Consider the following 71,828-nt stretch of genomic DNA (forward strand, 5'->3'; position numbering starts at 1 on the left):
TTATTCTAGTTGCCCATAATCAACTTTTTATTGATAAACTTACAAATTGTATAGGTGAAAAAAGGACCTCTATTGATTTATTGTAAACATATATATCCCAGTTAACCAAGACATCACAAACTTGAAACCGGTCATAACACCTATGATGCATAGACTTCTTACTAGGAAACATATTACAATAAAGAATACTAGTCTGCACTTATTTCTTACCAAAAAAAATTCAAAGATTATACCCCTACCCCAGCTGGCAGATTTTACCTTTTTTTTCATCTTGCCATTTTTACTTAAGGAGTGAACAAAACCCAAATAAATGATGTTTCAAATCAACACAGAAGTAAAACATGGTGATTCAGGAGGAATTATTGGATTGCCAACCCTATTTATAGTTAATCTGACTGCAAGAAAGAGTTTAAGCACCAAATCATGAAAAATGATAGTAAAGTCCATTCCACATTTTACAGAATGCCTTACATTCCTTTAAGCATTTCCAGATTATGAAGGCAATATAACAAGATTCTTTAGATGGCAGTTAACTATTATTCTAAAATCTTTTTGACAATACATGTACTAGAATATATCTCTAAGATGACTGTTTGTCTATTTCTCATGTATGCATTAAGTTAAATTATGTCCCCTTAAATAATCAATTTACCTTTATTGTGCTTTTCAGGGTCAGAAAATCAAAACAATTCATGATATTTGCATGGAAAATGAATTAACTATTTAATCTTGCTGATATACAATCATAATCACATTCTTTGTCCAAAACATTGTCTTGTCAATGTAAAGAAACCCCTAATACTATCTCTATTTCAGCAAAATATGAGGGCTAAATGAATAAGTAAGGACCCCTAAACCACTTACTGGTTCCAAAAAAGCTCACACTGGTGCCATGTTACCACAGAACTACAAATTAAACCTAAAGATAACTAGTATAGCTGTACTTGTGTGGAAAAAAATAAGAAATTATGCACTTTACTTATTTCGGTGAAAGTTATAGGACGTACAGGCAACTAAATAATGTCGCGTCTCAAATTCCAGTTGTTGCACATGTGTCAGACACTGCGAAAAGTTAAAGCGAACATTAATTATTAAAAATGTACTGCAAGTTACATAAAAATAATGAAATTTTACTTTCTAGGTAAATTTTTACATTATTACCCACAGATCAGGCAAAATTTGCTGAATCAGCAATTTTCACTCCCAGGGGTGGAATTTAAGGGCTGTTTTTATTCTAGTTGCCCTTAATCAACTTTTTATTGATAAACTTACAAATTGTATAGGTGAAAAAAGGACCTCTATTGATTTATTGTAAACATATATATCCCAGTTAACCAAGACATCACAAACTTGAAACCGGTCATAACACCTATGATGCATAGACTTCTTACTAGGAAACATATTACAATAAAGAATACTAGTCTGCACTTATTTCTTACCAAAAAAAATTCAAAGATTATACCCCTACCCCAGCTGGCAGATTTTACCTTTTTTTCCATCTTGCCATTTTTACTTAAGGAGTGAACAAAACCCAAATAAATGATGTTTCAAATCAACACAGAAGTAAAACATGGTGATTCAGGAGGAATTATTGGATTGCCAACCCTATTTATAGTTAATCTGACTGAAAGAAAGAGTTTAAGCACCAAATCATGAAAAATGATAGTAAAGTCCATTCCACATTTTACAGAATGCCTTACATTCCTTTAAGCATTTCCAGATTATGAAGGCAATATAACAAGATTCTTTAGATGGCAGTTAACTATTATTCTAAAATCTTTTTGACAATACATGTACTAGAATATATCTCTAAGATGACTGTTTGTCTATTTCTCATGTATGCATTAAGTTAAATTATGTCCCCTTAAATAATCAATTTACCTTTATTGTGCTTTTCAGGGTCAGAAAATCAAAACAATTCATGATATTTGCATGGAAAATGAATTAACTATTTAATCTTGCTGATATACAATCATAATCACATTCTTTGTCCAAAACATTGTCTTGTCAATGTAAAGAAACCCCTAATACTATCTCTATTTCAGCAAAATATGAGGGCTAAATGAATAAGTAAGGACCCCTAAACCACTTACTGGTTCCAAAAAAGCTCACACTGGTGCCATGTTACCACAGAACTACAAATTAAACCTAAAGATAACTAGTATAGCTGTACTTGTGTGGAAAAAAATAAGAAATTATGCACTTTACTTATTTCGGTGAAAGTTATAGGACGTACAGGCAACTAAATAATGTCGCGTCTCAAATTCCAGTTGTTGCACATGTGTCAGACACTGCGAAAAGTTAAAGCGAACATTAATTATTAAAAATGTACTGCAAGTTACATAAAAATAATGAAATTTTACTTTCTAGGTAAATTTTTACATTATTACCCACAGATCAGGCAAAATTTGCTGAATCAGCAATTTTCACTCCCAGGGGTGGAATTTAAGGGCTGTTTTTATTCTAGTTGCCCTTAATCAACTTTTTATTGATAAACTTACAAATTGTATAGGTGAAAAAAGGACCTCTATTGATTTATTGTAAACATATATATCCCAGTTAACCAAGACATCACAAACTTGAAACCGGTCATAACACCTATGATGCATAGACTTCTTACTAGGAAACATATTACAATAAAGAATACTAGTCTGCACTTATTTCTTACCAAAAAAAATTCAAAGATTATACCCCTACCCCAGCTGGCAGATTTTACCTTTTTTTTCATCTTGCCATTTTTACTTAAGGAGTGAACAAAACCCAAATAAATGATGTTTCAAATCAACACAGAAGTAAAACATGGTGATTCAGGAGGAATTATTGGATTGCCAACCCTATTTATAGTTAATCTGACTGAAAGAAAGAGTTTAAGCACCAAATCATGAAAAATGATAGTAAAGTCCATTCCACATTTTACAGAATGCCTTACATTCCTTTAAGCATTTCCAGATTATGAAGGCAATATAACAAGATTCTTTAGATGGCAGTTAACTATTATTCTAAAATCTTTTTGACAATACATGTACTAGAATATATCTCTAAGATGACTGTTTGTCTATTTCTCATGTATGAATTAAGTTAAATTATGTCCCCTTAAATAATCAATTTACCTTTATTGTGCTTTTCAGGGTCAGAAAATCAAAACAATTCATGATATTTGCATGGAAAATGAATTAACTATTTAATCTTGCTGATATACAATCATAATCACATTCTTTGTCCAAAACATTGTCTTGTCAATGTAAAGAAACCCCTAATACTATCTCTATTTCAGCAAAATATGAGGGCTAAATGAATAAGTAAGGACCCCTAAACCACTTACTGGTTCCAAAAAAGCTCACACTGGTGCCATGTTACCACAGAACTACAAATTAAACCTAAAGATAACTAGTATAGCTGTACTTGTGTGGAAAAAAATAAGAAATTATGCACTTTACTTATTTCGGTGAAAGTTATAGGACGTACAGGCAACTAAATAATGTCGCGTCTCAAATTCCAGTTGTTGCACATGTGTCAGACACTGCGAAAAGTTAAAGCGAACATTAATTATTAAAAATGTACTGCAAGTTACATAAAAATAATGAAATTTTACTTTCTAGGTAAATTTTTACATTATTACCCACAGATCAGGCAAAATTTGCTGAATCAGCAATTTTCACTCCCAGGGGTGGAATTTAAGGGCTGTTTTTATTCTAGTTGCCCTTAATCAACTTTTTATTGATAAACTTACAAATTGTATAGGTGAAAAAAGGACCTCTATTGATTTATTGTAAACATATATATCCCAGTTAACCAAGACATCACAAACTTGAAACCGGTCATAACACCTATGATGCATAGACTTCTTACTAGGAAACATATTACAATAAAGAATACTAGTCTGCACTTATTTCTTACCAAAAAAAATTCAAAGATTATACCCCTACCCCAGCTGGCAGATTTTACCTTTTTTTTCATCTTGCCATTTTTACTTAAGGAGTGAACAAAACCCAAATAAATGATGTTTCAAATCAACACAGAAGTAAAACATGGTGATTCAGGAGGAATTATTGGATTGCCAACCCTATTTATAGTTAATCTGACTGAAAGAAAGAGTTTAAGCACCAAATCATGAAAAATGATAGTAAAGTCCATTCCACATTTTACAGAATGCCTTACATTCCTTTAAGCATTTCCAGATTATGAAGGCAATATAACAAGATTCTTTAGATGGCAGTTAACTATTATTCTAAAATCTTTTTGACAATACATGTACTAGAATATATCTCTAAGATGACTGTTTGTCTATTTCTCATGTATGCATTAAGTTAAATTATGTCCCCTTAAATAATCAATTTACCTTTATTGTGCTTTTCAGGGTCAGAAAATCAAAACAATTCATGATATTTGCATGGAAAATGAATTAACTATTTAATCTTGCTGATATACAATCATAATCACATTCTTTGTCCAAAACATTGTCTTGTCAATGTAAAGAAACCCCTAATACTATCTCTATTTCAGCAAAATATGAGGGCTAAATGAATAAGTAAGGACCCCTAAACCACTTACTGGTTCCAAAAAAGCTCACACTGGTGCCATGTTACCACAGAACTACAAATTAAACCTAAAGATAACTAGTATAGCTGTACTTGTGTGGAAAAAAATAAGAAATTATGCACTTTACTTATTTCGGTGAAAGTTATAGGACGTACAGGCAACTAAATAATGTCGCGTCTCAAATTCCAGTTGTTGCACATGTGTCAGACACTGCGAAAAGTTAAAGCGAACATTAATTATTAAAAATGTACTGCAAGTTACATAAAAATAATGAAATTTTACTTTCTAGGTAAATTTTTACGTTATTACCCACAGATCAGGCAAAATTTGCTGAATCAGCAATTTTCACTCCCAGGGGTGGAATTTAAGGGCTGTTTTTATTCTAGTTGCCCTTAATCAACTTTTTATTGATAAACTTACAAATTGTATAGGTGAAAAAAGGACCTCTATTGATTTATTGTAAACATATATATCCCAGTTAACCAAGACATCACAAACTTGAAACCGGTCATAACACCTATGATGCATAGACTTCTTACTAGGAAACATATTACAATAAAGAATACTAGTCTGCACTTATTTCTTACCAAAAAAAATTCAAAGATTATACCCCTACCCCAGCTGGCAGATTTTACCTTTTTTTTCATCTTGCCATTTTTACTTAAGGAGTGAACAAAACCCAAATAAATGATGTTTCAAATCAACACAGAAGTAAAACATGGTGATTCAGGAGGAATTATTGGATTGCCAACCCTATTTATAGTTAATCTGACTGAAAGAAAGAGTTTAAGCACCAAATCATGAAAAATGATAGTAAAGTCCATTCCACATTTTACAGAATGCCTTACATTCCTTTAAGCATTTCCAGATTATGAAGGCAATATAACAAGATTCTTTAGATGGCAGTTAACTATTATTCTAAAATCTTTTTGACAATACATGTACTAGAATATATCTCTAAGATGACTGTTTGTCTATTTCTCATGTATGCATTAAGTTAAATTATGTCCCCTTAAATAATCAATTTACCTTTATTGTGCTTTTCAGGGTCAGAAAATCAAAACAATTCATGATATTTGCATGGAAAATGAATTAACTATTTAATCTTGCTGATATACAATCATAATCACATTCTTTGTCCAAAACATTGTCTTGTCAATGTAAAGAAACCCCTAATACTATCTCTATTTCAGCAAAATATGAGGGCTAAATGAATAAGTAAGGACCCCTAAACCACTTACTGGTTCCAAAAAAGCTGACACTGGTGCCATGTTACCACAGAACTACAAATTAAACCTAAAGATAACTAGTATAGCTGTACTTGTGTGGAAAAAAATAAGAAATTATGCACTTTACTTATTTCGGTGAAAGTTATAGGACGTACAGGCAACTAAATAATGTCGCGTCTCAAATTCCAGTTGTTGCACATGTGTCAGACACTGCGAAAAGTTAAAGCAAACATTAATTATTAAAAATGTACTGCAAGTTACATAAAAATAATGAAATTTTACTTTCTAGGTAAATTTTTACATTATTACCCACAGATCAGGCAAAATTTGCTGAATCAGCAATTTTCACTCCCAGGGGTGGAATTTAAGGGCTGTTTTTATTCTAGTTGCCCTTAATCAACTTTTTATTGATAAACTTACAAATTGTATAGGTGAAAAAAGGACCTCTATTGATTTATTGTAAACATATATATCCCAGTTAACCAAGACATCACAAACTTGAAACCGGTCATAACACCTATGATGCATAGACTTCTTACTAGGAAACATATTACAATAAAGAATACTAGTCTGCACTTATTTCTTACCAAAAAAAATTCAAAAATTATACCCCTACCCCAGCTGGCAGATTTTACCTTTTTTTTTCATCTTGCCATTTTTACTTAAGGAGTGAACAAAACCCAAATAAATGATGTTTCAAATCAACACAGAAGTAAAACATGGTGATTCAGGAGGAATTATTGGATTGCCAACCCTATTTATAGTTAATCTGACTGAAAGAAAGAGTTTAAGCACCAAATCATGAAAAATGATAGTAAAGTCCATTCCACATTTTACAGAATGCCTTACATTCCTTTAAGCATTTCCAGATTATGAAGGCAATATAACAAGATTCTTTAGATGGCAGTTAACTATTATTCTAAAATCTTTTTGACAATACATGTACTAGAATATATCTCTAAGATGACTGTTTGTCTATTTCTCATGTATGCATTAAGTTAAATTATGTCCCCTTAAATAATCAATTTACCTTTATTGTGCTTTTCAGGGTCAGAAAATCAAAACAATTCATGATATTTGCATGGAAAATGAATTAACTATTTAATCTTGCTGATATACAATCATAATCACATTCTTTGTCCAAAACATTGTCTTGTCAATGTAAAGAAACCCCTAATACTATCTCTATTTCAGCAAAATATGAGGGCTAAATGAATAAGTAAGGACCCCTAAACCACTTACTGGTTCCAAAAAAGCTCACACTGGTGCCATGTTACCACAGAACTACAAATTAAACCTAAAGATAACTAGTATAGCTGTACTTGTGTGGAAAAAAATAAGAAATTATGCACTTTACTTATTTCGGTGAAAGTTATAGGACGTACAGGCAACTAAATAATGTCGCGTCTCAAATTCCAGTTGTTGCACATGTGTCAGACACTGCGAAAAGTTAAAGCGAACATTAATTATTAAAAATGTACTGCAAGTTACATAAAAATAATGAAATTTTACTTTCTAGGTAAATTTTTACATTATTACCCACAGATCAGGCAAAATTTGCTGAATCAGCAATTTTCACTCCCAGGGGTGGAATTTAAGGGCTGTTTTTATTCTAGTTGCCCTTAATCAACTTTTTATTGATAAACTTACAAATTGTATAGGTGAAAAAAGGACCTCTATTGATTTATTGTAAACATATATATCCCAGTTAACCAAGACATCACAAACTTGAAACCGGTCATAACACCTATGATGCATAGACTTCTTACTAGGAAACATATTACAATAAAGAATACTAGTCTGCACTTATTTCTTACCAAAAAAAATTCAAAGATTATACCCCTACCCCAGCTGGCAGATTTTACCTTTTTTTTCATCTTGCCATTTTTACTTAAGGAGTGAACAAAACCCAAATAAATGATGTTTCAAATCAACACAGAAGTAAAACATGGTGATTCAGGAGGAATTATTGGATTGCCAACCCTATTTATAGTTAATCTGACTGAAAGAAAGAGTTTAAGCACCAAATCATGAAAAATGATAGTAAAGTCCATTCCACATTTTACAGAATGCCTTACATTCCTTTAAGCATTTCCAGATTATGAAGGCAATATAACAAGATTCTTTAGATGGCAGTTAACTATTATTCTAAAATCTTTTTGACAATACATGTACTAGAATATATCTCTAAGATGACTGTTTGTCTATTTCTCATGTATGCATTAAGTTAAATTATGTCCCCTTAAATAATCAATTTACCTTTATTGTGCTTTTCAGGGTCAGAAAATCAAAACAATTCATGATATTTGCATGGAAAATGAATTAACTATTTAATCTTGCTGATATACAATCATAATCACATTCTTTGTCCAAAACATTGTCTTGTCAATGTAAAGAAACCCCTAATACTATCTCTATTTCAGCAAAATATGAGGGCTAAATGAATAAGTAAGGACCCCTAAACCACTTACTGGTTCCAAAAAAGCTCACACTGGTGCCATGTTACCACAGAACTACAAATTAAACCTAAAGATAACTAGTATAGCTGTACTTGTGTGGAAAAAAATAAGAAATTATGCACTTTACTTATTTCGGTGAAAGTTATAGGACGTACAGGCAACTAAATAATGTCGCGTCTCAAATTCCAGTTGTTGCACATGTGTCAGACACTGCGAAAAGTTAAAGCGAACATTAATTATTAAAAATGTACTGCAAGTTACATAAAAATAATGAAATTTTACTTTCTAGGTAAATTTTTACATTATTACCCACAGATCAGGCAAAATTTGCTGAATCAGCAATTTTCACTCCCAGGGGTGGAATTTAAGGGCTGTTTTTATTCTAGTTGCCCTTAATCAACTTTTTATTGATAAACTTACAAATTGTATAGGTGAAAAAAGGACCTCTATTGATTTATTGTAAACATATATATCCCAGTTAACCAAGACATCACAAACTTGAAACCGGTCATAACACCTATGATGCATAGACTTCTTACTAGGAAACATATTACAATAAAGAATACTAGTCTGCACTTATTTCTTACCAAAAAAAATTCAAAAATTATACCCCTACCCCAGCTGGCAGATTTTACCTTTTTTTTTCATCTTGCCATTTTTACTTAAGGAGTGAACAAAACCCAAATAAATGATGTTTCAAATCAACACAGAAGTAAAACATGGTGATTCAGGAGGAATTATTGGATTGCCAACCCTATTTATAGTTAATCTGACTGAAAGAAAGAGTTTAAGCACCAAATCATGAAAAATGATAGTAAAGTCCATTCCACATTTTACAGAATGCCTTACATTCCTTTAAGCATTTCCAGATTATGAAGGCAATATAACAAGATTCTTTAGATGGCAGTTAACTATTATTCTAAAATCTTTTTGACAATACATGTACTAGAATATATCTCTAAGATGACTGTTTGTCTATTTCTCATGTATGCATTAAGTTAAATTATGTCCCCTTAAATAATCAATTTACCTTTATTGTGCTTTTCAGGGTCAGAAAATCAAAACAATTCATGATATTTGCATGGAAAATGAATTAACTATTTAATCTTGCTGATATACAATCATAATCACATTCTTTGTCCAAAACATTGTCTTGTCAATGTAAAGAAACCCCTAATACTATCTCTATTTCAGCAAAATATGAGGGCTAAATGAATAAGTAAGGACCCCTAAACCACTTACTGGTTCCAAAAAAGCTCACACTGGTGCCATGTTACCACAGAACTACAAATTAAACCTAAAGATAACTAGTATAGCTGTACTTGTGTGGAAAAAAATAAGAAATTATGCACTTTACTTATTTCGGTGAAAGTTATAGGACGTACAGGCAACTAAATAATGTCGCGTCTCAAATTCCAGTTGTTGCACATGTGTCAGACACTGCGAAAAGTTAAAGCGAACATTAATTATTAAAAATGTACTGCAAGTTACATAAAAATAATGAAATTTTACTTTCTAGGTAAATTTTTACATTATTACCCACAGATCAGGCAAAATTTGCTGAATCAGCAATTTTCACTCCCAGGGGTGGAATTTAAGGGCTGTTTTTATTCTAGTTGCCCTTAATCAACTTTTTATTGATAAACTTACAAATTGTATAGGTGAAAAAAGGACCTCTATTGATTTATTGTAAACATATATATCCCAGTTAACCAAGACATCACAAACTTGAAACCGGTCATAACACCTATGATGCATAGACTTCTTACTAGGAAACATATTACAATAAAGAATACTAGTCTGCACTTATTTCTTACCAAAAAAAATTCAAAGATTATACCCCTACCCCAGCTGGCAGATTTTACCTTTTTTTTCATCTTGCCATTTTTACTTAAGGAGTGAACAAAACCCAAATAAATGATGTTTCAAATCAACACAGAAGTAAAACATGGTGATTCAGGAGGAATTATTGGATTGCCAACCCTATTTATAGTTAATCTGACTGAAAGAAAGAGTTTAAGCACCAAATCATGAAAAATGATAGTAAAGTCCATTCCACATTTTACAGAATGCCTTACATTCCTTTAAGCATTTCCAGATTATGAAGGCAATATAACAAGATTCTTTAGATGGCAGTTAACTATTATTCTAAAATCTTTTTGACAATACATGTACTAGAATATATCTCTAAGATGACTGTTTGTCTATTTCTCATGTATGCATTAAGTTAAATTATGTCCCCTTAAATAATCAATTTACCTTTATTGTGCTTTTCAGGGTCAGAAAATCAAAACAATTCATGATATTTGCATGGAAAATGAATTAACTATTTAATCTTGCTGATATACAATCATAATTACATTCTTTGTCCAAAACATTGTCTTGTCAATGTAAAGAAACCCCTAATACTATCTCTATTTCAGCAAAATATGAGGGCTAAATGAATAAGTAAGGACCCCTAAACCACTTACTGGTTCCAAAAAAGCTCACACTGGTGCCATGTTACCACAGAACTACAAATTAAACCTAAAGATAACTAGTATAGCTGTACTTGTGTGGAAAAAAATAAGAAATTATGCACTTTACTTATTTCGGTGAAAGTTATAGGACGTACAGGCAACTAAATAATGTCGCGTCTCAAATTCCAGTTGTTGCACATGTGTCAGACACTGCGAAAAGTTAAAGCGAACATTAATTATTAAAAATGTACTGCAAGTTACATAAAAATAATGAAATTTTACTTTCTAGGTAAATTTTTACATTATTACCCACAGATCAGGCAAAATTTGCTGAATCAGCAATTTTCACTCCCAGGGGTGGAATTTAAGGGCTGTTTTTATTCTAGTTGCCCTTAATCAACTTTTTATTGATAAACTTACAAATTGTATAGGTGAAAAAAGGACCTCTATTGATTTATTGTAAACATATATATCCCAGTTAACCAAGACATCACAAACTTGAAACCGGTCATAACACCTATGATGCATAGACTTCTTACTAGGAAACATATTACAATAAAGAATACTAGTCTGCACTTATTTCTTACCAAAAAAAATTCAAAGATTATACCCCTACCCCAGCTGGCAGATTTTACCTCTTTTTTCATCTTGCCATTTTTACTTAAGGAGTGAACAAAACCCAAATAAATGATGTTTCAAATCAACACAGAAGTAAAACATGGTGATTCAGGAGGAATTATTGGATTGCCAACCCTATTTATAGTTAATCTGACTGAAAGAAAGAGTTTAAGCACCAAATCATGAAAAATGATAGTAAAGTCCATTCCACATTTTACAGAATGCCTTACATTCCTTTAAGCATTTCCAGATTATGAAGGCAATATAACAAGATTCTTTAGATGGCAGTTAACTATTATTCTAAAATCTTTTTGACAATACATGTACTAGAATATATCTCTAAGATGACTGTTTGTCTATTTCTCATGTATGCATTAAGTTAAATTATGTCCCCTTAAATAATCAATTTACCTTTATTGTGCTTTTCAGGGTCAGAAAATCAAAACAATTCATGATATTTGCATGGAAAATGAATTAACTATTTAATCTTGCTGATATACAATCATAATCACATTCTTTGTCCAAAACATTGTCTTGTCAATGTAAAGAAACCCCTAATACTATCTCTATTTCAGCAAAATATGAGGGCTAAATGAATAAGTAAGGACCCCTAAACCACTTACTGGTTCCAAAAAAGCTCACACTGGTGCCATGTTACCACAGAACTACAAATTAAACCTAAAGATAACTAGTATAGCTGTACTTGTGTGGAAAAAAATAAGAAATTATGCACTTTACTTATTTCGGTGAAAGTTATAGGACGTACAGGCAACTAAATAATGTCGCGTCTCAAATTCCAGTTGTTGCACATGTGTCAGACACTGCGAAAAGTTAAAGCGAACATTAATTATTAAAAATGTACTGCAAGTTACATAAAAATAATGAAATTTTACTTTCTAGGTAAATTTTTACATTATTACCCACAGATCAGGCAAAATTTGCTGAATCAGCAATTTTCACTCCCAGGGGTGGAATTTAAGGGCTGTTTTTATTCTAGTTGCCCTTAATCAACTTTTTATTGATAAACTTACAAATTGTATAGGTGAAAAAAGGACCTCTATTGATTTATTGTAAACATATATATCCCAGTTAACCAAGACATCACAAACTTGAAACCGGTCATAACACCTATGATGCATAGACTTCTTACTAGGAAACATATTACAATAAAGAATACTAGTCTGCACTTATTTCTTACCAAAAAAAATTCAAAAATTATACCCCTACCCCAGCTGGCAGATTTTACCTTTTTTTTTCATCTTGCCATTTTTACTTAAGGAGTGAACAAAACCCAAATAAATGATGTTTCAAATCAACACAGAAGTAAAACATGGTGATTCAGGAGGAATTATTGGATTGCCAACCCTATTTATAGTTAATCTGACTGAAAGAAAGAGTTTAAGCACCAAATCATGAAAAATGATAGTAAAGTCCATTCCACATTTTACAGAATGCCTTACATTCCTTTAAGCATTTCCAGATTATGAAGGCAATATAACAAGATTCTTTAGATGGCAGTTAACTATTATTCTAAAATCTTTTTGACAATACATGTACTAGAATATATCTCTAAGATGACTGTTTGTCTATTTCTCATGTATGCATTAAGTTAAATTATGTCCCCTTAAATAATCAATTTACCTTTATTGTGCTTTTCAGGGTCAGAAAATCAAAACAATTCATGATATTTGCATGGAAAATGAATTAACTATTTAATCTTGCTGATATACAATCATAATCACATTCTTTGTCCAAAACATTGTCTTGTCAATGTAAAGAAACCCCTAATACTATCTCTATTTCAGCAAAATATGAGGGCTAAATGAATAAGTAAGGACCCCTAAACCACTTACTGGTTCCAAAAAAGCTCACACTGGTGCCATGTTACCACAGAACTACAAATTAAACCTAAATAAAACTAGTATAGCTGTACTTGTGTGGAAAAAAATAAGAAATTATGCACTTTACTTATTTCGGTGAAAGTTATAGGACGTACAGGCAACTAAATAATGTCGCGTCTCAAATTCCAGTTGTTGCACATGTGTCAGACACTGCGAAAAGTTAAAGCGAACATTAATTATTAAAAATGTACTGCAAGTTACATAAAAATAATGAAATTTTACTTTCTAGGTAAATTTTTACATTATTACCCACAGATCAGGCAAAATTTGCTGAATCAGCAATTTTCACTCCCAGGGGTGGAATTTAAGGGCTGTTTTTATTCTAGTTGCCCTTAATCAACTTTTTATTGATAAACTTACAAATTGTATAGGTGAAAAAAGGACCTCTATTGATTTATTGTAAACATATATATCCCAGTTAACCAAGACATCACAAACTTGAAACCGGTCATAACACCTATGATGCATAGACTTCTTACTAGGAAACATATTACAATAAAGAATACTAGTCTGCACTTATTTCTTACCAAAAAAAATTCAAAGATTATACCCCTACCCCAGCTGGCAGATTTTACCTTTTTTTTCATCTTGCCATTTTTACTTAAGGAGTGAACAAAACCCAAATAAATGATGTTTCAAATCAACACAGAAGTAAAACATGGTGATTCAGGAGGAATTATTGGATTGCCAACCCTATTTATAGTTAATCTGACTGAAAGAAAGAGTTTAAGCACCAAATCATGAAAAATGATAGTAAAGTCCATTCCACATTTTACAGAATGCCTTACATTCCTTTAAGCATTTCCAGATTATGAAGGCAATATAACAAGATTCTTTAGATGGCAGTTAACTATTATTCTAAAATCTTTTTGACAATACATGTACTAGAATATATCTCTAAGATGACTGTTTGTCTATTTCTCATGTATGCATTAAGTTAAATTATTATGTCCCCTTAAATAATCAATTTACCTTTATTGTGCTTTTCAGGGTCAGAAAATCAAAACAATTCATGATATTTGCATGGAAAATGAATTAACTATTTAATCTTGCTGATATACAATCATAATCACATTCTTTGTCCAAAACATTGTCTTGTCAATGTAAAGAAACCCCTAATACTATCTCTATTTCAGCAAAATATGAGGGCTAAATGAATAAGTAAGGACCCCTAAACCACTTACTGGTTCCAAAAAAGCTCACACTGGTGCCATGTTACCACAGAACTACAAATTAAACCTAAAGATAACTAGTATAGCTGTACTTGTGTGGAAAAAAATAAGAAATTATGCACTTTACTTATTTCGGTGAAAGTTATAGGACGTACAGGCAACTAAATAATGTCGCGTCTCAAATTCCAGTTGTTGCACATGTGTCAGACACTGCGAAAAGTTAAAGCGAACATTAATTATTAAAAATGTACTGCAAGTTACATAAAAATAATGAAATTTTACTTTCTAGGTAAATTTTTACATTATTACCCACAGATCAGGCAAAATTTGCTGAATCAACAATTTTCACTCCCAGGGGTGGAATTTAAGGGCTGTTTTTATTCTAGTTGCCCTTAATCAACTTTTTATTGATAAACTTACAAATTGTATAGGTGAAAAAAGGACCTCTATTGATTTATTGTAAACATATATATCCCAGTTAACCAAGACATCACAAACTTGAAACCGGTCATAACACCTATGATGCATAGACTTCTTACTAGGAAACATATTACAATAAAGAATACTAGTCTGCACTTATTTCTTACCAAAAAAAATTCAAAGATTATACCCCTACCCCAGCTGGCAGATTTTACCTTTTTTTTCATCTTGCCATTTTTACTTAAGGAGTGAACAAAACCCAAATAAATGATGTTTCAAATCAACACAGAAGTAAAACATGGTGATTCAGGAGGAATTATTGGATTGCCAACCCTATTTATAGTTAATCTGACTGAAAGAAAGAGTTTAAGCACCAAATCATGAAAAATGATAGTAAAGTCCATTCCACATTTTACAGAATGCCTTACATTCCTTTAAGCATTTCCAGATTATGAAGGCAATATAACAAGATTCTTTAGATGGCAGTTAACTATTATTCTAAAATCTTTTTGACAATACATGTACTAGAATATATCTCTAAGATGACTGTTTGTCTATTTCTCATGTATGCATTAAGTTAAATTATGTCCCCTTAAATAATCAATTTACCTTTATTGTGCTTTTCAGGGTCAGAAAATCAAAACAATTCATGATATTTGCATGGAAAATGAATTAACTATTTAATCTTGCTGATATACAATCATAATCACATTCTTTGTCCAAAACATTGTCTTGTCAATGTAAAGAAACCCCTAATACTATCTCTATTTCAGCAAAATATGAGGGCTAAATGAATAAGTAAGGACCCCTAAACCACTTACTGGTTCCAAAAAAGCTCACACTGGTGCCATGTTACCACAGAACTACAAATTAAACCTAAAGATAACTAGTATAGCTGTACTTGTGTGGAAAAAAATAAGAAATTATGCACTTTACTTATTTCGGTGAAAGTTATAGGACGTACAGGCAACTAAATAATGTCGCGTCTCAAATTCCAGTTGTTGCACATGTGTCAGACACTGCGAAAAGTTAAAGCGAACATTAATTATTAAAAATGTACTGCAAGTTACATAAAAATAATGAAATTTTACTTTCTAGGTAAATTTTTACATTATTACCCACAGATCAGGCAAAATTTGCTGAATCAGCAATTTTCACTCCCAGGGGTGGAATTTAAGGGCTGTTTTTATTCTAGTTGCCCTTAATCAACTTTTTATTGATAAACTTACAAATTGTATAGGTGAAAAAAGGACCTCTATTGATTTATTGTAAACATATATATCCCAGTTAACCAAGACATCACAAACTTGAAACCGGTCATAACACCTATGATGCATAGACTTCTTACTAGGAAACATATTACAATAAAGAATACTAGTCTGCACTTATTTCTTACCAAAAAAAATTCAAAGATTATACCCCTACCCCAGCTGGCAGATTTTACCTTTTTTTTCATCTTGCCATTTTTACTTAAGGAGTGAACAAAACCCAAATAAATGATGTTTCAAATCAACACAGAAGTAAAACATGGTGATTCAGGAGGAATTATTGGATTGCCAACCCTATTTATAGTTAATCTGACTGAAAGAAAGAGTTTAAGCACCAAATCATGAAAAATGATAGTAAAGTCCATTCCACATTTTACAGAATGCCTTACATTCCTTTAAGCATTTCCAGATTATGAAGGCAATATAACAAGATTCTTTAGATGGCAGTTAACTATTATTCTAAAATCTTTTTGACAATACATGTACTAGAATATATCTCTAAGATGACTGTTTGTCTATTTCTCATGTATGCATTAAGTTAAATTATGTCCCCTTAAATAATCAATTTACCTTTATTGTGCTTTTCAGGGTCAGAAAATCAAAACAATTCATGATATTTGCATGGAAAATGAATTAACTATTTAATCTTGCTGATATACAATCATAATCACATTCTTTGTCCAAAACATTGTCTTGTCAATGTAAAGAAACCCCTAATACTATCTCTATTTCAGCAAAATATGAGGGCTAAATGAATAAGTAAGGACCCCTAAACCACTTACTGGTTCCAAAAAAGCTCACACTGGTGCCATGTTACCACAGAACTACAAATTAAACCTAAAGATAACTAGTATAGCTGTACTTGTGTGGAAAAAAATAAGAAATTATGCACTTTACTTATTTCGGTGAAAGTTATAGGACGTACAGGCAACTAAATAATGTCGCGTCTCAAATTCCAGTTGTTGCACATGTGTCAGACACTGCGAAAAGTTAAAGCGAACATTAATTATTAAAAATGTACTGCAAGTTACATAAAAATAATGAAATTTTACTTTCTAGGTAAATTTTTACATTATTACCCACAGATCAGGCAAAATTTGCTGAATCAGCAATTTTCACTCCCAGGGGTGGAATTTAAGGGCTGTTTTTATTCTAGTTGCCCTTAATCAACTTTTTATTGATAAACTTACAAATTGTATAGGTGAAAAAAGGACCTCTATTGATTTATTGTAAACATATATATCCCAGTTAACCAAGACATCACAAACTTGAAACCGGTCATAACACCTATGATGCATAGACTTCTTACTAGGAAACATATTACAATAAAGAATACTAGTCTGCACTTATTTCTTACCAAAAAAAATTCAAAGATTATACCCCTACCCCAGCTGGCAGATTTTACCTTTTTTTTCATCTTGCCATTTTTACTTAAGGAGTGAACAAAACCCAAATAAATGATGTTTCAAATCAACACAGAAGTAAAACATGGTGATTCAGGAGGAATTATTGGATTGCCAACCCTATTTATAGTTAATCTGACTGAAAGAAAGAGTTTAAGCACCAAATCATGAAAAATGATAGTAAAGTCCATTCCACATTTTACAGAATGCCTTACATTCCTTTAAGCATTTCCAGATTATGAAGGCAATATAACAAGATTCTTTAGATGGCAGTTAACTATTATTCTAAAATCTTTTTGACAATACATGTACTAGAATATATCTCTAAGATGACTGTTTGTCTATTTCTCATGTATGCATTAAGTTAAATTATGTCCCCTTAAATAATCAATTTACCTTTATTGTGCTTTTCAGGGTCAGAAAATCAAAACAATTCATGATATTTGCATGGAAAATGAATTAACTATTTAATCTTGCTGATATACAATCATAATCACATTCTTTGTCCAAAACATTGTCTTGTCAATGTAAAGAAACCCCTAATACTATCTCTATTTCAGCAAAATATGAGGGCTAAATGAATAAGTAAGGACCCCTAAACCACTTACTGGTTCCAAAAAAGCTCACACTGGTGCCATGTTACCACAGAACTACAAATTAAACCTAAAGATAACTAGTATAGCTGTACTTGTGTGGAAAAAAATAAGAAATTATGCACTTTACTTATTTCGGTGAAAGTTATAGGACGTACAGGCAACTAAATAATGTCGCGTCTCAAATTCCAGTTGTTGCACATGTGTCAGACACTGCGAAAAGTTAAAGCAAACATTAATTATTAAAAATGTACTGCAAGTTACATAAAAATAATGAAATTTTACTTTCTAGGTAAATTTTTACATTATTACCCACAGATCAGGCAAAATTTGCTGAATCAGCAATTTTCACTCCCAGGGGTGGAATTTAAGGGCTGTTTTTATTCTAGTTGCCCTTAATCAACTTTTTATTGATAAACTTACAAATTGTATAGGTGAAAAAAGGACCTCTATTGATTTATTGTAAACATATATATCCCAGTTAACCAAGACATCACAAACTTGAAACCGGTCATAACACCTATGATGCATAGACTTCTTACTAGGAAACATATTACAATAAAGAATACTAGTCTGCACTTATTTCTTACCAAAAAAAATTCAAAGATTATACCCCTACCCCAGCTGGCAGATTTTACCTTTTTTTTCATCTTGCCATTTTTACTTAAGGAGTGAACAAAACCCAAATAAATGATGTTTCAAATCAACACAGAAGTAAAACATGGTGATTCAGGAGGAATTATTGGATTGCCAACCCTATTTATAGTTAATCTGACTGAAAGAAAGAGTTTAAGCACCAAATCATGAAAAATGATAGTAAAGTCCATTCCACATTTTACAGAATGCCTTACATTCCTTTAAGCATTTCCAGATTATGAAGGCAATATAACAAGATTCTTTAGATGGCAGTTAACTATTATTCTAAAATCTTTTTGACAATACATGTACTAGAATATATCTCTAAGATGACTGTTTGTCTATTTCTCATGTATGCATTAGGTTAAATTATGTCCCCTTAAATAATCAATTTACCTTTATTGTGCTTTTCAGGGTCAGAAAATCAAAACAATTCATGATATTTGCATGGAAAATAAATTAACTATTTAATCTTGCTGATATACAATCATAATCACATTCTTTGTCCAAAACATTGTCTTGTCAATGTAAAGAAACCCCTAATACTATCTCTATTTCAGCAAAATATGAGGGCTAAATGAATAAGTAAGGACCCCTAAACCACTTACTGGTTCCAAAAAAGCTCACACTGGTGCCATGTTACCACAGAACTACAAATTAAACCTAAAGATAACTAGTATAGCTGTACTTGTGTGGAAAAAAATAAGAAATTATGCACTTTACTTATTTCGGTGAAAGTTATAGGACGTACAGGCAACTAAATAATGTCGCGTCTCAAATTCCAGTTGTTGCACATGTGTCAGACACTGCGAAAAGTTAAAAGCAAACATTAATTATTAAAAATGTACTGCAAGTTACATAAAAATAATGAAATTTTACTTTCTAGGTAAATTTTTACATTATTACCCACAGATCAGGCAAAATTTGCTGAATCAGCAATTTTCACTCCCAGGGGTGGAATTTAAGGGCTGTTTTTATTCTAGTTGCCCTTAATCAACTTTTTATTGATAAACTTACAAATTGTATAGGTGAAAAAAGGACCTCTATTGATTTATTGTAAACATATATATCCCAGTTAACCAAGACATCACAAACTTGAAACCGGTCATAACACCTATGATGCATAGACTTCTTACTAGGAAACATATTACAATAAAGAATACTAGTCTGCACTTATTTCTTACCAAAAAAAATTCAAAGATTATACCCCTACCCCAGCTGGCAGATTTTACCTTTTTTTTCATCTTGCCATTTTTACTTAAGGAGTGAACAAAACCCAAATAAATGATGTTTCAAATCAACACAGAAGTAAAACATGGTGATTCAGGAGGAATTATTGGATTGCCAACCCTATTTATAGTTAATCTGACTGAAAGAAAGAGTTTAAGCACCAAATCATGAAAAATGATAGTAAAGTCCATTCCACATTTTACAGAATGCCTTACATTCCTTTAAGCATTTCCAGATTATGAAGGCAATATAACAAGATTCTTTAGATGGCAGTTAACTATTATTCTAAAATCTTTTTGACAATACATGTACTAGAATATATCTCTAAGATGACTGTTTGTCTATTTCTCATGTATGCATTAAGTTAAATTATGTCCCCTTAAATAATCAATTTACCTTTATTGTGCTTTTCAGGGTCAGAAAATCAAAACAATTCATGATATTTGCATGGAAAATGAATTAACTATTTAATCTTGCTGATATACAATCATAATCACATTCTTTGTCCAAAACATTGTCTTGTCAATGTAAAGAAACCCCTAATACTATCTCTATTTCAGCAAAATATGAGGGCTAAATGAATAAGTAAGGACCCCTAAACCACTTACTGGTTCCAAAAAAGCTCACACTGGTGCCATGTTACCACAGAACTACAAATTAAACCTAAAGATAACTAGTATAGCTGTACTTGTGTGGAAAAAAATAAGAAATTATGCACTTTACTTATTTCGGTGAAAGTTATAGGACGTACAGGCAACTAAATAATGTCGCGTCTCAAATTCCAGTTGTTGCACATGTGTCAGACACTGCGAAAAGTTAAAGCAAACATTAATTATTAAAAATGTAATGCAAGTTACATAAAAATAATGAAATTTTACTTTCTAGGTAAATTTTTACATTATTACCCACAGATCAGGCAAAATTTGCTGAATCAGCAATTTTCACTCCCAGGGGTGGAATTTAAGGGCTGTTTTTATTCTAGTTGCCCTTAATCAACTTTTTATTGATAAACTTACAAATTGTATAGGTGAAAAAAGGACCTCTATTGATTTATTGTAAACATATATATCCCAGTTAACCAAGACATCATAAACTTGAAACCGGTCATAACACCTATGATGCATAGACTCCTTACTAGGAAACATATTACAATAAAGAATACTAGTCTGCACTTATTTCTTACCAAAAAAAATTCAAAGATTATACCCCTACCCCAGCTGGCAGATTTTACCTTTTTTTTCATCTTGCCATTTTTACTTAAGGAGTGAACAAAACCCAAATAAATGATGTTTCAAATCAACACAGAAGTAAAACATGGTGATTCAGGAGGAATTATTGGATTGCCAACCCTATTTATAGTTAATCTGACTGAAAGAAAGAGTTTAAGCACCAAATCATGAAAAATGATAGTAAAGTCCATTCCACATTTTACAGAATGCCTTACATTCCTTTAAGCATTTCCAGATTATGAAGGCAATATAACAAGATTCTTTAGATGGCAGTTAACTATTATTCTAAAATCTTTTTGACAATACATGTACTAGAATATATCTCTAAGATGACTGTTTGTCTATTTCTCATGTATGCATTAAGTTAAATTATGTCCCCTTAAATAATCAATTTACCTTTATTGTGCTTTTCAGGGTCAGAAAATCAAAACAATTCATGATATTTGCATGGAAAATGAATTAACTATTTAATCTTGCTGATATACAATCATAATCACATTCTTTGTCCAAAACATTGTCTTGTCAATGTAAAGAAACCCCTAATACTATCTCTATTTCAGCAAAATATGAGGGCTAAATGAATAAGTAAGGACCCCTAAACCACTTACTGGTTCCAAAAAAGCTCACACTGGTGCCATGTTACCACAGAACTACAAATTAAACCTAAAGATAACTAGTATAGCTGTACTTGTGTGGAAAAAAATAAGAAATTATGCACTTTACTTATTTCGGTGAAAGTTATAGGACGTGCAGGCAACTAAATAATGTCACGTCTCAAATTCCAGTTGTTGCACATGTGTCAGACACTGCGAAAAGTTAAAGCAAACATTAATTATTAAAAATGTACTGCAAGTTACATAAAAATAATGAAATTTTACTTTCTAGGTAAATTTTTACATTATTACCCACAGATCAGGCAAAATTTGCTGAATCAGCAATTTTCACTCCCAGGGGTGGAATTTAAGGGCTGTTTTTATTCTAGTTGCCCTAAATCAACTTTTTATTGATAAACTTACAAATTGTATAGGTGAAAAAAGGACCTCTATTGATTTATTGTAAACATATATATCCCAGTTAACCAAGACATCACAAACTTGAAACCGGTCATAACACCTATGATGCATAGACTTCTTACTAGGAAACATATTACAATAAAGAATACTAGTCTGCACTTATTTCTTACCAAAAAAAATTCAAAGATTATACCCCTACCCCAGCTGGCAGATTTTACCTTTTTTTTCATCTTGCCATTTTTACTTAAGGAGTGAACAAAACCCAAATAAATGATGTTTCAAATCAACACAGAAGTAAAACATGGTGATTCAGGAGGAATTATTGGATTGCCAACCCTATTTATAGTTAATCTGACTGAAAGAAAGAGTTTAAGCACCAAATCATGAAAAATGATAGTAAAGTCCATTCCACATTTTACAGAATGCCTTACATTCCTTTAAGCATTTCCAGATTATGAAGGCAATATAACAAGATTCTTTAGATGGCAGTTAACTATTATTCTAAAATCTTTTTGACAATACATGTACTAGAATATATCTCTAAGATGACTGTTTGTCTATTTCTCATGTATGCATTAAGTTAAATTATGTCCCCTTAAATAATCAATTTACCTTTATTGTGCTTTTCAGGGTCAGAAAATCAAAACAATTCATGATATTTGCATGGAAAATGAATTAACTATTTAATCTTGCTGATATACAATCATAATCACATTCTTTGTCCAAAACATTGTCTTGTCAATGTAAAGAAACCCCTAATACTATCTCTATTTCAGCAAAATATGAGGGCTAAATGAATAAGTAAGGACCCCTAAACCACTTACTGGTTCCAAAAAAGCTCACACTGGTGCCATGTTACCACAGAACTACAAATTAAACCTAAAGATAACTAGTATAGCTGTACTTGTGTGGAAAAAAATAAGAAATTATGCACTTTACTTATTTCGGTGAAAGTTATAGGACGTACAGGCAACTAAATAATGTCGCGTCTCAAATTCCAGTTGTTGCACATGTGTCAGACACTGCGAAAAGTTAAAGCAAACATTAATTATTAAAAATGTACTGCAAGTTACATAAAAATAATGAAATTTTACTTTCTAGGTAAATTTTTACATTATTACCCACAGATCAGGCAAAATTTGCTGAATCAGCAATTTTCACTCCCAGGGGTGGAATTTAAGGGCTGTTTTTATTCTAGTTGCCCTTAATCAACTTTTTATTGATAAACTTACAAATTGTATAGGTGAAAAAAGGACCTCTATTGATTTATTGTAAACATATATATCCCAGTTAACCAAGACATCACAAACTTGAAACCGGTCATAACACCTATGATGCATAGACTTCTTACTAGGAAACATATTACAATAAAGAATACTAGTCTGCACTTATTTCTTACCAAAAAAAATTCAAAGATTATACCCCTACCCCAGCTGGCAGATTTTACCTTTTTTTTCATCTTGCCATTTTTACTTAAGGAGTGAACAAAACCCAAATAAATGATGTTTCAAATCAACACAGAAGTAAAACATGGTGATTCAGGAGGAATTATTGGATTGCCAACCCTATTTATAGTTAATCTGACTGAAAGAAAGAGTTTAAGCACCAAATCATGAAAAATGATAGTAAAGTCCATTCCACATTTTACAGAATGCCTTACATTCCTTTAAGCATTTCCAGATTATGAAGGCAATATAACAAGATTCTTTAGATGGCAGTTAACTATTATTCTAAAATCTTTTTGACAATACATGTACTAGAATATATCTCTAAGATGACTGTTTGTCTATTTCTCATGTATGCATTAAGTTAAATTATGTCCCCTTAAATAATCAATTTACCTTTATTGTGCTTTTCAGGGTCAGAAAATCAAAACAATTCATGATATTTGCATGGAAAATGAATTAACTATTTAATCTTGCTGATATACAATCATAATCACATTCTTTGTCCAAAACATTGTCTTGTCAATGTAAAGAAACCCCTAATACTATCTCTATTTCAGCAAAATATGAGGGCTAAATGAATAAGTAAGGACCCCTAAACCACTTACTGGTTCCAAAAAAGCTCACACTGGTGCCATGTTACCACAGAACTACAAATTAAACCTAAAGATAACTAGTATAGCTGTACTTGTGTGGAAAAAAATAAGAAATTATGCACTTTACTTATTTCGGTGAAAGTTATAGGACGTACAGGCAACTAAATAATGTCGCGTCTCAAATTCCAGTTGTTGCACATGTGTCAGACACTGCGAAAAGTTAAAGCAAACATTAATTATTAAAAATGTACTGCAAGTTACATAAAAATAATGAAATTTTACTTTCTAGGTAAATTTTTACATTATTACCCACAGATCAGGCAAAATTTGCTGAATCAGCAATTTTCACTCCCAGGGGTGGAATTTAAGGGCTGTTTTTATTCTAGTTGCCCTTAATCAACTTTTTATTGATAAACTTACAAATTGTATAGGTGAAAAAAGGACCTCTATTGATTTATTGTAAACATATATATCCCAGTTAACCAAGACATCACAAACTTGAAACCGGTCATAACACCTATGATGCATAGACTTCTTACTAGGAAACATATTACAATAAAGAATACTAGTCTGCACTTATTTCTTACCAAAAAAAATTCAAAGATTATACCCCTACCCCAGCTGGCAGATTTTACCTTTTTTTTCATCTTGCCATTTTTACTTAAGGAGTGAACAAAACCCAAATAAATGATGTTTCAAATCAACACAGAAGTAAAACATGGTGATTCAGGAGGAATTATTGGATTGCCAACCCTATTTATAGTTAATCTGACTGAAAGAAAGAGTTTAAGCACCAAATCATGAAAAATGATAGTAAAGTCCATTCCACATTTTACAGAATGCCTTACATTCCTTTAAGCATTTCCAGATTATGAAGGCAATATAACAAGATTCTTTAGATGGCAGTTAACTATTATTCTAAAATCTTTTTGACAATACATGTACTAGAATATATCTCTAAGATGACTGTTTGTCTATTTCTCATGTATGCATTAAGTTAAATTATGTCCCCTTAAATAATCAATTTACCTTTATTGTGCTTTTCAGGGTCAGAAAATCAAAACAATTCATGATATTTGCATGGAAAATGAATTAACTATTTAATCTTGCTGATATACAATCATAATCACATTCTTTGTCCAAAACATTGTCTTGTCAATGTAAAGAAACCCCTAATACTATCTCTATTTCAGCAAAATATGAGGGCTAAATGAATAAGTAAGGACCCCTAAACCACTTACTGGTTCCAAAAAAGCTCACACTGGTGCCATGTTACCACAGAACTACAAATTAAACCTAAAGATAACTAGTATAGCTGTACTTGTGTGGAAAAAAATAAGAAATTATGCACTTTACTTATTTCGGTGAAAGTTATAGGACGTACAGGCAACTAAATAATGTCGCGTCTCAAATTCCAGTTGTTGCACATGTGTCAGACACTGCGAAAAGTTAAAGCAAACATTAATTATTAAAAATGTACTGCAAGTTACATAAAAATAATGAAATTTTACTTTCTAGGTAAATTTTTACATTATTACCCACAGATCAGGCAAAATTTGCTGAATCAGCAATTTTCACTCCCAGGGGTGGAATTTAAGGGCTGTTTTTATTCTAGTTGCCCTTAATCAACTTTTTATTGATAAACTTACAAATTGTATAGGTGAAAAAAGGACCTCTATTGATTTATTGTAAACATATATATCCCAGTTAACCAAGACATCACAAACTTGAAACCGGTCATAACACCTATGATGCATAGACTTCTTACTAGGAAACATATTACAATAAAGAATACTAGTCTGCACTTATTTCTTACCAAAAAAAATTCAAAGATTATACCCCTACCCCAGCTGGCAGATTTTACCTTTTTTTTCATCTTGCCATTTTTACTTAAGGAGTGAACAAAACCCAAATAAATGATGTTTCAAATCAACACAGAAGTAAAACATGGTGATTCAGGAGGAATTATTGGATTGCCAACCCTATTTATAGTTAATCTGACTGAAAGAAAGAGTTTAAGCACCAAATCATGAAAAATGATAGTAAAGTCCATTCCACATTTTACAGAATGCCTTACATTCCTTTAAGCATTTCCAGATTATGAAGGCAATATAACAAGATTCTTTAGATGGCAGTTAACTATTATTCTAAAATCTTTTTGACAATACATGTACTAGAATATATCTCTAAGATGACTGTTTGTCTATTTCTCATGTATGCATTAAGTTAAATTATGTCCCCTTAAATAATCAATTTACCTTTATTGTGCTTTTCAGGGTCAGAAAATCAAAACAATTCATGATATTTGCATGGAAAATGAATTAACTATTTAATCTTGCTGATATACAATCATAATCACATTCTTTGTCCAAAACATTGTCTTGTCAATGTAAAGAAACCCCTAATACTATCTCTATTTCAGCAAAATATGAGGGCTAAATGAATAAGTAAGGACCCCTAAACCACTTACTGGTTCCAAAAAAGCTGACACTGGTGCCATGTTACCACAGAACTACAAATTAAACCTAAAGATAACTAGTATAGCTGTACTTGTGTGGAAAAAAATAAGAAATTATGCACTTTACTTATTTCGGTGAAAGTTATAGGACGTACAGGCAACTAAATAATGTCGCGTCTCAAATTCCAGTTGTTGCACATGTGTCAGACACTGCGAAAAGTTAAAGCAAACATTAATTATTAAAAATGTACTGCAAGTTACATAAAAATAATGAAATTTTACTTTCTAGGTAAATTTTTACATTATTACCCACAGATCAGGCAAAATTTGCTGAATCAGCAATTTTCACTCCCAGGGGTGGAATTTAAGGGCTGTTTTTATTCTAGTTGCCCTTAATCAACTTTTTATTGATAAACTTACAAATTGTATAGGTGAAAAAAGGACCTCTATTGATTTATTGTAAACATATATATCCCAGTTAACCAAGACATCACAAACTTGAAACCGGTCATAACACCTATGATGCATAGACTTCTTACTAGGAAACATATTACAATAAAGAATACTAGTCTGCACTTATTTCTTACCAAAAAAAATTCAAAGATTATACCCCTACCCCAGCTGGCAGATTTTACCTTTTTTTTCATCTTGCCATTTTTACTTAAGGAGTGAACAAAACCCAAATAAATGATGTTTCAAATCAACACAGAAGTAAAACATGGTGATTCAGGAGGAATTATTGGATTGCCAACCCTATTTATAGTTAATCTGACTGAAAGAAAGAGTTTAAGCACCAAATCATGAAAAATGATAGTAAAGTCCATTCCACATTTTACAGAATGCCTTACATTCCTTTAAGCATTTCCAGATTATGAAGGCAATATAACAAGATTCTTTAGATGGCAGTTAACTATTATTCTAAAATCTTTTTGACAATACATGTACTAGAATATATCTCTAAGATGACTGTTTGTCTATTTCTCATGTATGCATTAAGTTAAATTATGTCCCCTTAAATAATCAATTTACCTTTATTGTGCTTTTCAGGGTCAGAAAATCAAAACAATTCATGATATTTGCATGGAAAATGAATTAACTATTTAATCTTGCTGATATACAATCATAATCACATTCTTTGTCCAAAACATTGTCTTGTCAATGTAAAGAAACCCCTAATACTATCTCTATTTCAGCAAAATATGAGGGCTAAATGAATAAGTAAGGACCCCTAAACCACTTACTGGTTCCAAAAAAGCTGACACTGGTGCCATGTTACCACAGAACTACAAATTAAACCTAAAGATAACTAGTATAGCTGTACTTGTGTGGAAAAAAATAAGAAATTATGCACTTTACTTATTTCGGTGAAAGTTATAGGACGTACAGGCAACTAAATAATGTCGCGTCTCAAATTCCAGTTGTTGCACATGTGTCAGACACTGCGAAAAGTTAAAGCAAACATTAATTATTAAAAATGTACTGCAAGTTACATAAAAATAATGAAATTTTACTTTCTAGGTAAATTTTTACATTATTACCCACAGATCAGGCAAAATTTGCTGAATCAGCAATTTTCACTCCCAGGGGTGGAATTTAAGGGCTGTTTTTATTCTAGTTGCCCTTAATCAACTTTTTATTGATAAACTTACAAATTGTATAGGTGAAAAAAGGACCTCTATTGATTTATTGTAAACATATATATCCCAGTTAACCAAGACATCACAAACTTGAAACCGGTCATAACACCTATGATGCATAGACTTCTTACTAGGAAACATATTACAATAAAGAATACTAGTCTGCACTTATTTCTTACCAAAAAAAATTCAAAGATTATACCCCTACCCCAGCTGGCAGATTTTACCTTTTTTTTCATCTTGCCATTTTTACTTAAGGAGTGAACAAAACCCAAATAAATGATGTTTCAAATCAACACAGAAGTAAAACATGGTGATTCAGGAGGAATTATTGGATTGCCAACCCTATTTATAGTTAATCTGACTGAAAGAAAGAGTTTAAGCACCAAATCATGAAAAATGATAGTAAAGTCCATTCCACATTTTACAGAATGCCTTACATTCCTTTAAGCATTTCCAGATTATGAAGGCAATATAACAAGATTCTTTAGATGGCAGTTAACTATTATTCTAAAATCTTTTTGACAATACATGTACTAGAATATATCTCTAAGATGACTGTTTGTCTATTTCTCATGTATGCATTAAGTTAAATTATGTCCCCTTAAATAATCAATTTACCTTTATTGTGCTTTTCAGGGTCAGAAAATCAAAACAATTCATGATATTTGCATGGAAAATGAATTAACTATTTAATCTTGCTGATATACAATCATAATCACATGCTTTGTCCAAAACATTGTCTTGTCAATGTAAAGAAACCCCTAATACTATCTCTATTTCAGCAAAATATGAGGGCTAAATGAATAAGTAAGGACCCCTAAACCACTTACTGGTTCCAAAAAAGCTCACACTGGTGCCATGTTACCACAGAACTACAAATTAAACCTAAAGATAACTAGTATAGCTGTACTTGTGTGGAAAAAAATAAGAAATTATGCACTTTACTTATTTCGGTGAAAGTTATAGGACGTACAGGCAACTAAATAATGTCGCGTCTCAAATTCCAGTTGTTGCACATGTGTCAGACACTGCGAAAAGTTAAAGCAAACATTAATTATTAAAAATGTACTGCAAGTTACATAAAAATAATGAAATTTTACTTTCTAGGTAAATTTTTACATTATTACCCACAGATCAGGCAAAATTTGCTGAATCAGCAATTTTCACTCCCAGGGGTGGAATTTAAGGGCTGTTTTTATTCTAGTTGCCCTTAATCAACTTTTTATTGATAAACTTACAAATTGTATAGGTGAAAAAAGGACCTCTATTGATTTATTGTAAACATATATATCCCAGTTAACCAAGACATCACAAACTTGAAACCGGTCATAACACCTATGATGCATAGACTTCTTACTAGGAAACATATTACAATAAAGAATACTAGTCTGCACTTATTTCTTACCAAAAAAAATTCAAAGATTATACCCCTACCCCAGCTGGCAGATTTTACCTTTTTTTTCATCTTGCCATTTTTACTTAAGGAGTGAACAAAACCCAAATAAATGATGTTTCAAATCAACACAGAAGTAAAACATGGTGATTCAGGAGGAATTATTGGATTGCCAACCCTATTTATAGTTAATCTGACTGAAAGAAAGAGTTTAAGCACCAAATCATGAAAAATGATAGTAAAGTCCATTCCACATTTTACAGAATGCCTTACATTCCTTTAAGCATTTCCAGATTATGAAGGCAATATAACAAGATTCTTTAGATGGCAGTTAACTATTATTCTAAAATCTTTTTGACAATACATGTACTAGAATATATCTCTAAGATGACTGTTTGTCTATTTCTCATGTATGCATTAAGTTAAATTATGTCCCCTTAAATAATCAATTTACCTTTATTGTGCTTTTCAGGGTCAGAAAATCAAAACAATTCATGATATTTGCATGGAAAATGAATTAACTATTTAATCTTGCTGATATACAATCATAATCACATTCTTTGTCCAAAACATTGTCTTGTCAATGTAAAGAAACCCCTAATACTATCTCTATTTCAGCAAAATATGAGGGCTAAATGAATAAGTAAGGACCCCTAAACCACTTACTGGTTCCAAAAAAGCTGACACTGGTGCCATGTTACCACAGAACTACAAATTAAACCTAAAGATAACTAGTATAGCTGTACTTGTGTGGAAAAAAATAAGAAATTATGCACTTTACTTATTTCGGTGAAAGTTATAGGACGTACAGGCAACTAAATAATGTCGCGTCTCAAATTCCAGTTGTTGCACATGTGTCAGACACTGCGAAAAGTTAAAGCAAACATTAATTATTAAAAATGTACTGCAAGTTACATAAAAATAATGAAATTTTACTTTCTAGGTAAATTTTTACATTATTACCCACAGATCAGGCAAAATTTGCTGAATCAGCAATTTTCACTCCCAGGGGTGGAATTTAAGGGCTGTTTTTATTCTAGTTGCCCTTAATCAACTTTTTATTGATAAACTTACAAATTGTATAGGTGAAAAAAGGACCTCTATTGATTTATTGTAAACATATATATCCCAGTTAACCAAGACATCACAAACTTGAAACCGGTCATAACACCTATGATGCATAGACTTCTTACTAGGAAACATATTACAATAAAGAATACTAGTCTGCACTTATTTCTTACCAAAAAAAATTCAAAGATTATACCCCTACCCCAGCTGGCAGATTTTACCTTTTTTTTCATCTTGCCATTTTTACTTAAGGAGTGAACAAAACCCAAATAAATGATGTTTCAAATCAACACAGAAGTAAAACATGGTGATTCAGGAGGAATTATTGGATTGCCAACCCTATTTATAGTTAATCTGACTGAAAGAAAGAGTTTAAGCACCAAATCATGAAAAATGATAGTAAAGTCCATTCCACATTTTACAGAATGCCTTACATTCCTTTAAGCATTTCCAGATTATGAAGGCAATATAACAAGATTCTTTAGATGGCAGTTAACTATTATTCTAAAATCTTTTTGACAATACATGTACTAGAATATATCTCTAAGATGACTGTTTGTCTATTTCTCATGTATGCATTAAGTTAAATTATGTCCCCTTAAATAATCAATTTACCTTTATTGTGCTTTTCAGGGTCAGAAAATCAAAACAATTCATGATATTTGCATGGAAAATGAATTAACTATTTAATCTTGCTGATATACAATCATAATCACATTCTTTGTCCAAAACATTGTCTTGTCAATGTAAAGAAACCCCTAATACTATCTCTATTTCAGCAAAATATGAGGGCTAAATGAATAAGTAAGGACCCCTAAACCACTTACTGGTTCCAAAAAAGCTCACACTGGTGCCATGTTACCACAGAACTACAAATTAAACCTAAAGATAACTAGTATAGCTGTACTTGTGTGGAAAAAAATAAGAAATTATGCACTTTACTTATTTCGGTGAAAGTTATAGGACGTACAGGCAACTAAATAATGTCGCGTCTCAAATTCCAGTTGTTGCACATGTGTCAGACACTGCGAAAAGTTAAAGCAAACATTAATTATTAAAAATGTACTGCAAGTTACATAAAAATAATGAAATTTTACTTTCTAGGTAAATTTTTACATTATTACCCACAGATCAGGCAAAATTTGCTGAATCAGCAATTTTCACTCCCAGGGGTGGAATTTAAGGGCTGTTTTTATTCTAGTTGCCCTTAATCAACTTTTTATTGATAAACTTACAAATTGTATAGGTGAAAAAAGGACCTCTATTGATTTATTGTAAACATATATATCCCAGTTAACCAAGACATCACAAACTTGAAACCGGTCATAACACCTATGATGCATAGACTTCTTACTAGGAAACATATTACAATAAAGAATACTAGTCTGCACTTATTTCTTACCAAAAAAAATTCAAAGATTATACCCCTACCCCAGCTGGCAGATTTTACCTTTTTTTTCATCTTGCCATTTTTACTTAAGGAGTGAACAAAACCCAAATAAATGATGTTTCAAATCAACACAGAAGTAAAACATGGTGATTCAGGAGGAATTATTGGATTGCCAACCCTATTTATAGTTAATCTGACTGAAAGAAAGAGTTTAAGCACCAAATCATGAAAAATGATAGTAAAGTCCATTCCACATTTTACAGAATGCCTTACATTCCTTTAAGCATTTCCAGATTATGAAGGCAATATAACAAGATTCTTTAGATGGCAGTTAACTATTATTCTAAAATCTTTTTGACAATACATGTACTAGAATATATCTCTAAGATGACTGTTTGTCTATTTCTCATGTATGCATTAAGTTAAATTATGTCCCCTTAAATAATCAATTTACCTTTATTGTGCTTTTCAGGGTCAGAAAATCAAAACAATTCATGATATTTGCATGGAAAATGAATTAACTATTTAATCTTGCTGATATACAATCATAATCACATTCTTTGTCCAAAACATTGTCTTGTCAATGTAAAGAAACCCCTAATACTATCTCTATTTCAGCAAAATATGAGGGCTAAATGAATAAGTAAGGACCCCTAAACCACTTACTGGTTCCAAAAAAGCTCACACTGGTGCCATGTTACCACAGAACTACAAATTAAACCTAAAGATAACTAGTATAGCTGTACTTGTGTGGAAAAAAATAAGAAATTATGCACTTTACTTATTTCGGTGAAAGTTATAGGACGTACAGGCAACTAAATAATGTCGCGTCTCAAATTCCAGTTGTTGCACATGTGTCAGACACTGCGAAAAGTTAAAGCAAACATTAATTATTAAAAATGTACTGCAAGTTACATAAAAATAATGAAATTTTACTTTCTAGGTAAATTTTTACATTATTACCCACAGATCAGGCAAAATTTGCTGAATCAGCAATTTTCACTCCCAGGGGTGGAATTTAAGGGCTGTTTTTATTCTAGTTGCCCTTAATCAACTTTTTATTGATAAACTTACAAATTGTATAGGTGAAAAAAGGACCTCTATTGATTTATTGTAAACATATATATCCCAGTTAACCAAGACATCACAAACTTGAAACCGGTCATAACACCTATGATGCATAGACTTCTTACTAGGAAACATATTACAATAAAGAATACTAGTCTGCACTTATTTCTTACCAAAAAAAATTCAAAGATTATACCCCTACCCCAGCTGGCAGATTTTACCTTTTTTTTCATCTTGCCATTTTTACTTAAGGAGTGAACAAAACCCAAATAAATGATGTTTCAAATCAACACAGAAGTAAAACATGGTGATTCAGGAGGAATTATTGGATTGCCAACCCTATTTATAGTTAATCTGACTGAAAGAAAGAGTTTAAGCACCAAATCATGAAAAATGATAGTAAAGTCCATTCCACATTTTACAGAATGCCTTACATTCCTTTAAGCATTTCCAGATTATGAAGGCAATATAACAAGATTCTTTAGATGGCAGTTAACTATTATTCTAAAATCTTTTTGACAATACATGTACTAGAATATATCTCTAAGATGACTGTTTGTCTATTTCTCATGTATGCATTAAGTTAAATTATGTCCCCTTAAATAATCAATTTACCTTTATTGTGCTTTTCAGGGTCAGAAAATCAAAACAATTCATGATATTTGCATGGAAAATGAATTAACTATTTAATCTTGCTGATATACAATCATAATCACATTCTTTGTCCAAAACATTGTCTTGTCAATGTAAAGAAACCCCTAATACTATCTCTATTTCAGCAAAATATGAGGGCTAAATGAATAAGTAAGGACCCCTAAACCACTTACTGGTTCCAAAAAAGCTCACACTGGTGCCATGTTACCACAGAACTACAAATTAAACCTAAAGATAACTAGTATAGCTGTACTTGTGTGGAAAAAAATAAGAAATTATGCACTTTACTTATTTCGGTGAAAGTTATAGGACGTACAGGCAACTAAATAATGTCGCGTCTCAAATTCCAGTTGTTGCACATGTGTCAGACACTGCGAAAAGTTAAAGCAAACATTAATTATTAAAAATGTACTGCAAGTTACATAAAAATAATGAAATTTTACTTTCTAGGTAAATTTTTACATTATTACCCACAGATCAGGCAAAATTTGCTGAATCAGCAATTTTCACTCCCAGGGGTGGAATTTAAGGGCTGTTTTTATTCTAGTTGCCCTTAATCAACTTTTTATTGATAAACTTACAAATTGTATAGGTGAAAAAAGGACCTCTATTGATTTATTGTAAACATATATATCCCAGTTAAGATGGCACGGTAGTATTTCCTGGCCCATAAGGGATAATGATAGCCTTTTTAGACTTTTCACCACTTTCTAGCACTGCCCAAAATTCTACGTACACAGTTTACTGAAGTACTTTCATTATAATTTTCAGAAATGAATTTAAATATGTATCATGACCGTTTACTTTTTTTGCTATCTTTAAAAAACTAAGGCCACTAGTGCTTTTAGGTCTTTTATCATGCAGTGAATACAAAATTTAAAAAAAATCTCAAAAATTCATTTTCACCTTTATGTAAAATTATTTTATATTTTTCTACACCTGATTCATCCCTCAGTTTGGGAAAGTATGTTCAGTTGATACTGTATTTTTTGTCCAATCACACTGTTCAGATACATTGACTTAAGTAGGGTACACAATAGAGCAACCTAAATTCTGGAATGCAAATACTAGGTACGTGCTACATTAATACATACCACACATATATAAAAGGACGACTCTGGGTTGTTTATTCCGAAAAACGTATCCATAAAATTCCATCAACAGAATCATTCACTTTATCAACATTGTAATTCACTAAAACATCGTTTCGTACTAATACACCAACACTTCCCGATCCCGTTCTTGCACGCACGTGTATATGTTTACGGTTATGTCCAAACCACGTGTAACCTTCAATATCAACAACTGATTGACCAATCAGGTGAGTTTCGGCCAACCCTAATATAGGCAAATTACGTTTATGTATACATGAAGCTAGCATTAAATTCTTTTCACTATTTACAGTTTTGCTTCACCCATTAATGTTCCAAAACCCGCAAGTTAACTGATACCGCTTCCCACGACCACGCCTACCTTCGTAACTCTGCCATCCATCCGAATAGTCACGCTGTTGATCTCGATCATTATGTCTATTTCTATCGTTACGGGTGTGTGGATAATTGTTTATTCGTTGATCATTGACATGGGGCAAATTGTGAACACTAATATCATCAGACTGTTTCCTCACTACACGTCCAGATTTATTCATGAATTACACCCCAGTTCTATTGTTATACTTCATCGTTTCTATTTCTGAAACAAGTGTAAATTGAATAGATCTATTGTTACGAATAACAATGGATTATGACCACAGGGTGTGACGAGCGGGGTTTCTGGAAACCCCTGCTTCTACATCCCGTAAACAAAGTCCATTGTTATTCGTAACAATAGAAATTGATTATTTTTTAAATAGCATGAACATTAGAAAAAACTATATAGTCTTAATAGTGTTCACTACAAATTGTTTCAAGATATTAAAAAAACACATTTTAGGAAATTCCAATAAGCATCTATTTTGAATACAAAAATAATCCTTTAAATACTCCTTTGCATGAAGGTAATTTTATTTATCCCAGTCATATGTCTATATTCTAAAGCATTGATCTTTTAAAAAAAATGGGGATTCTAACTCCCGGACCCCCCCCCCCCCCCCTCCCCCCCCTCCCCCCCCTCCCGGTTACCCAGTAGCCGATCCGGGGTTGGGGGTTCCGCGGTTATTAAAGAGAATGCATTTGAATGGTTGGACCCCCCCCCCCCCCCCCCCCCCCCGCTTTCTCTTGAGTTGGGAACCCCCGATTGGATCAGTACCTGATTGCCCCCAAAAAAGGAGTTCCTCTATATTAAATATTGTATGTTGAGCTTGTCTGGTAGTCGGGTTTCTTATGCAGACACACCTATCCCTTAGTATGTTCGAATATGAATGTTTGTTTATTTTCGAGAAGGAGGGGGGGGGGGGGGGGGCTTTTGTTTTTGATAAAATTGTAAGATATAAAATACAGCTATGATTACCTTTATTAAACTGATACAGGTAAGTACTTTGGGTTGTAATATTGCCTTTATCTTTAGTCTCTTCTATCAAATCCAACGCTTGCCACAAAATGTCGTCCGTCTTATACCCGTCCATATTGACAACTGTATAACTGGAGCATGATGTATATTTTGTTTGTAATAAGAATACATGAAACAGTCAACCTTGACCTGCTGATCCATATTAGCACATGGTTTAACGGGAATATGCAAAACAACAACTTTGACATTTGTAAAATATACTCACTTGTCAAAGTTTGAACAAAGATAACCAAAGAAAGGTTTCTAGTGGGGTTTCATGTAATATAAAATATTCTTATAAATCATGGTTTGATATTTTCAATAAATATGCTATCGTTTTTTTTTTTTTTTTTTTTTTTCATTTAATAATCAATGTTAACAAATATAGGGTTTAGAATGGGGTGTAAGTTAGTTATACACCTCAGGATACGGCGTGTCTGGATAAGAAACCCCTCCGGCCTCCGGCCGACGGGGTTTCTTATCCAGACACACCTATCCCTCGGTGTATAACTATTACATCGTTCTCCCTGCCTAAGGCTTTTAATAGTGTACGATTGTTATTGTTATTTATTCTTTGTTGGAGTGGTAAATCGTTTTCAATATACACTCGTGAATATTTAGCAGAGTTTTTCAGTACACGTTTAGCTTTCAATACACCTTTCTTATGTTCTATAGTAGCGACAGTTAATACCACAATACCCGATTTATTGTCAGATCTGCTAGTTTTCCTGATTACTTTAGCTACATTTATATCTTCCAGTTTTAGGCCATCCTTTAATAAAGCTGAAACCTTATTTTTAAGTATTGAATTGTCGTTTTCTTCTCGTTTGTCGAAGGGCAGGTTTTTCACAATAACACTAAGCTGATGTTGGTCTTTTAGTTCAGAGTTAATAACTTTACCCCTAGATGCCGCAACTTCTGCATATGATTTTCCAAGTGAAACAACCTTTTTTTTTAATTCGTTAACTTCAGTAGAAATTTGGTGTTTCAATTTACCTACTTCACTTTTTACTTTATCATGTTGTTGAATTTAACAGTTAGGCGCTTTTCCACATTTCCCTCAATTTCAGAAATTCTGCTCTCTAACCTGCAAGCTACACTTTTGAAATTGTCTGATAAGTTGCTAATGATGTGAACAATGGCATTTAGATGAGTGTTGTCAGAGGTTGGTAAATGCGAGGAGGGGGAGGCGGAAATACTGGAATGCTTCATCTTCTTATTTTCTACATGATCTGAGTCTGTTACTGATAAATGACGTTTTCTGGGTGTATTGGCTGTCGTTAAATGTGGTTTATGTATCTGAGCTACAGTAGTTATAGTACTCACATTATTCTCTATATTTACAATTGGACTTGGCGCCATTACTGTTTGAACAAAATTCGTGGCTCCAAATTGACTAAGAGGATTTCCATCAAAACACTCAATACAACTGGATTCAAATTGGTTAAGAATCATCATCAAGTCTTTTATACACTAATACAACTCTAAAAGTTCAACTTGAGTTACACTTTTTAAATTTAAACTATGAAAATATAGATATTTTTCGCTACAGATATAAACACGACCGGTCACCTTGATCACGTGACAATGGAAGTTTGGAAAATGATGCACAAGCTAACAAAAATAACACCATTGATAATAATGATAATAATATGATTATTCGATATACTATTATTATTATTATGGAGGTTTGCCAATAAACACCACCTAAGTCGCGTTATTGCATTAAGCCCCTGAAACTGCACTAAGCCCATGATTGGACCGTGTTATGATTAAAATAAACATACCATCGGATAGAGTTTTACATTTAAAGAATATGTCTTAAATTTTTATTTTGTACGTATGGTAGTTTCGGCGTAATTTGATTTTTTTCCGTCGTTAAAGTTTTGGTGCGACTACACGTGCCAGAATCAACAGGTAATAAAATCACTGATCCATGAAGTAATAAAGAAACATGGTTGTTATATAATTACACCTTATTGTTTGTCTTGCTCGATTTTGTTTTTGAAGATTCAGATTCAAAAGTTTATTAAAGTTTCACCACTTGTATAACATAAAACATTCAAATACATATATAAAACAAAGCGTATATTAAAACTAACAGTAAAATATCATTTAATTTAGCTTAAATACTAACACATATACAAGCGCCATTCAATTAAGAATTATTAGAGACTATTAAATGAATAAATATATACAATATTTTACATAATTTTAAAACTATATGTATTTAAGATTTGAATTACATCGTCAGCTATATATAAATAAGATTTGTTCTTCTACATGAAATATTAAAGCAGTGTTGCATGTTTTGTTTTCGCAGGATTTTTCTTAAAGGTTTTCTGTTGGGTTTTTTTTTCTACTTGAATGTATTATTTTGTAGGACTTTTTTAAATGTTTTTGTTTCTTTTTTTCCCCGACATTTTCTTAAGCACTCGCTTCTATCCAGACCCTTACACATATATATACTTATAACTTGACGTGTGTTTAATAGTTTGTCTTTAGTTCGTTGAAGAAAGGATTTGTATACAAATCCGTTGTTTAAAGTCATAGAGCAAGGATGCTTGCATAGAGTAAAATAAATACAAACCATTTATTATTATTTTAATTTTAAATACATCGATAACTTCAAAAGATAGAGGCGAGATCAGGATAATTGTCTTGAAGCAACAATACTTTTCAAAACTAGGAAACCTAACACTCCATTCTTGTAATACTACTGTATGAGCGTTATGAATTGTGCAGTGGGAAATCCGTCAGCACCTGACTGTCGAGGTAAAAAAAAAACCGTCATGCCAAAAAATAAAAGGCATGCTTACACGCATAGATGTTATCAAACCCGTCCTTCACTTAGCATTTTATCAATAATACTTTACAGAGTCGGTATGATAACACCCTTCCTTTGGATCTAGCTTAAATTTATACGCTCAATCCAGTGTATGGCGAAGGGATTTTATAATAGTGTATGCTTGTGTGCATTGGCCACTTGCTTTTCTTTAACGATACACAAATTATGCATATATTTTTTTATATTAAAGTATGACAGTGCACATACAAAAAGAAAAACACATCTAATTATTATAATATTTAATTCTTATGTTTTTCAACTTTTTCACCAATAATTCAATAAATCAGTTAATACTATCGGACAATTTGAGTTATGTTTGAGTTATGTTAGGAATAATACGTATTACGATTATTACATAGAGACAGATATTATATTTCTAAACTTCGATGTTCGGACTTGAAGTTACCTATTGAGATTGTGAGATGGACAGTGATTCCGCGAGAAAATAGAACATCGTACTTTAGTTACTTTATGTAATGAGGGAATATTGTGATGAGTTTCATGTATAGTTTACCTGTAAAAATGCTGCTATTTCTGCTCTAAGATCGAAGTTTATACCATATTATTACGTAAATCATCCACGCATGAACAAATTTACTAGCCTATGTCTTTCTGTAACGTACAAGTGCAGAAGAAATAATTTGGCAATTGCTCTTTTTTTAATTGATTAAGGATATTTAGTTTGACATCAACATAAAATAAAATTCATTAAAAAGTAAAATAAATTCACCTTCTTGCTATTTTTTTTATTTTAAATATTTCCTTTAATATTCGAAACTTTCTTTGAACAAAATATGTAATAAATGATAAATTAAATAACCTCTATCAAAATTTCCAGCGGTCTTTCATACTTGTTGATGATATTGGGTTCCATTGTTTTTATTTTCATTTCACATATCTTTCATTTCATATAGCGCATACAAACACTTTTTTTTCAAAAACTAATTTTCTAACAAAGCATCAAAGAAAAGAATGACAGCCTAGTCAGTTAAAATGAAAAAAAAATGTAATCCCTTAAGATTGATTTGGTCAATTAACAAGGTGATCTGACAGACATTACACAAAAAGGAACGTGTGCCACGTTAAAAATATTAATAAGTTTTAAATTTCTTTATTTCTTCTAACCATCCTTGAACATCTTGAACATAATTTCTTTAATAATAAAATTAATCTTAATTTATGTTCTTGGTGCATTTATTACCCTTCATTCACATCTTTAGTGCAGTGTTTAGTAATTCGTCTTCTTTCTTCTTTTCTTCGTATTAGCTTCCTATTATAAGGAACACCCCTTAACGGGTAATAATTAAAAGTTCAATACGGGGAAGAGAGGTAAAATATAGTACATGAAGGTAAAATCCAATGGTGGTGCGCTATACATTGGTAGTGAAATATAAAAATCTTAGGAGATAAAATATACAATGATATATACATAAAAAGGATAGAAAGAACCTTCAGAAAGTCAAATAACCCAAATATTTAGTCATTCATTTTACCTGCAAATAGATTTTTTTTTTATATATAACTATACTGTTTAACAATAAGCTAGCAGTTACTCAACTCATACTGGACTGTACAACATATACTGAACAACTAGGATTCAAAGAAGATTCAACTCTTCAACTAGAAACTCTCACAAGACACTTCTGCTTCAAGTTACATTATCACAGATTATCTCTATTTGCATTGCTGGCAAATGCGATCCTGAGCTGGTCAGGAACATTTTTCCATCGAACAACCGTTCAATAGCGATTTTAAAACGTTTTATTTCAAATCAAACGAGGCAAGTGCATTGTTGCTCTACAGAGTATTTTTTTCCTTAAACCACTGACAGGATATTCTTGAAAATATTTCTTTGACATTATATCTTGATATCTGGTTATTGGGATATAAGCTATTTTAAACTTTAAGAATGACAAAGAAACATTTTTAAGAAATTATCAAACAATTAAAGCTTAGTTGATAATGTCTTAATTTTTTGTTTGTTAATCTATTAAAAAAAAAAAGGATTGACCGGGATGGTAAATATTTGGTCCCTGGTAGAAATTTAGTTGTCTCATTGCCATACATATAGCACATCTCTTAAAGACAAGAATCGCCCTCTATCTTTGTTCTTACATTCAAATTCAAATTGTGATTTTCTGTCGTTTACCAAGCCCATTAAGGTTGTTCAAGTAGAAAGCAATCGAGCTATCAAAAAACATATAAAATAAAAGGAATCAACTATTTTTCGAAATTCTATCATTTTCTTTTATTTAAAAATGAAACGGAAATAAATAGATAAATAAATAAATAAATAAATAAGTAAGTCAGTCAGTTAAGCACGTAAGTAAGTAAGTTAGTAAGTAAGTAAGTAAGTAAGTAAGTAAAAAGTAAGTAAGTAAGTAAGTAAGTAAGTAAGTCAGTAAGTAAGTAAATTAATTAATTAATTGATTTTGGTGTCTCTTTGTAATGTTAATTTTATCCATTTGTCCGATGTCGATAAATTTATATTTTTCTTCGCAGATGAAAATATGTACTTTTATACCGCCAAAATCTAAGTAAGTAAGTAAGTAAGTAAGTAAATAATCAATTAATTGTTTTTGGTGTCTCTATGTAATGTAAATTTTATGCATTTGTCTGATGACGATAAATTTATATTTTTATTCACAGATGAAAATATGTACTTTAATACCGCCAAAATCTGCAATGACATTTTATTGAAAAGAAGATGTATTTTATATTGCCAAGTTTATTGACATAATGTATATACATTTGAGATAGTCTCTCCTAACTTTAGAGTGGCTCTTGTATGTTTTATGATTATATTTTATTAACTTTTTATATGTTTTATAAAATGAAGAGGTGAGACTTAAATAAAATATTGTCTTGTCTAGTCTTGTAACAATTAGAATGACCACTGTCCGATAACCCCACCCAAACCAACATGTCCGACATGGTTAAAAAGAGAACAGGGGTAAAATGCAAGTTTTGTCTATAACTTTTAAAACCACTTTAGATAGAGAAAATTAGACTGGGGCAAAAAAAGTTCAGAACGATGCTATCTACCATCTTTCTGTAAACATTACAAAAGACGGCTTCCTGTAGTAGTTATTGCCCTTAAACATGTTAAATTACAAACTTTACAAATTTATTTCGTGTTTGCCTATTATCTTGAAAATCATAGTAGATCGACATAAACTTTATGAAGCAAGAATGATCAGCAAGACAAAATCTACAAATAAGTATGGCATGTCTGAAATCGACAGTCGGTTTCCAATTAAAGAAATTGCCATTTAAAGACAATTTAACCATTATTTGCGTTTTTGCTTATATCTTGAAAACTATAAAATATAGATCGAAACTTGTAAAGCAAAAATTCTCAGTAAGACAAGATCTACAGATAGGTCAAATGACGGAAATCGTCAGTTGATGACCATATTGGGGTTATTTACTATTAAATTAAGATTTTTTACCAAAACAAATTCCGGTTTTGCCTATTATTTTGAAAACTATGATAGAAAGATGGAAACTTTAAAAAAACAAAGACAAGATTTGCAAATAGGTCTGCTGACATGTAGATGACCTGGTCAGTTGTCTTCTTATAGGAGCTATTGCCCTTAACTGACGATTTTGACACTTTTTTGAGTTTTGGGCCAAAACTATAGGAGATAAAAACTGTAAACAGAAAAAAATATCAGCAATATAATTTCAACAAAAAAAGAGATTTTAGTCATGAATAATGTTCTTGTCTTACATGTTGGTGTATCCGTTGTTGAAGATGCACATAGATCTAGGTGAACAACACACTCTCTTTAGATCATCTAGTTTATATTTTCAAAAGTTTTGGGATATTATAAAATCTGTTGATGGCTTTATTGTTGTTAATGTTAATGTCCAATACTCGTAAGTCATACACATTTCAGTATAACTTTCGATTAATTTTAATCGTAAGATTTTTTTTTGTGAAAAGAGTCGCTGTAGTTAATTTATTCATTTATTAAAAATGTTTAAACTTAACTTTTATATGAGTATTTGTGTCACCAGACAACTACCTTTTTGGTGGTAAAAAATAATTATACCCCTACTATCGGAGCGGGGGCTATATACAATCTTCTTGTACATCTGTCTCTCTGTCTGTCTAATAGTCCAACAGATAATTATCTCTCAGAACCTACAGAAAACAATGAACTCCTATTTGGATAGCAGCTCAACAGAGATGAATGCAAACGTATGATTGCTTTTAAGATCTGTTGGACACATATTTCTGAGTCGCATCTACTTTCAATTACGAGCTGGTGGTATACTAAGCCTCAACACCATGTGTTGTTTAAATTTGCTTCTGATTTTTTTCACAGCTTAAGTTTTGGTTTATATGGTGTCATTGTCTCAGTATGACAACAGGGTTGAATACAGGTGCACTCATGAGTTAAAAATGCGTCTTCAACGCAGAGAGAAAAAAATCCCGCACCTGGAGGCGGGCCTCAGCTGGCCCCTAAACAATAATGTATACTAGTTCAGCGAAATGGTTGCTACATAAAACTTCGAAACATACAAATGAACCCAAATTTAAAAAAAAAACAACAACACAAGATTAACAAAGGCTAAAGGTTGCTGACTTGCGACAGGGTTAAATATGATTTTTGATATCTCAACTTGCCCCTATACCTTTAGCAAATGAGGAATAAACAACCACACTGCATAACACATGGGTAAAACTTAAATTAAAAGAAGTCAAAGTCCGATGTTAGAATAGGTAACAGAAGAAACTACGCAAATGACAATAATAAACATAAACGAACAAAGAACCAGTAGCAGTAACTGACATGCAAGCTCCAGGCTTGGAGTACTATTATCGGGAATTTTGTGTTATTGATTTTCTAAGGTTTTGTTCTCAAATAGGATTTTTTTCTCTCAAAGGATATTTATTTCTCCAATAGCATTTTTTTTATCTCCCATAGGATATTTTTCTCCATCATAATTTGCTTTAATCTCCCATAGGATTTTTTATTCTCCCGTAGGAGTTTTTTTTTTATCCCTTAGGATTTATTTTTATCCCTTAGGATTTGTTTTTATCCCACAGGATATTTTTTCTGTAATGATATCCCTTATGATTCTTATTAATCCTATCGGATATTTTTTATCCCTTAGGATTATTCTATTAGACAAATATCCTATAGGATAAAAAATATCCTGTAGGAAATGCTTTTATTTCTCCTAAGGGATTTTTTTAGTCCTAAGGGAGAAAATATATCCTGTAGGATATTTTTATTCTCCTAAGTGATTATAAATCTCATAGGATTTTAATATCCTGTAGGATATTAAAAATATCCTAAGGGATTATGACTTTATCCTATAGGATTTCTCAAAATCCTGTAGGATTTTAAAAAATCCTATGGGAGAAAATAATATCCTATAGGATTTTACCACTGTTTTCACTCGTATTGCCGAACCAGGCGAGCTACACCAGAAAAAATGTTGTATTGTTTCACTTATCCCCAGAGGTATATCATTGCCAAAATTGATGATTCTACCGTTATAAAAAGTGTGGTTCCAATTTGCACTCATGAGAAGTGCAAATTAATCCAAGAAACTGTTAAGTGAGAATGAGATCTAACTTTAAAATGCTGATTTCAAAGATTTGTCATTACATAATTTAAAATCTGGTGATTATTTTGCTCGTTTGCATACATCCAATTGAACATTAAAAAAAATTATAAAAAAAGAGAGATATATATATATATATATATATATACAAGTCTAAATTGAAAACAACGTTCAAACCTATGATTGCGTTGGATAAAAACCGCAATTTTTATACGTGTGCATGCAAAACAAATTTCTTGTTAGAGGGGTATAAATACAGCACAAACAACATTTTCCAAACGACCAAAAAAGTGAAAAAGTATATTTTTACAAAACGCATTTGACTAACAGGTCGAACAACAAATGTTCTTAAACCCTGCTGACTGCCATTGGCGATTGCCAAATAAACGGATCACCGATGTAATAAATGGAACTTAAATATAAATTTAATACTAAACAGAAAACAATAAACTTGCGGAAAAGATGATATACCGCAAACAAAAGGTGCAAAGGTTTTTGTACACCATATCCGGATTTCGACAATTAATGTCTCTTCAGTGATGTTAGGAATCGAAACGGTATTTGGAAAGCCATACAATTTACCTCAATTTAGGATAGACTCTTGAATTTTGAGGAGTCAAAATAGGATGAACGGATCATATAAACCCGAAGGCAAATATAATACAAGCCCAAACGAAAAAATATAAACAAGTCTGAATTGAAAACAACGTTCAAACCTATGATTGCGTTGGATAAAAACCGCAATTTTTATACGTGTGCATGCAAAACAAATTTCTTGTTAGAGGGGTATAAATACAGCACAAACAACATTTTCCAAAAGACCAAAAAAGTGAAAAAGTATATTTTTACAAAACGCATTTGACTAACAGGTCGAACAACAAATGTTCTTAAACCCTGCTGACTGCCATTGGCGATTGCCAAATAAACGGATCACCGATGTAATAAATGGAACTTAAATATAAATTTAATACTAAACAGAAAACAATAAACTTGCGGAAAAGATGATATACCGCAAACAAAAGGGGCAAAGGTTTTTGTACACCATATCCGGATTTCGACAATTAATGTCTCTTCAGTGATGTTAGGAATCGAAACGGTATTTGGAAAGCCATACAATTTACCTCAATTTAGGATAGACTTTTGAATTTTGAGGAGTCAAAATATGATGAACGGATCATATAAACCCGAAGGCAAATATAATACAAGCCCAAACGAAAAAATATAATCAAGTCTAAATTGAAAACAACGTTCAAACCTATGATTGCGTTGGATAAAAACCGCAATTTTTATACGTGTGCATGCAAAACAAATTTCTTGTTAGAGGGGTATAAATACAGCACAAACAACATTTTCCAAAAGACCAAAAAAGTGAAAAAGTATATTTTTACAAAACGCATTTGACTAACAGGTCGAACAACAAATGTTCTTAAACCCTGCTGACTGCCATTGGCGATTGCCAAATAAACGGATCACCGATGTAATAAATGGAACTTAAATATAAATTTAATACTAAACAGAAAACAATAAACTTGCGGAAAAGATGATATACCGCAAACAAAAGGGGCAAAGGTTTTTGTACACCATATCCGGATTTCGACAATTAATGTCTCTTCAGTGATGTTAGGAATCGACACGGTATTTGGAAAGCCATACAATTTACCTCAATTTAGGATAGACTCTTGAATTTTGAGGAGTCAAAATAGGATGAACGGATCATATAAACCCGAAGGCAAATATAATACAAGCCCAAACGAAAAAACATAAACAAGTCTATATATATATATATATATATATATATATATATATATATATATATAAAACGTCTGAATAATAGTCAACGATTTTTCCCACGAGGGCGCTGGATCGTTACGAGTAACGATACATGTACACAATAAATAAATTATATAAATTTTAGGCGTTTTTATATATATATATATAAACAAGTCTTAATTGAAAACAACGTTCAAACCTATGATTGCGTTGGATAAAAACCGCAACCAAAAGACAAAAAAAGTGAAAAAGTATATTTTAACAAAACGCATTTGACTAGCAGGTCGAACAACGGATGTTCTTAAACCCTGCTGACTGCCATTGGCGATTGCCAAATAAACGGATCACCAGATGTAACAAAATGGATCTTAATTATTAATTTAATATCAAACAGAAAACAATAAACTTGCGGAAAAGATGGTATACCGCAAACAAAAGGTGCAAAAATTAGTACACCATATCCGTATTTCGACAATTAATGTCTCTTCAGTGATGTTAGGAATCGAAACGGTATTTGGAAGGCCATATAATTTACCTCAATTTCAGATAGACACTTGAATATTGAAGAGTCGAAATAGGATGAAGGATCATATAAACCCGAAGGGAAATATAATACAAACCCAAATAAAAAAATGTAAACAAGTCTAAATTGAAAACAACGATCAAACCTATGATTGCGTTGGATAAAAACCTCAATTTTTATACGTGTGCATGCAAAACAAATTTCTTGGTAGAGGGGTATAAATACAGCACAAACAACATTTTCCAAAAGACCAAAAAAGTGAAAAAGTATATTTTTACAAAACGCATTTGACTAACAGGTCGAACAACAAATGTTCTTAAACCCTGCTGACTGCCATTGGCGATTGCCAAATGAACGGATCACCGATGTAATAAATGGAACTTAAATATAAATTTAATACTAAACTGAAAACAATAAACTTGCGGAAAAGATGATATACCGCAAACAAAAGGTGCAAAGGTTTTTGTACACCATATCCGGATTTCGACAATTAATGTCTCTTCAGTGATGTTAGGAATCGAAACGGTATTTGGAAAGCCATACAATTTACCTCAATTTAGGATAGACTCTTGAATTTTGAGGAGTCAAAATAGGATGAACGGATCATATAAACCCGAAGGCAAATATAATACAAGCCCAAACGAAAAAATATAAACAAGTCTGAATTGAAAACAACGTTCAAACCTATGATTGCGTTGGATAAAAACCGCAATTTTTATACGTGTGCATGCAAAACAAATTTCTTGTTAGAGGGGTATAAATACAGCACAAACAACATTTTCCAAAAGACCAAAAGAGTGAAAAAGTATATTTTTACAAAACGCATTTGACTAACAGGTCGAACAACAAATGTTCTTAAACCCTGCTGACTGCCATTGGCGATTGCCAAATAAACGGATCACCGATGTAATAAATGGGACTTAAATATAAATTTAATACTAAACAGAAAACAATAAACTTGCGGAAAAGATGATATACCGCAAACAAAAGGTGCAAAGGTTTTTGTACACCATATCCGGATTTCGACAATTAATGTCTCTTCAGTGATGTTAGGAATCGACACGGTATTTGGAAAGCCATACAATTTACCTCAATTTAGGATAGACTTTTGAATTTTGAGGAGTCAAAATATGATGAACGGATCATATAAACCCGAAGGCAAATATAATACAAGCCCAAACGTAAAAACATAAACAAGTCTATATATATATATATATGTCTCAAACACACTGAGATCCAGTGGGCATATATATTGTATGGTTGTCACTTGCTTAGACTTGTTTGTATGATATACTTATTTCTAGTGACTGTATAATGAATTGAATCATTATCCCATACGGTATATAAAAATTGTTGAGTTAGATTGCTGACAAATAACAAATACATTGTGTATTAAATAATAATATAACATCTTCACACGCTTAAAACACATGTCTTATGTCTATCTCTAGATTCGCCTTACGTGACAAGGTAACACTACGACTATTGAAGTTATATTTTTATATAGCGGATGTGGTCGTGTGGTCTAGAGCGCTGGACATGAGGCTAAGCGATTGGTGCTGTAGTGTATCAAAGGAGTGAGTTCGAATCCCGTTGAGGGACAAAAATTTGTCAGCATAAAAGTCTAATTCTAACACTGTTGGGTGTAATTTTCAGACTTATATATATATATATATATATATATATATAAAACGTCTCAATAATAGTCAACGATTTTTCCCACGAGGGCGCTGGATCGTTACGAGTAACGATACATGTACACAATAAATAAATTATATAAATTTTAGGCGTTTTTATATATATATATATAAACAAGTCTTAATTGAAAACAACGTTCAAACCTATGATTGCGTTGGATAAAAACCGCAACCAAAAGACAAAAAAAGTGAAAAAGTATATTTTAACAAAACGCATTTGACTTGCAGGTCGAACAACGGATGTTCTTAAACCCTGCTATTTGGCGATTGCCAAATAAACGGATCACCAGATGTAACAAAATGGATCTTAATTATTAATTTAATATCAAACAGAAAACAATAAACTTGCGGAAAAGATGGTATACCGCAAACAAAAGGTGCAAAAATTAGTACACCATATCCGGATTTCGACAATTAATGTCTCTTCAGTGATGTTAGGAATCGAAACGGTATTTGGAAGGCCATATAATTTACCTCAATTTCAGATAGACACTTGAATATTGAAGAGTCGAAATAGGATGAAGGATCATATAAACCCGAAGGGAAATATAATACAAACCCAAATAAAAAAATATAAACAAGTCTAAATTGAAAACAACGATCAAACCTATGATTGCGTTGGATAAAAACCTCAATTTTTATACGTGTGCATGCAAAACAAATTTCTTGGTAGAGGGGTATAAATACAACACAAGCAACATTTCCCAAAAGACCAAAAAAGTGAAAAAGTATATTTTAATAAAACGCATTTGAAAGCAGGTCGAACAACGGATGTTCTTAAACCCTGCTGACTGCCGTTGGCGATTGCCAATTAAACGGATTAACAGATGTAACAAAATGGATCTTATTTATTAATTTAATACCAAACAGAAAACAATAAACTTGCGGAAAAGATGGTATACCGCAAAAAAAAGGTGCAAAATTTAGTACACCATATCCGGATTTCGACAATTAATGTCTCTTCAGTGATGTTAGGAATCGAAACGGTATTTGGAAAACCATACAATTTACCTCAATTTAGGATAGACTCTTGAATTTTGAGGAGTCAAAATAGGATGAACGGATCATATAAACCCGAAGGCAAATATAATACAAGACCAAACGAAAATATATAAACATGTCTAAATTGATAACAACGTTCAAACCGCAATTTTAATACGTGTGCATGCAAAACAAATTTCTTGGTAGAGGGGTCTAAATACAGCACAAACAACATTTTCCAAAAGACGGATGTTCTTAAACCCTGCTGACTGCCATTGGCGATATACTCTACCACTGCATCGAGTGTGATACGAGATTTTTCCACTCGAGACAGTTAGATTTTCAACGATGCTTTTAAACCGATATGCATACAAATTAAATCCTTCTTTTCCAATTATCTGCAAAAATATGTGATCTTTCTATGTAACGTTATCAGACATAGTAGCCTTTTTATCGTGACGTCACAATAAGAAATTCGGAGGAAAGCAAGAAAATCTTGACGTCATAATTTAATTTTGACCAAAGAAGAAATCAGATCAAACGAACCACATGGTGATTAACAAAATATCAACAGGTCAAGAAAAGGATAAATCGGGAAAGAATTAGAGAAAGTCATATACAATGAGGAGATCAGATGTTATTGCCAATTAAACCAAAGTACACCACTGTATAAAAAACGAATATGTAGACAACTAGAAGCGACTCTATGGCCTTCAACAATGAGCAAAACCTATACTTTATGGTAATACTGCCTAGAAAAAAGTTTTTAAAAAATTCAACGAAATAAATTATGGAAGACGCAATCATCGACAACCACTGTATGTGTAAACGCCTGGCATTGGAAATGCAAATAGTGACTGTGGTAGGTTTATGAATGTTCTAGGATGCCCAACACTACCCAGGTAACCCTTAACATGAAATAGTAGTGTAACAGTAATCACGTCGGGAAAGAAAATCTTCCGTTTTTGATACATGGCCATACTGAATAAGGCAGCCTTTAAAATGAATAAACATATATATTGGGTATTCTATTTCAACCGATTCTTCAGTGAAATCCTGTCTATCATATTTTTATGGTGGCCGGTTAAGGCCATTTCGGATTTTCACGATTTTGCCTTTTCACCTTTCATATTCTAATGGGCGAAAACGCGAAAACGCTAAGTCGACAACGCGAAAACGCGAAATGGTTTCACTTCTCGTTTTTTTGTGTTTTCGACTTCGCGTTTTTCAATTACTGCCCTCTTCTGTCAATTATTTTGTATTATTACCTTGACAGAGGGTTGCTGCTCGCAAGGATGCTACAATACATACTGGAACATAGTCTGAAAAATGCTGTGCATTTTTTGTATGTCTGACATGATGGGCATTTTGGTCCCTGATCAGACCACATGTTGTGATTAGGGGATAGATGACAAAACAGGTGTAATAAAATTGTCAGGTGTTAATTTAGGGAAATAAAGTCAAACAGGAATTAAAACATAGAATTACAGGGAAAATCTAAATGTATTTTAAACAATTGACTAATTAGTTATAATAGTATTGGTTAGCTATGTATTTTCAATCATTTCCGTTTTTTTTTACTTTAGACTAATTTTCATTAATCATTATACTTTATTATATATATAATAAAGCAGTGACTCTTATGTATCACATGTATAGTGAGATTCTTTTTATTTCACTGAATAAATATCCAATATTTTCTATGATTTTGTTTTGAACGAGTTAGTTAGATTTTATTTTTCTAACTCGACAATGTAAGAATATATATTTCATTAACTTTTGTGGTATATACGGTATAAGAAATTTCTAATATAAATCAAACTTTCTTAATATTTGAAATAATTTAAAAGTGATTGAATGTAAAAATTATACTGCTTATACATGATTTCTATATATAAAAAGAAAGGAACATTTGCCATATCTCCATAGACATGTGATAAAAGTAAAATAAAGTTTACCAACTATCTATATACTGTTTCGGTTTTTCAATTAATATAAAGAATTCATTATTTGATCAAACTGCAGTTTTTGGATATGACAACAGTCACAGTTAATGTGTTTACTATTTTTTAACATGTTGAACGTGAAAGAAGAAACTCTAAAAAAAAAATATCTTTTTATGACAAAGGTACACTTTAGGAAATTGTTCGTTTAATATCATTTTTAAATGAATTACTATACAATTTTAATATCCATAGGCACCAAGAAGCCATTATTTTATGATGGTCTAGATCAGATTTATATCAATAATATGATAACTATCATAATTGTTGTAAATATATTTTGTTTACAAAGTTGTATAGTGTATCATTATTCAAGAAAAATACAAAAACTAATGTGGAAATACATCATTTGTTTATCGAATAATTATCTCAAAACAGAGATGTGTGTGTATTACCGTAATTTAGGGAAGAAAAATCCTTAAATAAAAAATTGAAAAATGTATCTTAACTTGACTTGCAATGCTATCATTTGTCATGCAATTTAAGTAATTTTAAAGTACAAATGGATAATAGGAATTGCAATTTTTCCACACTGTACAACAGACAATAACATTTTGTTTTTATTTGACTTTATTTTATTACATTTGGCTACTCTTCTGATAACCTTTAACCTTAGCTCTTTTATTCTTTTATATTACGTCCATTTTTGCTGAACTAGTACAAATTTTTGTTTAGGGTCCAGCTGAAGCCCGCCTCCGGGTGAGGGACTTTCTCGCTGTGTTGAAGACACATTTGTGGCCTTGAGCTGTTTTCTGCTCTTTAATCGAGTTATTGTCTCGTAGACACATTCCCCGTTTCCATTCTCAATTTTATTACAAAATGAATAAATGTAATTGATAATAATTTTGATCATTTTGATAGTAATAAATGAAGATTTAAATTTGATTTACATCTGACATATATTTTTTGAACTAATTAATATCTTCTATAATAATACATTTTTCATTTCCTGTTTTAATGGTTTTTCCTATCCAGAGTTAACCTGCAAAACAAAGGTAAATATAAACCTTTGCAGGTACAATATATGAAACAAAATTGTCAACCTATGGCAGTACAATTCAACACCTGGATGACCACATGTTAGTTGGCCCAGCAAGTAGCAATATTCAACTTCCCTAGCAGTCCATGGTTTATGACCCCAATGAAAGCCTGACATCTAATGTTGATGTTGATGATTTATCAAACATTGTCCCAGTGTGTACTGTATTAAACCAAGAGTTCCATGTGGTGAATGTTGAAATCGTCCCTTCGTAAATTTTACGGACACCATCACGAGTTGGTTGACCGTTATGGAATATCCGATTCACAGATGACAGCAGATATGTTCCAATTGTCGTAACTATAATCCCATCCCCTTTTCCCCAAATGTAACCTACCGATTTAGACGTATCACCGGGTTTGTACTAACATGAGCAACACGACGGGTGTCACATGTGAAGCAGGATCTGCTAACCCGTCCGGAGTACCTCAACCCCGGTTTTTGGTTTGGTTCGTGTAATTGATATTGTATGTAGAGAGCCTTATCCAAATGAGTATATCTCTTTAAATCAAGATATTATTGTTATTCTTATTATCATTATTATTGAATACATAAGTACTCGTTGAAAAAATACAAATGTAAATAGTACTTGAAAATGTTACTTTCCAGTCAGATTATATTCAAGTTGTTCATCATCATCCGATCAGATAAAACATAGGAAATGATTGGCAGAAGTGGGCAGTATCTGACAAACGCGAAAACGCAATATCGCGAAATCGCGAAAACCAGAGAACGCGAAACCATGAAAACGCACAGTTGAAAACGCAAAAAAAGAGAAGTGAAACCATCTGATATCTTATTTAAAATATATCTATTGTGATATCGTGCATTCCCATTTCATCTGATACTTTACTTGAAATATATGTTGAAATATTGTGTATTTCTTCTATCTGATATCTTATTTGAAATTTTATCAAAATAAATACAGTCTACATTGGCATATGTTGCAATGATGGATTCTTCTGCCAGTATCCCACACCAAAGGAAAATACGATTCTACATTTATGGATATTTTAAGGAAGCATTTACAAGTTAAAACATACTATTCTAAATTCTAAAGAAATTGAAGATACAAGAAATAAATATCATATATTTTTCAAAATAAATAACGGACATTGAATAGAATTAGGACCTCGGGGTTTGTGTGTTAGTGTAATTGAAAAAAGTGTCCATGTATCATGTTATATTGATAATAAAATGATTTTATCGAACAAATAAATTTCCTGCAATTCTTGCAGCTATAACGACGTTCTGTTACCATTGTCTTCTGAGATTGCATTTCACATCTTTAAAATTTGAAATAGAAAATAATAAAGCTGTGCACTAAATAAATATCACTATACTATGGTTTAAATAATACAGCTTTTAGTTTTATAATTTACAACTCCGAAATATTGTGTTGTTTATTAATTGTTGTCTTTGTGTTAATGTTTATATTTTTAGGTTGCACTTCTGTAAATATAGACAATGCAATTACCCATAATTATATAGTTTGTTGCATATGTTAACGCCAAAATAACGATATCGTATTATCCAGTTTGCTTAATGTGTTAAAGCTATAGTGGGTCGGTGTGTTTGTGGGTGTTTACAATATTTCAACCGGGGAAGATATGTGCATTTTTTGTTACCTGAAAATGTCGTTACTTTCCGTAAGAAAATCTAATTGCAAACATTATCAATTGTACTTTATTTTTATGACTGTATCTTACGATCCTTTACGATAGATATTTAGCTAATCTGCAATCAATATCATCTTCATGCCTAATATATCATGTACTGTGTTACAACTTTAGATTCTACTGACGAGGAAAGGTAACACTAGACCTCCGAAAGCTGAATTATTAGTTCAGTCTAGGTGGCTGATCGGTTTAGAGCGATGGACACATTGCAGGCGGTGTTGTCTCCCTGTGCCCAGTAGCATGAGTTCGAATCCCGGCGAGGAAAGAACAAAAATGTTCTTCCAGTTGCAGATTTAACATTGTTGTGCTGATATTTAGAGTAATTATATATATAGCTTACAGCCCCGCTCGGGGAGGAAGTCAAGAATCAGAACTTCTTTAACATCGTTAGGTTGATTTTCTGGGCACTTTATAAATATTCTAACGCCTGGTATTTCTTAATCATAAGAAATCCGATGGAAATGGTATAATTTGCAGTTGTCACTACACATAGGATATTAATTTACAGTGATTGTATGCTTCTAAAAATAGATTAGCATCCTGTTATTATACTGAAGAGATGAGTAGATGATAATTCATGTACAATTAAAAATACTTCGTGTATTGTGTCAGATGGCCTTGTTTAATTCCTACGAGAAGGTAACACCTCCCGAAACGATAGCTGATTTTTATCAGCTATAGTTAGAGGAGGGGATAAGGCGTCTGCGCAATGCATCAGTGAAGGTGATACACGGCTGAAAACACATATTATATTCATAATTACTCTAGATATCAGCACAACAATGTAAAATCTGCAAATTTGTGGAAGAAAATTTTAGTTTTTCCCTCGACGGGATTCGAACTCATGCTATTGAGATATCGAGACAATACCGCCTGCACTATGTCCAGCGATCTAGACCACTCGGCCACCTAGACTGAACTAAAAATTCAGCTTTCTGTGGCCTATTGTTAACCCTCCTCGTCAGTAGAATCTAAAGTTGTAACACAGTACATGATATATTAGGCATGAGGATGGAATTGATTGCAGTTTAGCTAAATTATATATATATAATGCGTCTCAAATTTAGCCCTCGGGGGGATTCGAACCTTTGCTTCTGTGACATCGTGGCAACACCGCCTGTGCCGTGTCCAGCGCCAATGACCACTCAACCACCTAGGCTACATAAAAATATAGCTTTCGGAGGTCGATGTTATGCCTTTCTTCGTCGGCTTTATCTAGAGTTGCAACACAATACATGGTGTAAAGTGGCAAGTATATGGTGTACCTTTCAGATCAGCTATCTATGATGATTTTATTGACAATGTTATACAAATATTATATCGTTTAGATATATGAATTGGTATGACAACATTTTTAACTTAGTATTTACAGGCCGGCTTCATGTTTTTCTGTTGATATCAATTTGAAAATCTGATTCATTAATTGTTGCTGGCTTATCGTCCAGTGACAATTTTTCACGCATATTCAGGAGTAGAAAAAAATTAACAATTAATTCAAATGTAGGTTTTTACATAGGGTCGACCGGGCTGAAAGGGTCAAGGGATTTTGTTTACCACTAAAAAATAAGGGCATTGTGGAAAGGAACAGAACTTTTGCTTTGCAAACGTCCCCCTTCAGATCTATCAGAGAGTTGTTCAAACATTTCTTAACATGCGGATGGTGCGGCACTTTGTACATGATGTTTCGAATTTTAACGTCCCCATTGTTTCGAATCTTTACTTCCAGGATAGACAACCGGATGTATCAACTTGCAGGGGTTTTCCGGTCGGAACAGGAGAATTCCGGAGATGACAATATATTTATACCCCCAGAGTCGTTAAACATTCGGGATTCAATAAAATTTAGCTCTTCTGCTTGTTTCTGTGGATGTATCTTTTAAAATGTCTTTAAAAACCATAATAAAGGCGATATTTCTTCGTATATCTTCCTCGGAGTTCGGTATTTTTGTTATTTTACTTTTTTTGGATGATTTCTAATCAATTCTTATTTTTTACTAAACATGTCAATGTAGACTCATAGACATATTTAGCTCCTGTCATTGTAAACAACGATTACATAATATTGAAATACATAAAATTCTATAAAATATCAATTTCCGAAAAGATACAAACCTCAAACTATATGTTCCAAACAAATTAATCACATTTTCTACATGTATTCCTTTTGGTGTATATCTAATAGAAGGAAGCACTGGAACCGTGATAGCCTGGAACTTATCTATATCACTATTCAGGGTTTTTAACTTTTCAAATAGAGCAGCATCTCGTCTTGTTTTCTCGAGTTCCTTTCTCTTTAGATCCAAACCAGTTATCCCCTGTAATCCAGTTTGCGCTTCTATAACCATTTTTGTCAGTTTTTCCCGTACCTGCTTTGCTTTACTATTTATATCGTCGATCATTTTTTGGACTACGCGATCAATCATGGCTTTCATTTTGTGTCCTTCATCTCTTATTTCTTTAATGACGGAGTTAACGTCCAAATCAAAAGCTTTCAGTTCACTGTTTATTTGCGTTACGTTTTTAGTTGCAATGTTAAGTTTTTTTTCGATTGCTATGTTGATGTCCTGAGTCAAATTGGTGATGGAATCATCTATATTAGCGACTTTATGACCATTGTGTTTACCTGAAATACATCTTCTACAAACAGGAACATCACAGCTAGAACATAAAAAGATAAAATCCTCGTCGTGTTCTTTACATTTGGATTTTACTTCCTGGATCAAATCTGAACTACTCTGAAATTCATGATTTCGCGTAGCTCGTTGTCTTTTATGTAAGCCTTTACAGGTTTCACAGAAGTACTGTTCACAATCAATACAATAATGCTCAGTTAAAGCACTGGAACAAATATCGCATGTTTTGGAAGCTACCTGCGCCATGTTTGTTGTAAAGACACCTACACTACAGATTTACCTGGACAAATGTGAATGTTTATCGACTTATCTAAGGTAAAAGTTTAAAGTTACGATTGAACTTTAAAATCTATTATTAGGATATGTATAGATATACAATTATATATCATTGTTTGCGTACGCAGTTTATTTACGCTTTTTTTTTAATTGATACTTGTAAAATATTTTGTATGATTTCAAAATTGAAATACTCGTGTACTGTGTACTGTGTACTGATGAATCAAACTTACACTATTTTTCATAATTATATTGTTGTTATTTTTGCCCTTTTTGAGGACTTCAGAATAAATATCGTCGAGAATACAAGGACGTGAAAGCCCTAGACTTTCAAAAGATAGTTTACATTTCGATTTATTCAAGTAAATTTTAACATGACACCATCACACAACAGTTACAAATCGTTATCTTTTTTTTTTATCAAAAGAAGATTGGGATACCTAGCAAACCAGGTTGGAGTTACTAGAACACTAGGTTTGAGTGGCAAGTAACCTGGATTGGAGTAGGTTATAGGAGATAAAAGTCCTGCAATCCTGCAAATATAGTTAATTGTAATGGTTAAATATCAAATGTAGATTTGTTTAGAATGATATCAAACATTTTCAAATGCAAAAAAAATAAATACAAAAGATAAAAATATCAAATAAACAATGCAAACAAGCTTGAAGATGTGCTAATATATTTCTAAGGATTACCCATGAAAGTGTTTCCGCTTATTTCTGAAGGGGTCCTTTTGATTGTATTGATTGTTTAATAATGATGAAAAATATGGCACATTTCGCCAGTCCTTCTGTTAAATGAAATCAAGACAATCATAACATTTAGTCAAAGCAACAATTTGAATAATCAACCTTTAGCTATCAGGAACTATCAAGCGTTGATATTATTAATACTTAAAGCAGAGTAAGCTATTTCGATCAAGCAAGGTAACCTTTCTTTCACCAAATCTTTCTGAATAAAATGTTGATGAATCAATAAAGTAAATACATTGTAATTTGTTATTGTTGAATATTTTAAAAGAGATAAAACTTTTAATCATTGTCTGACGTAAACAAGCGTTGTGAAGTGAAGTGAAGTGGCACTGTAAACTGAAATTAGAAACAGGAACGGGATTGGATATTTTTGGAAACAATAACGAGTGATTGCATGCTTGTGTCTAATTGTTAAATATCACATGACTGTGTAATTACAAACTGACAGACAAAAATACTTTTGCTCAACGATTTTGTACACCGAGGTTTCTGCACGGTGTGTTCATATATGTAGGACTCTCAACCGCGATGGTACTCCGCTGAAGTGTGTTTCTGATCACGCTGATGTGCGATAGTGGCATTGTGAAGCTATCTTGTTGATAGCTACGCCGAAGCGCGATGGTGGTAACGCTGAAGTGTAATTGACTACATAAACTATATCTTCAATGCTTTTCATGAATATGCAACCAAATTGTAGAAGCTTTCACATTTGCGTTCTTTATTTATAAAAAAAAAAGAAAATGTGGTATGATTGCCAATGAGACAACTCTCCACAAGAAACTAAATGACACAGAAAATAACAACTATAGTTAACCGTACGGCCTTCATCAATGAGCAAACCTCATACCACATAGTCAGCCATAAAAGGCTCAGAAATGACAAATGTAAAACAATTCAAACGAGAAAACTAAGGGCCTAATTTATGTACAAAATAATGAACGAAAAACAAATATGTAACACAGCAACAAACGACAACCACTGAATTACAGGCTCCTTACTTGGCACAGGCACATACAGAATGTGTCAGGGTTAAACATGTTAGCGGGCGTCCAAACCTCTCCTTAACATGGGACAGTGGTGTAACAGTACAACATTAGAACAAACTATAAAGATCAGTTGAAAAAGGCCTAACTCATCAGATGGAAAGAAATAGAAATACATCTAACAAAACACAGAATGGACGTGGACGGGTACTTGTACATCCCAACAACAAAATGACACTAAGTACAGATATTATTTGTCATTATTTCGTAATGTTGTAGAAGTTTATTTATAAACATTTCAAACACATTATTTTGTTTTGTTTTCTGCTCGGATATATAATAAACTTTATATATAGTAAAAAGTATAATTGTTAGAAATCGTTAATATTGTAATAAGTTGTATCGTCTATCTTGTATCCATACAGATATTATATGATGTCATATTTTAAGTGTACCTAGTATTAGTTTTATTTGATCCAAAATAATTTCATATATTTGCATGTCAAAAAGTAATGTTCATAATCTTCAATGACATTACATATATATATGTAATGTCATTGAAGATTATGAACATTACTTTTTTTCAAATGCGTTTTGTTACAATATACTTTTCCACTTTTTTGGTCTTTTGGAAAATGTTGTTTGTGCTGTATTTAGACCCCTCTAACAAGAAATTGTTTGCATGCACACGTATAAAAATTGCAGTTTTTATCCAACGCAATCATAGGTTTGAACGTTGTTTTCAATTAAGACTTGTTTATATATATATATATATATATATACATTACATAAAGGAGTTTTGGTTATTGTCCAAGAGAAAAGTAATTGTTTGGTTGGTAAAACGTTATGTAGAAATTTCATCTTAACTTTTTTCAATTTATCATGTATTGTTATTCAAATTAAGCATTATGTCCCATTTTTGAAAACCTATTGCCTTCTCATAATGTCTTTTTAAAAGGGAGATGTAAATATCTTTGGATGAAATTTTCTTTATTACTGATACCATTTTTCCTTCTCTATCTTGAAATTTAAATTCGGAGTCGGTAGCAACTTTTGTTTTAATTGGTTCTTCTATCGTTAGCTCTTGTTACCACTGTTTTGTTATTGCTTTCCTCATTTTAGAATATTCCGAAAACCAACTAGCACGGCAAGATAGTTTTTCTACAATCATATTTTGATTAATTTTTCATTTATCATCAATTATGTCATTTACAAATCGGATTTTATAGTACTTGCAACATTAGGCGTAACTGTTTGACGGGAACTTGACTAATCGGTTAATGATCGGTGATCGATGACCATAGAATCCGTCAGATACGTCAAATAAGCTATGTGAGAGTTACCGTGACAAAGATCAGCGATCGATCAGTAAATTAATTATATGTACGGATCGGACGGAAACGTATATAATTAAATTTCTTATGTAAAACGAACTCCACAGTATTTATATGCGATAAACGCGGACCTTTACTCGTTAAAAGACACCTTTACTCGATAATTTGTAATCAACTTGGTCGCAATAACACGTAAATATGTAAATTACTTTTCACGCATTATATGTATTACTTCGTATTCTCTTATTTTTTTATCAAATAAAATACATAAGTGCAGAATAATGTCATGCTCAGAATGTTTCTATATCACTTAAAAGGGATAAAATGTTTACATTTGAAATAAGTACCTGATTTAGCAATTATGCATTTTAATGTCACGAGATGATGAACATAAAAATAATATAACAGTAAAGATACTTAAAGCTTTGTTTTGGTTGATTAAGAGAGCAATTATTTCTTTATTTTAATTGCAATCTGGAACCACAATTTGATTTTAGTACTTTTTGTACATCAGGATTGGTTGTTTTTCATTAAACATGCTGAATTTCTGGGAAAAGATACTGAAATTTTGTTTGCATTGCTTAAAAATGCAAATATTTCTTCTTTTGTATTATAAATAATGCAACGTCAATTGCAATCAGTCATTATAAAATAAATGTCTTTAGATAAGTAATTGTGTATAACATGTGAATAATCAAGGATAAAGATACTTAAACTTTTGTTTGAGTTGAATAAGAATGCAACTATATCTTTATCTTATGGAAATCATGAACCGCCATTGGAATTTAGTACTTTTTGTACATCAAGATGGGTTGCAATTTACAAATAGTGATCTATAGCAGAGAAAAGATGTAAAATTGTGTTCCCATTGTTTAAATATGCCAATATTTCTTCTTCTTATTAAAATTAATGAACTGTTGTTGGCAATCAGTTATTTCAAATGCCTCTGACTAATTTGTTCTTATAAAATGTGAATAATTTAAGGATAAACATGCATAAACTTTTGTTTTTGTTGTATAAGAATGCAATCATTTTTTTAATTTTGATAGAGCTTATTGACCGCCATTGTGTTTTTGTACTTTTTGTACATCATAATGGGTTGTTTTTCACAAAATTAATTGAATATCAGAGGAAAGGTACTAAAATGTTGTTCGCATTGTTTAAAATTACCAATATTTTTCTTTTTATAAAAAATAATGCAATGTTATTTGTTATTAGTTATCTTAAAGGCCTCAAGATAAGTCTTTTTTGATAGAATTTTAATATAATAAGGATAAGAATACTTAAAACTTTTGTTTGTGTTGAATAAGAATGCAATAATTTCTTTATTTTAATAGAAATTGTGAACCGCCATTTGATTTCAATACTTTTTGTACATCAGGATTAGTTGTTTTTCATAAAATATGCTAAATTTTAGGGTAAAGATACTAAATATTTGTTCGTGTTGCTTAAAAATGTAAATATTTCTTCTTGGATATCAGAAATATTGCAACATCAATTGCAATTAGTCATTATAAATGCCTTTAGATAAGTAACTTTATATAAGATGTGAATAATTTTAGGATAAATATTTTTGTTGATAAGAATGCAATCATTTCTTTATTTAAATGGAAATTTTTTACCGTCATTGGATTTTTGTCCTTTTTGTAGTTTAGGATTGGTTGTTTTAAAAAAAAATTTAAATGAACATCTGAGAAAATATACTAAAATGTTTTTCGCATTGTTTAAAATTACCATTTTTTCTTCTTTTGATAAAAAATAATGCAATGTTATTTGTAAATAGTTATTTGAAAGGCCTCACGATAAGATTTTTTTTATAAGAATTTTAATAGTATAAGGAGAAAAAATACTTAAACTTTTGTTTTTGTTGAAAAAGAATGCAATAATTTCTTTATTTTGATAGAAATTATGAACCTCCATTTGATTTCATTACTTTTTGAACATCATGATTGGTTGTTTTTCATAAAATATGATGAATTTCAGTGAAAAGATACTAAATTTTTGTTTGCGTTGCTTAAAAATGCAAATATTTCTTCTTTTATATCAGAAATAATGCAATGTCAATTGCAATCAGTCATTATAAATGCCTTTAGATAAGTAATTTTGTATAAGATGTGAATAATTTAAGTATAAATATGCATAAACTTTTGTTTTTGTAGAATAAGAGTGCAATCATTTCTTCATTTTAATGGAACTGTTTATCTAATTTTTAAAATTAAGACAATACATTTGATTTGATATATTTATGGCACCATATAAGTTGCTGTCTAATATGTGTATATGTTAGTGGATCTGATTCTTTTTTTCAGACTTTGGATTTATCCATGATATGATTATTTTTAAGTAAAATTCTTGAACTATTTCTTTTAGTTTATTAATCAAATTGATACTGTTAATGTTCATTTTATATATAAGGAATTATTGTCCAAATTTGTCTAAGTAAAATTTTGGTAAGACTTTCCAATTGAGTGATTGGTCTTCATTATCTATGAGTCTTTTTACCAAATTATTATTTTTTGATTCTATATATTTATCTATGTCTATCATTTTAGCCGGCCAGCATGATAGTTTATAGTTATTATAACTCTTTTAACTATTTCTGGTTTATTGTTCCCTATAAAACTGTATATATATTTTTTTTATTTTGCGAGGTATTCTTAATCAATTTCTGTTACTGATGCAACATAAGTGATATTCGGTGGAATAAATGATTTAACAAGAGTTATTTTACCTACATATTAAATTTTCTTTTATCCCAGTCTTTAATTTTATTTTTATTCAAATGTTTCGTTTTGTCTTGCAAGTTCAAATTTTTACACTCATTTTTATTAAGTCCAAAATATTTTCCCAATATTTTTATCGGTTCTTGTGTCCACTTAATGTTTTCATCCTTATATTTACATGAATTTAAATTTCCCAGCCATATCCCTCTGTTTTATTTCCATTAAGCGTTAGGCCTGAAAGCGATCTAAAAATTTCGATAATGTTCAAAGTTAATGAAACTTCTTGTTTTGCTTTTAAAAATGAAGTGGTGTCATCCGCAAGCTGTATGGGTTCTATTATCTAGTTTTATTTGAAAACCTTTAAATTTTGTATCTTGTCTTAATCTACCGGCTAAAATTTCAACAGCAATAAAGAAAATTATAGAACTCGCGGGACACCCTTGACGGATCCCGCGCTACATGATGAAGGGTCTTGATATTATTCCACCCAATTATTTGATATGCAACCCTTTTATGTATAAAGAATTTATCCATTTCAGTAAAGATTTCTAAAAGCAAAATTTCTTTAATGCACAATACATAAATTCCCCATCTAACGAATGCCTTTGAAAAATCTAAAAAAAAAAAAAAAGGATTGACCCATCTACGTTTATTTTTTCTGAATAATCTATAATATCTTTGATTTGTATAATATTAAACCTAATATATCTGTTTTTTATCTACCGTTTTGATCATTGTGAATAATTTTTTCTAACACTGGTTTGTCTTTGCGCAAGAGAATAAGGTATAATTTTGGCATCTACATTTAATAAAGTAATTGGTCTATAATTGTCTAAATTTAATGGGTCATTTGTCTGTAAATAAGGGTAATTAATCCTAGTTTCTGTGAATGTGTTATTTTTTTTTTCAAAGCTATGATTAAAGACACCTACAGCAAAGTGTTGTAAGTTGGACCAGAAAGATTTATAAAATTCAATTGGAAGACCATCAATACCCGGTGTTTTATTAAGTTTCATTTAAAAGACAGATTTTGTACATCCCTCTATTGCCAGCTTTCCTTCAATTTCATTACTTTCGTAGTTAGTTTGCAGTTTATTTTTGTATTTTCAATATATTTCTTAATTTCTTCTAAATCTGGCTTAGTTGACGTATATAAATTTACATAATAATTCCTCCCCATTCCTATTATTTTACCTTGATCTTCAGCTATGTCCCCATCACTGTCCCTAATTACAGTAATATTTTTCCTTGTCTGTCTTGATTTTCTATTCCAAAATTTTTTTTTTTATTTTTTTCGCTGCCTTCTATCCATTTAACTCTTGATCCTATTTGTGCCCCTTTTATTTTATCAGAACATATAGTTTGTAGCCTTTCGTCGGTTTTTTTTTAATTGAATCTATTATATTCGGCAAATTATTTATCTTTTCATCAAGGTTGTTAACATGAATTCCATTTAAAAGTTTTAGTTCTTGTTCCAATTTTTCAATTTCATCTATTATATGTTAAACTTGAATTTTACAATGTCCAATAGTCTCCTTTATCCCAATTTTAAACAGATCCCACACGATTGCTAAGCTTTTTCGGTTTCTTAATAATTCATATTTATCTATTTAAGAGTTAATGTTCATTTTGTTTTATTCGTCTTTAAGAATGCTATTGTTTGATACCCATTTCTTTTTGTTTATCTTTTCTATCTTTTATATTTAGCGTTTCATTCAGACCAAACCCTATAATAATTATACCAAGACTATATTTTTCAATGACATTTAAAGCTTTTTAAAGAATATATTTCGATCTTTACATGTGTTTGGGGCGTAAATGTGTACAAAAGAAAATATATTTTTATCAATTTCTATGTTGATTTTAAAACAATTCTTCCCTCTTGATCTACATACTTGTCAATAATTTCATGTTTAGTTATTTTGTTAATATAAATCGAAACACCCCTTGATTGTGTACTTCCAAAACTATGATATAATTCTCGTGTGAATCTTTATCTATAGAATTATCGGAAAAATGTGTTTCTTGTAAAGATATAATATTGCATTTTTGTTTTCTCATACATTCTTTTAGTCTGATTCTTTGTGTAATAGATTAAGGTACATCTTGGTTGTTTTTAAGAGTATTCGATAATAAATAGAAAAGCAAAAATAAAACATACAGGTATTTACAACTATAGAGTTTAGAGAAAAAACGAAAAACACACATATATCATAAATGATACATATTAACCTTCACTCTGTGAGTTGCTAGTATATATACATATATACACATACATTTAATTTCATACTGAACGACTTTTATAGGTTTCCACCTGTTTCTTTATTTAGAATAGTTGACTGGTGAAATATATTGACCTTTACATGTATAACAATTGATTTCCACGAGGATCTAAATTGTATTAACATACCGTACATTGGAATATATAATTGTGTTGGATGTAATACAAATATTACTAAATTGGTGAGCATTTTGTTGGATAATGATTTGTATACTTTGAAAATACTTTTCAGAAAGTAAGACCGTGAGATTGGAGTTGCCTCAAGAGTATAAACTGAATAAAATTGAGAATGGAAATGGGGATTGTGTCAAAGAGACAACAACCCGACCAAAGAGCAGAAAACAGCCGAAGGCCACCGATGGGTCTTCAACACAACGAGAAAATCCCGCACCCGAAGGCGGGCTTCAGCTGGTCCCTAAACAAAAATGTGTACTAGTTCAGTGAAAATGGACGTCATACTAAACTCCAAAAAAAAAATGAACTAAAATTAAAAATCATACAAGACTATTTTCATACAAGGTTATTTTCAAATACTTTCGAAAAAAAAATCATACAAGGTTATTTTCAAATACTTTCGCATGTATATGATATATGTACAAATCAAATCAAAATAGACCATATAGGTATTTTTCGAATAAATTCAAACTTCCTTAGGGAGCAACCATTTAACTTCCAAAGGTGGCGGGGGTATGGTTTTTGTCTGTGTCACATATTTTTTTCGTGCAAAGCGCAAACATTTTTTTTTATGTTTTTTTAGACCATATGGTCCATGCAAATACTCATATGGTCCGGAACATATACATGATGGGAGAGAGCCAGTACAAAGAGGAATAACTCCATTGGTTTATTTTAACTTTTGTCTTTTTTTTCCTGTCTAATCTGGTAAATTTATTTAAACTAAAAACTGTATTAAAATCTAAATCTGCATATGACATGATCCAGATAAAGAGATTTTTTAAATATATGTTTCTCAGATTTGGAAGCTTTTGAAATAAATTTTGTAAGAATTCTAATCTTGGTGAGCTATATAGAGGTCACTCCAAAACAAAATGCAGTTCATTTTCTATCAAGTTAAGTGAACAGTGTTGACAGAGCCTTTCACATCTGGACAGAAGTTCAAATTTTCCTGAGATTGTATTTAGTTTTCGTTCATGTCTCCCGGTTTCTAGTCTCAAACTATGGTTACTCAGTCTAAATTTTGTTAACGTTCTTCTGCTGTTAAAATTTTTCATACACAAGTAACTTTCATCATTGAAAGCAAATTTGAATTTGGAATATGTGCTGAGTTTTCTTGTATCTTTTGAATAGCTATTTCTTATGTCTAGCCATGTCTTACGAAAGTTCTTCTAAAGACATTTCTTCAAATACAATTCCAATTTATTTTTACTAAGTTTTTTGCAGAAAGATAAGTTAATATCCAGTTTTTCACTATACAACCGTATATTAGAATACCATGAGTTATTTGACTGGTTATTGCTAAATTTATATTCATTATAGGCTCTGCTCAACAGATCAGATGGAGAGTGCTCAAGTCTATACCAGTAAAAAATATTTGTTTAAACAAATCCAAATGTAATGGGTATCTCCCATGATCTGAAAGGACTGCTATGTTTGTTCAGAGTTTAGTAACACCCAAAACAGACATTATGATTGTTCGGTTTGCTAGGCTTTACCTTACTAATGCGGAGATTTATCAAGTTAAGGAAATCATTAATAACATGAAGAAATGTTGTTTGATTTTGTATTGAAATCTTCGCAACTACTACAAAATGTTGATAATTATCTATATATATATATATATATATACAAGTCTAAATTGAAAACAACGTTCAAACCTATGAATGCGTTGGATAAAAACCGCAATTTTTATACGTGTGCATGCAAAACAAATTTCTTGATAGAGGGGTCTAAATACAGCACAAACAACATTTTCCAAAAGACCAAATGAGTGAAAAAGTATATTGTAACAAAACGCATTTGACTAGCAGGTCGAATAACTGATGTTCTTAAACCCTGCTGACTGCCATTGGCGATTGCCAAATAAACGGATCACAAGATGTAACAAAACAGATCTTATTATCAAATTATTACCAAACAGAAAACAATAAACTTGCGGAAAAGATGGTATACCGCAAACATGAGGTGCAAAAATTTGTACACCATATCCGGATTTCGACAATAAATGTCTCTTCAGTGATGTTAGGAATCGAAACGGTATTTGGAAGGCCATATAATTTACCTCAATTTAGGATAGACTCTTGAATTTTGAAAGAGTCAAAATAGGATGAACGGATCATATAAACCCGATGGCAAATATAATACAAGCCCAAACGAAAAAATATAAACAAGTCTAAATTGAAAACAACGTTCAAACCTATGATTGCGTTGGATAAAAACCGCAATTTTTATACGTGTGCATGCAAAACAAATTTCTTGGTAGAGGGGTCTAAATACAGCACAAACAACATTTTCCAAAAGACCAAATGAGTATATATATATATATATACATATAAAGTATAAATAGATCAAACTGGTTTGTTTACATTCTTTACACAGGTGAGTGGAGATAGTGATGTGCTAAATTTGCATATCTACATAAATAGCTAAGTGTTGTAGTACATTGTAAATATATTTATTAAAGATATACAATGTAACGCACATATAAATTTTTCTATACATTAAAACAAAATTAATTACCTATTCATGTATAACTATATACTAGTTGTTTCATTTTTTTTCTTTGGTTTTATTTCCTGTAATTCCGACTCAGTATAGACTGTGAAGTTGTTATTTCACTGTGCTCAACATGATCACTAATGTTCGTCTCATCCCCACTTTCACTTTTACTTGAATTAGATTGATCATCATTCTTATTTGTTTCAGTGTCTGATGCTGTCGTACTTGGAGTATGACATTTTTTTGCTTTATGCCTTTCTTTTCCACATCAATTACACACCCAGTTGTTTTTGGCATTTTTCTTGCTTGTGTCCCTTTTTCAGACATTCAGAATTATTTTCACGTGCATAAAATCAAAGAGGACGATCTCTCATTTAGTATGCAACTGTAACTAAGGACATACATAGAAAATAACGAAAACAAATTTCCATATTAACTTTTTACAAAATTTGATTCTCATAATAGTTGAACATTTGTTGATTTTTTAAACTAACCATCACGCGTTATATAGACCATCGCACATCAGCGACGGACCCTCGCAGATCAGCAAACACCCTCGCTCTTCAGCGCAGACCATCGCACTTCAATGTGACCATCGCACTTCAGCGTCCCCATCGCACCCCCCGAGTCTTACATATATTTTCTGCACCTTATCACAACCTTAAATTATATTTCTCCGAATGTTCCATGGTTCCGGTCTATCTGATGGTCTATATAACTTCATTTTTAAATTATTAACATCTAATTCATCAGTAAAATTACGGACAGAGTTACTGCGAAACTACCTAAGTGAGGGTTAATGTGACAAAGAAAAGTATTTCAAAATAGAATCTGCAAGAGCGCATACTTGTTAATCAGTCTACCCAAATATAAGATACGGAAAAGGTTGAACAATATGACTTGTTTCAACTTCACAATCCCGTTCTCTGAGTCTTGTATTCGATTGTGACATTCCTTTGTTTGTGGTGGGGTTAGACGTTCAGAATCTTTATTTTTTTGTTAAATTTTTCTTTGCGTTTTTTTTTTTTGCTGCAACGACATTTTCTGTTTTTATTAGACTGACAATTTTTTATTTCTCCTAGGTATCTTCTCTTTTTTTTATGGTACTATTTGTTATTTTTTTTTTCGGCCAGAATTGATATTCCCCCTTCTCAAAATTAAGACAAACGGGAGCATACAGTTTTTGCTTCGTTCGTGCGTCCGTCCGCCCACCTCTTCGTTCAATACAAATGCGTTCCGAGTGAATTTGGGGTAAATATGTTTACGTTGCAGGTCATTTTTTTCCAAAAAATCTACTTATTACTTAATTGGAGCGAATATTCTACTGATGAAAGACAAAGGATAGGGAAAGATGTTTGAGAATATACGATAAACATGATGATTTCAGCTTGCCTATTGTAAACTTCATTTCTCTGCAGTATCATACCCTCTGTCTATTATCAAAATCAAAATCTCTGTATCAAAATCAATAATTAAAGATTCTCTTACTCATATTATAAACCTTAGTTTATGTACATGTATATTTCCTGATATTCTAAAGTATGCAAATGTAACTCCAATTTTCAAAGCCGGTAATAAGGATGATCCTAACAATTATCATCCTATCTCAATTTTACCTACAGTGTCCAAGATTTTTGAGAGGACTGTGTTTAAACAATTATATTCATTTTTAACTAAATACAAACTACTAGTACAACAACAATCTGGATTTAGAGAAAAACACTCATGCCACACAGCACTTATCAAAATAATTGACAAATGGTTAGAAGAATTTGACAAAGGCAATTTCACTGCTGTTTTATTTCTACATTTTAAAAAAGCATTTGATACTGTTAACCATAACATCTTATTATCGAAACTTAATTTATATAAATGCGATGATCACTCTGTTAAGTGGTTTTCGTCCTACCTTTCAAATAGATTGCAAAAGGTTAAAATTGGAACAACTGAATCAGGATACAATAATATAACATTCGGGGTCACACAAGGTTCCATATTAGGACCTTTATTATTCTTAATCTATATAAATGATCTCCCATTTACATTAAAACACACAGAGTCTGAATTATATGCTGATGACACAACTTTGCATATATCGTCCAAAAATCTATTTCAAACTTAAACTCTTGTTTAAATAAAGACTTTGAAAACGTAATTGAATGGTGTGCTGAAAACAATGTGATAATAAATAACAAAAAGTCCAAATGTATGCTTATGGGATCTGAGAGAAAACTTGAGAATTGTAATGATGTCTTGTGTGTATTATTGCAAAATCAGACTTCATTTGACAATGTGGAAGTAGAAAAACTTCTTGGTATCCATATTGATAAAAATCTATCATGGTCAATTCACATAGATAAAGTATGTGAGATTTTTTCAAGCAGATTATACCTGCTAAATAGATTAAAACGATACTTGCCTCGCAAAGGTCTTATCCTTTTTTACAACAGTTATATATTACCAATAATTGATTATTGTTGCACCATATGGGGTTTTACCGCAAACTGCAACATTGAGCGGATTCATAAGCTGCAAAAGCGCACAGCGAGATTAACTTTGAATAAACCTTTTGATTATCCATCAATATCAATGTTTAAAGAACTTAATTGGATGACCATTTTTACACGGATAAAATATTTTCAAGCCATTTTAATGTTTAAATGTATGAATGGACTAACGCCAGATTATCTTACTAGTAAATTTACTGCGTGCAGTGATCTATATAGTTATTCTCTTAGGTCAACAACATCTGGACATCTTCATTTACCAAGGCCAAAGTCTGAATACTTCAAAAAGACTTTTCAATATTCTGGTCTAATTATTTGAAATAGTTTGCCAAATGTTATAAAGGATTCAAGTCATATCGAAAGCTTTAAGGTGAAATGTGCTAATCTTTTTTTCACAAAACAAAATGAGTAGACAAACTTTTTTTTTTTTTTTTTTTCTTAGGACATTCTTGCCATGCTAGTTCTACAGTCTGTTTTCATGCTTGTGTATATAAATTTGTAATTGTGTACATCTCTATTGATTATTGTGTTATATGCATTGATTGTTATATGTATTAATTGTTCATTTTAATGTGTGAAGGCCTCGTGTGAGATTAACAATTGTATGTTAAATGAGTTACCTTCGTTAAATAAAGAATTTATTATTATTATTATAATAGTATGACATTAATATACATCAATTGATACGTTACGCTCATACATGATCTCTTTATATGGACATCATTAACAGATCAAGAGATGTGCTCCTTACGCAAAAACTGCCCCCGAAGAAGACGTAAACCGACACTTCAAATATTTCTATTCTCGCCATTTGGATGTTATGTGGATTACGCATTAATTTTCAGATGATCCTTGTCATGTACACGCACACGAGGTTATCCTATGTGGAAGTTAGAATCACAGCTACAAAAATTGACATTTAAAAATTGAAATTCTCTACGATCTTGGTGTCAAGATGTATCTCTTCATTATGGCTTATCATTTTTCATAACATTCATACTGGACATGCACTTCTAGACCTGACGGGTTATGAGCCTTCTCGAAATTGTAGAGAGGTGATTGTGACATTGCCGAACTTGTACTCACAATGATCAACACGACAGGTTACGAGCCATCCCGAAATGGCATACAGATGACTATAACATCTTGAACAGATTTCAAATACATTGTCG

At 31.6% G+C, this 71,828-nt stretch overlaps 1 protein-coding gene across 1 annotated transcript; it reads right to left on the reverse strand.

The window, feature by feature from the left end:
* Nucleotides 1-53,623: 53,623 nt before the first annotated feature.
* On the reverse strand, nt 53,624-57,398 carry LOC127726450 (transcription intermediary factor 1-beta-like). Its single transcript, XM_052233827.1, has 3 exons — nt 56,604-57,398; nt 54,040-54,098; nt 53,624-53,664 (listed from the first exon to the last, which is right to left on the reverse strand). Exons 1-3 carry the CDS (start codon nt 57,368-57,370, stop codon nt 53,624-53,626), a joined length of 867 nt encoding a protein of 288 aa, XP_052089787.1. The 5' UTR covers nt 57,371-57,398.
* Nucleotides 57,399-71,828: the final 14,430 nt, after the last annotated feature.

This window comes from Mytilus californianus, unplaced genomic scaffold, assembly GCF_021869535.1.
Source record: "Mytilus californianus isolate M0D057914Y unplaced genomic scaffold, xbMytCali1.0.p SCAF_17, whole genome shotgun sequence".
In the NCBI taxonomy this organism is placed as follows: Eukaryota; Metazoa; Mollusca; class Bivalvia; order Mytilida; family Mytilidae; genus Mytilus; species Mytilus californianus.

Bases quoted from the DNA above. Each gene is read 5' to 3' on its own strand.
- LOC127726450 (XM_052233827.1), bottom strand. From the start codon at position 57,370: ATGGCGCAGGTAGCTTCCAAAACATGCGATATTTGTTCCAGTGCTTTA. The intron at 54,099-56,603 runs GTTTGTATCTTT...CAAATTTTAAAG, and splicing joins TTTGGAACATATAGTTTGAG to ATGTGAAATGCAATCTCAGA. The intron at 53,665-54,039 runs GCAGGAAATTTA...ATATATTTCAAG, and splicing joins TCGTTATAGCTGCAAGAATT to TAAAGTATCAGATGAAATGG.